At 26.4% G+C, this 72,089-nt stretch overlaps 1 protein-coding gene across 1 annotated transcript; it reads left to right on the forward strand.

Annotated features, from left to right (window-relative positions):
* The first annotated feature begins 21,121 nt into the window (after positions 1-21,121).
* Positions 21,122-22,042, forward strand: LOC145838719 (thiopurine S-methyltransferase-like). The gene is made up of 3 exons (XM_082946344.1): positions 21,122-21,479; positions 21,548-21,686; positions 21,844-22,042. Exons 1-3 carry the CDS (start codon positions 21,122-21,124, stop codon positions 22,040-22,042), a joined length of 696 nt encoding a protein of 231 aa, XP_082802470.1.
* The last annotated feature ends 50,047 nt before the right edge of the window (positions 22,043-72,089 follow it).

Here is a 72,089-nt window from a genome sequence, read left to right on the forward strand (position 1 = left end):
TAATCGACAACGTTTTTTTTAACACTCACTATACTGCTTGAAGTATTTTCAAAACTATTGTCAGCAAGCACGTTTGAATATAAACTGAAGAAACACAACATGTAGAAGAGTTGTAAAAACGTTAATAGAAAAAAAAACATATTTTTACGTAACTATTAATTTAAAAATTAAACCTTAGATTTGAATGATTGAGGTAGCTTCAGCTTCTTTTTTTTTTGTTGACGTAACAAATATGACTTGCAAGTTTATTCTAATAATTTGCAAGTCTCTAAAGCTATACAAAAAAAGTAGTGAAAATCTGAAGTTACCCGAATATTTGGTTTACATTGTTTGACTTAGAAACATTGAAATCTATTATAAAATTTGAAATAATAAAGCATATTGTTGTCCCTAGTTTGAATCCGAAAACTAAAACAAAAGTGAAACCAAAGACAAAGGACTGAACGAAACTTAAATTGTGTGACTTTAATATGTTAAGATATTGTATCAAATGTATGACCAAAACCCTTAAAAATCAACGGAGATAAGTTTAATTCTCCCTTTCACTAGTAGCAGGTTATACTTTTCAAGCATCCTTTATGTGATAAAAAGGTGTTCGCGCGCCGCAGTTTTCTAACCCTTGCACCAAGAGAGTGTTTTGACTGGGTTCCAGTTTACCCCTGAAAAAAATTGAATAAAAGAAATAGAAAAGCGGTTGAGTGTGATTTAATATTGGAACAATGAATGAAAAATTCTAATTTATCATTAAACTTTTGATACAAAGTAGAATTTATTTTATATTTGTTAAAGAACTTCTTCAAAATTGACTTAGTTTAATTTTGTGTTTCAAAAACTAAAAGTACATACTACCTAAAGATTTTATAATAACAAAAGTTGAAAATTTTTTAAATGAAAATTTTTATTCAAAATTTGCCAATTAAAATTGTTTTAAAAAACTATTTTGTAGTCATTTTACAATTCCAAGGGTTTCATTTTTAATAAGGAAACTTTTAACCAAATAATACTGTTTTTTTATTTTCAAAATTATAAAAGTCGTAGTTTAACTTTTTTTTAAACAATTATTTATTCAGGTCTGCTATTAGTCTGTGTTCAAATATATAGTTTATTTTTGATATAAGTTTGATTTTTAGCTAAATTATTTTTACTGAACTGTTTGACTAAGTAATTTATTTTCATACCATTAAATATTGTTTTCTATTAATAACGCAAACTAATTACTGTTGTTGATTAGTACTTCGTTTTTAGTTTCTTACTCAAAAAGATTTGGTTAGACTTGTTAGCTTTTCAATGTACCGCAAAATTTTAAGTTTTTTTTATAACAACAGGACTCAGACTTATACTTTTTTTCTAAAAATAAAAGAACTTCATTACTTTTCAATATTTTACATTAAGTCTTATTGGTACTTAAATTATTTTAAGTTTAAAATTTTTACCCGGCGGATAAATATTAGACAGTTATGTAGCAGACAGTTATGTAATTTTTTTAAGTGTGTTATTAAACGCTACTACAGAAAATATTCTGTAATAGAACAAAGCAATTTCGCAACCCCCACTGAAAAACGTCTAGGCACGCCCCTGCCTTTAAATATATCATAAAAACTTTCTTACTTTTCTGATAACATAACGATAGAAAATAATCGTATACCTTAAACATACCTACCTTTAAAGTACTTTTTTAATATTTAAAAAACTGTGTTTAAAAAATTAGTAATAAAAATAAAGTTTGTGCATAACATTTTATTTGTAAAAATTTATAAAATTTAAATTTATTTTACACTAAAAAACTTTAGATTAGGTTATTCTAATTACTGTCTATTAAAAATTTAACTAACAATTAATATAATCAACGTTCAATTTATTAGAAAACTTTATTTTTGTTCTCACTCTAATTAAAGGTTAATAATAGACCTAAGTTTATTAGAGTTTTGAAAAATCTCAAATCATGCTACTGAATTATTTTTAACTAAGGTTCTAAAGTTTAAAAAGATCAAAAGCTGATTTAAAAATTCAAATTACTGCACCCATAATTAATAAGAAAGAAAATATAAGCTGTTAGTATTTTTAATACCAGTTTGCATTTTGATAACAAAAATATTATAGATTTTTTTTTTTTTTGAAAAAAATAAGTGGTTTCATACTTTGTTACAGTTTTCTACTAAGTTTTAACGTTTTTATTAGGAACATTCTTTTTTGTGTTGAAAAATATGAAAAATTTATTTTAGTAAGTTGTTATACTTAGTTCTATATTTGTAATTCAGATTTATATAAAAGCAATGGTGTTCAATTTTTTCCTCTAACTTTAAAATAATTGCATAATAAATCAAAACTTGTTGCAAAATAAAATTAAACTTTTTTAATGCTATGTTTTGTGTACAACTTTTTTAGAATATATGGAAACTGAAAATTTCTTTTTAAAAGGTTTAACTAGTATTGGTTTAATATACTTTTAGTAAGTATAAGTAGGTTTAGTCTAATCACATTTAATGCGTTTTTTACTTCAATTATTCTGTGTAACGATTATAAACAACTTTATTAAGAAAATTCGTATGTCAACTAAGTTAGTTGCTTTTATACAAGCAAAGTTTACAGTACTGATTGTTTTTCAATTAAAAACAAAGCTTTTATTACTGTAAGTAAGATAATTCTATAATAAAAAATTAAGAAAAGTTTAAAATATGAAATTGTTTTAATCATATATTTCTTATTAAATATTATTCTAAATTATTTTGAAAAAACTAGTAATTTAACTATAGTTCTTTAATATTTATACAATACAGATTATTTATTTAATATTTGTTTTAATTATTGAAAAAACAAAGCATTACGAACTGAAAAATAATCAAGTCTTGAAGGGGTCTTTAGTAAATATAAACTTCTTCTCTAGAACAAAACTTTTTATATTGTATGTTAAAGACAAAATACGTTTGTGTAAATATGGTGCACTTTAATATTTATTTAAAATAATTAAAGTTAAAACTAGGTTACACAAGTACGTTTTAGTTCACCATATGCTTTTAAATCAATAAGCTTTTTATTAAAAGAAAATCAAAACTACGATATTTATTTATTTATAACTTATTGTAACGTAAAAATGATAACAAAACATTTAGAACTAAACTATAAGTTTTTTCGAGTTATTACCTAATACAGAAAAAGTACAAAACAGAAAAATTTGTATCGGAGTGTTTTATACTATACTAGAAATAGTTATATTGTTATTATTTTGCTCTTTATACGGTTTATTTTCTGATTATCAAACTAGATATTTTTTAACTTTAAGAATAACACAATCTTTTTAGTATTATTTCTAAAAGATAAGTTGTAAACCGAGTAAAATTAGAAAAATACTTAACATAAGTGTATAGTTAAGGAAATACTTTCAATAGTTTCAAAACTGTAAAACTTGAAAGTAAAAACATTAGTTTTATTTCTCGCTTGCAGAATACTTAAACCGTCTTGTAGTATACGTTTTGGTAATTTATTCACCTATATAAAATAAATGTATAAGTTTTACTGAAAACGATAGTGATACTGTAGGATACACAAGTATGTTTTAACTAACCATATACTTTTAAATCAATAAGCTTTTTATTAAAAGAAAATCAAAACTAACGATATTTATTTATTTATAACTTATTGTAACGTATAAATGATAACAAAACATTTTGAACTAAACTAAAAGTCTATTTCAGTTGTTACCTAATACAGAAAAAGTACAAAACAGAAAAATTTGTACTGGAGTGTTTTATACTTTACTAGAAATATTTTTATTATTATTATTTTGCTCTTTATACGGTTTATTTTCTGATTATCAAACTAGATATTTTTTAACTTTAAGAATAACACAATCTTTTTAGTATTATTTGTAAAAGATAAGTTGTAAACCGAGTAAAATTAGAAAAATACTTAACATAAGTGTATAGTTAAGGAAATACTTTCAATATTTTCAAAACTGTGAAACTTAAAAGTAAAAACATTAGTTTTATTTCTTGATTTCAGAATACTTAAACCGTCTTGTAGTATACGTTTTGGTAATGTATTCACCTATATTAAATAAATGTATAAGTTTTACTGAAAACGATAAAAAAAATTAAAGTTTAAAGATAAATTTGATCTATGGAGAGCTAGCTTCTTACTTAAAATTTACTTACAAATAACAATAAACTTTTAACTTATAATTTTTTTTTCGTTAAGTTTAAAAAACAAGTTGTTTTCAGATAAACAAGTTTTTTAATCACGATTAAAATAACATATTTGGTTAAAATACAGTCAATTTTAAAACATTTACAGCTTACTTAAAATAAAGATACATTTAGCAATAAAAAGAAAATTACTAGAAAACCTTTAAATGTAATATTTGAAGACGTTACTCCCGATCCTGAAAAGACTAATGTTATATATCAATTTAATAGTCACTGCGACAGTAACTACATTGGGAGTGCTTCTCAGAGATTCCATCTGAGAAGGGATCAGCACGTTTCAAAATCCCTCAGAAACTGGATGGCCAATAGAAGTAGCAAACCGACTAAAAGTCCTTCGGCAATTGAATATCACTTACTTAACCATCCAGAATGATCCAAAAAATAAAATGACAACAAATTTAAAATCTTAACTAAAGGACGTAACGTACATCATTAAAGAGTTTTAAAATCTCTTTTCTAGAAACCTTTAAGCCTAAGCTTTGTAAACAAAAGTTAATTTACAATATTAACTTGTACAAACTGTTATGATTTTTTATTTTTTTATTTTTTATTCAATTTAGTTTTTTTTTTTATTACTTACTTTAAAAAAACTTTTTTTCAATTTCGCAAGTATGTTTAGTGTAACTGTTCTGAAACTTTAATCCTTTAATACTATAACTTTATTCCTTTTAAATAGTTACATTAACTAAATTCTGATAATTGTATTTTACTTTATACGTTTTTATAGTGTATTTTATTATTATTTACGTTTATATAGTTTTAAAACTAGTATGTATATACTTTATTGTAATATCCTTTTACCATCTTATGTTTTCTATTTACTTACCTATGTTTAAAAGTCTTGTGTTTTTAGTTTAAAAAAATTCTTATTTAAACAGTATTTATCCACGTTTTTTATTTAATCTAATCATGACGTAGCAGTTATATAGTTTTTATACATGTTAATACTATATTTTATTGCTTGTACATGTTAAACAAAAAAGTAGTTGATAAGTGTGTTTCGAAAAATTTTCTACTTAATAAAAAGATTCAACGTATTTGTCGTCATATTTTATTTAAATTTTGTACCCCAAAAAAGTTATAACTATTTTTAGTTTTTTATTGATATTGAATTAATAAGTTGGTTAACAACTGTTGCAACTTTTAAAAAGAGAAAACTGGCAAACTTTACCGTAAATATGTTGGGAGACAAAGTTGGGAACGAACTGAACAGCATTTCAACAGTTTGCGTTGAAACAAATTGAAGATTGGTTTGATCAAAAATTCAAGTCGGCAATGAAGAATTTCCTTCAGAATCTTTAACCGATTTATTGTTTAAAATCCATTAACACTTAAAAAATGATTCAGTATATCCTACAGTACATTTTAGTTCAAGTAGTTGTCAGATTGCAAAAAGTGATTAGTTATATATCAAGCAGCTTATACTTTTTTTCAATAAAATTTTGGTTTAACGCTCTAAAATATAAAAGATATAAAACTATATACTATCTTTTGGTTTATGGTAAATTTCAGGGGCTTGTCTAGGCTTTTTTGAGTGGAGCAGCACTTTTTTTTTCAAAATAGAGTCTGTTTTGCAGTAACTTTTAATAAAACACTTAAGAAAACCATTTGAATATTTACTATTAAATTAAATTATTTGTTTGTAATATAATTATTCATTTATTAGGTTGGTAGTTTATTTTTATCATTTATTTACATTAAGTCTATTTTATAATTTTTTCAAATGTTTATTTTATAAACATTACTACACTTAATTATACTTAACAGAAAATTAGTCTTTCAGATAAGAAAAATAACGTTAAATTATTAAAACCGTAACTTTGATTTTTTTGTTTCCTCTTAATAGAGGGTTGCCACTCGTTTTTTCAAAACTTTTTCCAGGTTTTCCAAATTTCTTCAAGGTTTTTAAAAGTACATGTTTTTAGGTCTATTTTTAGTTTAAAGTTAAGTTTAAGGTAAGAAATTGTGTTAAATAGTATAAAAACATTTAAAAGATACTGTAGAGCTACTTTAAATAATTTTTTTGTTATAAAAATTTTTTGAATCAAATCAAAACTTTACTACTAAAAATGTATAATTTTTAAAATTCCAGGTTTTTCCAGGTTTTTTTTTCTCCTAAGTTGTCAAATTCCAGGTTTTTCCAGGTTTCCAGGTAAAGTGGCAACCCTGTTAATACCTAATTAGTTGATCCAGTAAATCATAAGTATATACATACAAATCAGCATTAAAATGTTTAAAGTTTATTAAGAAATTATAACTTTACTTTAATTACTATTATTTTTTCATTTCTTCTTTTGTGTTTTTTATCATCTTCGAAGTTCTTTACTGAATCAACTTTCCAATAAGTCAAATCTGATATGATTTGTCTGAAATTTTTAGTAAATTCATTTTACACATTTTTTTTACTTTATTTAATAGCTGAAGCTTTTTGATCGAGTTTTACAGACTTGGAAAAGAAAAAGTAGTTTGAATCTAAACATAAATACAAAATAGGTTGTCATAGTATACCTATAATAGTTTAAGACAAAGTAAGCATTACATAACTAAAATGTTTTATTGCTAAGACTAGATTTAGCATTTTAAAACCAACTAAAGAGCCTACTTATAATGACAACTAATTACAGCAAACACTTTTGTGAAAGATACTTTTAGTTTTTGAGCCACAAATAAGCAACATAAAAACATTTTGACTAAGGGTGACATGTGCTCATTTAAAATTTAATTGCAATAAAACTATAACTTTACTAAAATTTCTTATGTGTGTATTATTACTGTTAGTAAACTTTTTAAATTTTTTGAAAAGAGCTAAAGTAACAAGGCTGAAGTTTTCACTTTGATAACACAAGCACAAAATAAACTGTACTTCATGAAAACATTGATTTTATAACAAACTTGAAACACATTTTAAAGCAACTTACTCTACGTCCTCGCGCACAATAAAAAACGAGATCACGGTTAAGGAAATCATCAATAAGAAAGTAAATATCGTTTGCTGCATCGTATGGGCAATCAAGAAGTAATACACACTGAGTAATGTCATCAAAAAATAAATCAAAACTTTCACGACACGATAGTAAAAATAACTCTTCAAAACTCCATCTAAAGACATCGACATTGACTTTTTGAAAGTAACTCTGAACCTGTTGTTATAGAGGAAGTTTAACCTTTCGCAAGTTGTTTATTAGAAACATTAGCTAGCAGTTTTCTTCAAAAAAAATACAAATATTTCACTTTTATATAATGTCATGCAATGAATTGTAAAACAATTAAATATAAACTTAGTTTTGCAGATATCACATTCAGCTTCAGTGTTATTCTTAATATTAGTTTTAGTATTCATTTTACTTTCAATCCACTGAATCAAGCAACTTTCGTGCAAGTATTTAGTTCCACCTAAAGATTTTGTTAAATTATTTTTTTTAATATGTACTGAAATATACTTAATTTATAATAGTTTTAGTCAAAACCATTTGATCATTTTCAATCTTTACACAATTATTTAATTTTTTAATAAATTTAGACAAAATTAAGTTAAACTATTATTTTTTGTAAGACAACTTGACTATTTATACAATTTAATGATTATTTTATTATCTTTATTGTTGTAATAACTGCATTACAAGTGGTGATTTTTTACACATTATCATTTTTGTATGCAAAATCATGTATGGTGTTATTATACAGCTATTGAAGTTTAATAATCAATCTATACTTTACTTGTAATAAAAACTGACCTGTGCACTTACAAGGGGAAATAAATCTATCATTTTTTTGATCCAAACAAATGTAGCAATCTGTTATTTTTACTTAACATTATATTTAATCAAATTGTTCAAGACAAGCAAAACTTGTAAAATATTCTATTTGTATGATTTTATTATTAATTGATGATTGTTTTTTTTAATGAAATGCTGTTTTGAAAATAAAATTTCAAAATATTTTTGCTTACAAACATTACTTAAAAAATTTTGAAATAAACTTTAGCGTTTGCTAATGTGTTTATAAAGCAAAAAAGAACTACAAATTGTATTAAGTTGTTTTAGTAAGTATTTTATACTGCAATAAATTTTAGTTTTATGTTTTGACTTTACTTTGAAAAGTTTTATAGTAGTTAGAAAATATGTAGTATGAAATTATTTAACTATACCTTTATCAGTATCAATCTTTTCGGCCATTTCGTTGTTCATTTAGCTGTTTTTTATATGTCCTTTTAAGTGAAAAACGTTATATAAGTGATCAAAAAAATCTAGCAAGTTTTAAAATCTACTTAGGTTAATTTATACATAACTATATCTATTTATCTATTTTTGTAAAATAAATACTACCTGGTTGATATGCAACACTTTAAATCAAAATTTTGCTTCAAATGGCCCTCTTTTTAGAAATTAAAAAAGCTACGGCTCCCTTCAGCAAAATTAGTCAAAAAACTACCAATAAAAATACCCAAGACCTTTTTTTTTTGGTTTCATCATAAGCTCCAGAATATCTAGTGCAAGTTTCAAATTATGACCTCATGGCCCCCCTGTGGCTCCTTTACTCAGGGTTGCCACTCGTTTTTTCAAAACTTTTTCCAGATTTTCCAAATTTCTTCCAGGTTTTTAAAAGTAAACATTTTTGGGCCTATTTTTAGTTTTAAGTTAATTTCTATAAAAGAAACTGTGTTAAATAGTACAAAAACATTAAAAGATGCTGTAAAGTTACTTTAAATGTGTTTTTTAATAAAAAAATTTTTTGATGATGACAAAAAGATCTTGTTTATATGATAGATTTTTTGTGTCAAATTGTAATTTTAGTACTAAAATTGTTAAAATTACTAAAAGTTCTAGGTTTTTTGATCTAAATTCCAGGTATTTTCAGGTTTTTTTCAAAATTTCTCAAATTCCAGGTTTTTCCAGGTTATTTTTGCCTAAATTGTCGAATTTCAGGTTTTTCAAGGTTTTTCTAGGTTTCCAGGTAAAGTGGCAACCCTGCTTTACTGCTCATAGTCCCCCTTTGGCCCTCTTTGGAAAACCCTGCTTTAAGTTTAAAACTATTACTATAAAAGCAAAAATGAATTTTATTTTTTCACTAGTTTTAAATGACTGTCTACTAAATATCAGATCATTATTTATAAAGGTTTTTTAGAAAACGATCAGTTTTAAAATATTTTAAAGTTAAGAATTTTTTTGTAACCTCTTTTGCTAATGAATTAGCTTATATTTAATTTATACTTTTCTGATTTGGGTTAGGATTAGTATAGATGAAGAGTGTGCTGATATTATCAAATATTGAAAAAAAATAGTATTGATTTTTGACTTTTTTTAAATAATGTGATTACTAAAAGAAAAGTAATACCTATATATTTCTTATTCTTAAAAGCAAAGTTTCATAAAATAGTTTTTGTTTTGAAAAGTATTTCATTGAGAATAAAAATTCAATGAACACCTAAAAAAAATTGACTAAACAAACATAAAATAAATTGAAAGATTATTCAAGTTTGGTACAAAGAAAAATATTTTTGTTTTGAGCTGCATAGTGCAGACTTACTTTTTTAGTTATGTAAGAAAAACATTTTTTTCTAAAACTATAATTAAAAGAAAACTTATACAGTTTAACTTCGTAGAACATATTTTATTGAACAAACAAATAATGTAGAGTAAGAAAGTCTCTAGACTGATTTTATAGAGCCTGTAATACTCCTGTTAAATAAAAGATATAGGAAATAGAAAAAAAGAGAAAAAAATTGTTTGTCAGAAACTTTATATATGTTAATAGAACTGCTTTTGCTTTCTTGCTGAAATTGTAGATGTTTAATTTACAAAATGAACACAAATTTTAATTACAATTGTCATTTTAGTGCTAGGAATATATTTTTTCGTAGCTCTCATCCAAAGCACAGCCAGTAAAAATAAAAGTTTCATTAGTTCTTGCTCTTTTAAAACTTTTGTTTTTTGACTTGTCGTCAAAACTATAGTCTTTACTACTCTACCTTAAAAATATTTTAAAATATTAACAGCTAGATTTATAACATACTCTAATTCTGGAACATTTAAGGTTAAAACACAGTTATCGACTTATTTACATAAAAAAAAATTAGTAAAATATACTTATTTAAATATGTTTTTTTAATATACTAAAATAAAACTATATTAATGTTATGTTTGAGTTGTTGAAATGACATGGTCAGTTTTTAATGAATGATAAGATTTAAAAATTTGAAAAGTTCTTGTTTATGAGGAGTCAATCTTGCAACATTTAACCCAACTTTCAGTTGCAATTTGTTCAAAATAATGTTTGCTTAACACAAACTTATTTTACAAAATAAGTTAAGTGTAAATAAATCTAGTAACTACATTGAACATTTTTGAAGTAAAATTGTACTTACCAGTTCAAAAACAATGCATTTATAATAATTTATTTACATTTAGTAGAATTTTAAATTTAAAGCAACAAAAATAAAAAAAGAAAACATTAAAATACTAGTTCATGGTGACACCACAAATAAATTTTACTTCTAAATATTTTTCAGCTGTTTTCCAATGGTTCATGAGCAGCTAGAAGTGATTCTTTTTAATCTTTTTATTTAATAAGTTCAACATTCATTATTTTAAAATTTAGCAAGTCAGCAAAACAAACATAACAGCGGTTTTAGTAAATATTCTAAGCTTTTTTTTTCTCTTTTTAGGGGTCGCCCAGGAAAGAGGAATCGAGTCAACAAACGCCCCTGATATTTTAGAAAATAATTAATCAATATATTCGTTTAGATTTAGTAAACTTTAAGTTAAAATTGGTGACATAATTTTCATAGCAAGAATGTAAATTTTTGATTTATACTTATTAAAACCTTGAAAGTAAAATAAAAATTGTTGAATACCGAAAACAAAACTAAAATAACTTCTATTTCAAATAATTGTTGTTGCCATATTTTGGGGTTTTTGCAGTTACGGTTGAGTTGAGGAATAACCATCTATCGCTGCGGAAGGTTTGGTATTAGGTACGTTGAGGAGTAGTAAAGGGTTTTTTCACATAAGCACTGTCCTTACTCTTAAAAAAGCGATAGAAGCATTAGATATTGCTGATTTATTGAAAAGAGTATTAACAAGTGTTTGTTATATAAGAAAAATGGATCAAAATAAATAAATTTTCATTATTATAAGGTCACACATTCGAAATTAGTGAAATCAACAAAGTCTTGTACGTTTTTGACAGCTATGCAACTTCGACTTTCAATTAAAAAATTTACAGCATTATACTAAATGTTTAAAACATTCCATTAAGCAAACAATATGAGTGGTCAACGACTCAACATCACATTAGATTGAAAATAATACATTGGTGTTTCGTAAGCACTACCAACATTTGTTTATATAAAAATAAGTTGTTCAACATGTTTAGCAACGCTCGAGTAAATAGAACATAAAGAAAAATAGACTAAATCACGCTGCAGTCAAGTTTCTAAACTAGCTCTGGCTTGTTGGAGGCGCTAACTCAGTGATGACGGACGTTAAACGACGTTTAAAAAATACAAGCTTACAACTTGGTTTATAAAACTTTGTCATTTTCACAAGCAAAAATACTAGAAGCAATTTGCAAAGTAAATTCTTGCAAGCTGTCGTGTCCAGCGAAGTTGTCAATGATAACAGACCTTTGAACTCAACAGAAACTGTTTGTCACGAATCACGATGGCTACGATGAAGATGGTTAGAAGAGTTTTGAAATTCTTCGCCTGCTGCACAGTTGGAAACTAGAAAACCTCGTTTTATTTATTAATTTATAAAGTTTAATGTTGTTTAAATTATTAAAATGGTTAAAATTAATAATCTACCGTATTTCAAATAGAAAAAAAAGATTGCAAGTAATTAAACCCGGATATTATCGAATTGTTTTTTTAGCATCATGATCTGACGGATCTTTAAACTTAAACTTTTACTTTATATGCATCAAATACATTTTTGTATATATATATATTTTTTTAAATTACATTCTTTATATGTGTTTTTCTTATAATGCCCTTGCTAGTATTATGTTTAACTATTGTGAATAAGTTAATTTTTTTTTATACGCTTAGTCAGAGTTGTTAAAACAGTTAAACTAAAACAATTATATATATGTATGATAAATTTGTGTGGCTTTTAGTTTTAACTGATTAAAATCTGGCAACTTTGTGCTTCACTACTGATTATTTTAATTGTGAATATCAGTTTTTTTTTTGTTTTACTTGATCGGTTCAATACAATAACAAATTTGTAACCATGTCAAACTTAATTTAAAACTTAAAGGTATAAATTGATAAATTACAAATGGAATCTATTTAATGTAAATATTTGTAGTTGTGGAACATTGTGGAACTAGGATGATGTTTCATTTTTATCAAGCTGAAGCTTTATTCATTTAACAAGGCTCTAGCTAAACCATAATTTTAAAATGTGCTTTTGACAAAGTAAATACATCATAAGTTATGCACTTTAAAAAGTAAGCATCCACATAGGACAATAATTTTTTGTAACACATTTATCCATTATATTTAAAGATTCTCTAAAGTATGCACCTGTTGTAAGGTGGTCAAGGTAGTACACAATATCTATTTTGTTTACAACTAGGTTCAAAATAATGCATGCACATTTATCTTTTAAATTTAGTGGTGGTTTTAGGGTTTTAAAAAAATACTTGATAACTATAACAATTTACAGATTGAGATGAAGACAAGCTCTTTCAGAGCAAAGATAGAATACTGTAATTTCTGGTGACCTTTTGACTACCTCAGACATTTTATCTACTTGCTAAACTTTATCTGACATAAATAAAAAAATTCTTTCTATGAAAATTTGTATTTATTTTAAAGTAAAATTACAATAGAAAGAACATATCCTGGACTTTCATATGCCTGAGACAAACTAAAGTTTAACAAAAAGGTTGATAATCCCAATTAGATAATCAGACCACTAGCTTTTGGTAGACTGAGACCAGTTTCGTCCTTATTAGGACTCATCAGTCAGTCACAACCAAAAACTTTGCAGACTGCTAGTTTTTGGTTGTGATTGACTGATGAGTCCTAATCAGGACAAAACCGGTATCAGTCTACCAAAAACTTGTGATCTGATGATCAAATTGGTATGATCAAAACTTGTAAACTTAATATTGTTAGATAAAAGATAAATGTGTTATAAAAAATTAGTCTGCACCTTATGCTGGATGCTACATTACATGCATGCTGGGATGCTTACTTCCTGTACTTCTTAAAGTGTGTGAACTTATTGTTGTATTTATTTTGTTAAAAGCACATTCTAAAGTTATGGTTTAGTTAGGGGAACGAGTCAAAATTGCACAAAGGTGAAAATGCACAAGAATCAAGATTGCAAAAAAGATCATTTTGCACAAGAGTCAAAAAAAAAAACAGAAAAAAACTAAACAGTAAATTACCAAAAAAAATACTGACCGAGGGTAAGAGTTAGGGGTAACAGTGATAGTAAAAATAATATAGCTCATTTAAATTATTATTAAAAAAATATTTAAAAATGATTAAACAAAAATAAATAAATTAAAAAAAAAGCTACCCACCTAGGGTAACGATTAGGGGTAACAGTGATAGCAAAACAATATAGAAATTTAAAAAAAAGTGAATAATTAGTGAATAAAAAAATAATAATAAGTTACCAACCAAGGGTTAGTGGTAACAGTGATAGAAAAAAAAAACCTAAAAAAAGAAAATCAGTTGGTGCAAAATTGTCTGCTCATGTAAAAGTTTCTTTGAGCAGTTTTATCCTCTTGTGCAAAAGTGTCTTCGTGCAATTTTGTGCCTTTGTGCAATTTGTTCCCTCATGCAAATTTGATAGCTACCCTTTATTTTGAGTCTAAATTAAATAAATATGAAAATAAATTCAGTTTTATATTGGTGCTCATCATCCTAGTTAATAACCGTTTAAAGAGCTTTACAAAAAAATTTTGACATGACTAATTTACAAAAATACAAAGCAGCTGGTTACTGTTAAAAATACTACCAAAATAAGTGTTGTTAATATGTTTAAGACTTTTTTTACATGGTTGACACACACTCAGGATGACTCATGAATTTTTAAGTTTTTGAAAACCTCAGAATGAGTTAGTAAAACTCAAAAAAAGTCTTGAAATTTTTATTTTTATTAGGTAAGGCTGGCTCAGTATAGTTTAGTTTAAAAAAGAAACTCCAGATAAATTAAGATTTCTTAGAATCTCTGGCCATATTTTTATAGAATTTAGATGAGATTTAGTTTCAATAATAATTTATTTTAAATACAATTTTGTTGAAGAACTTGATTTTTGTTAGTTGTGTTGAAGTTTTCTCAAGTTCTTTAGGATTTCAAAACACACAGGGTGGTACAGGATAGTTTAAGGTCACTTACAGCAGTTTTTTTGACTCTAAGAGTGGCATTAATAAGCTTTTATTTTTATTTTTTTTAAGAATTAAAGAACTTGATCTAATTAAGAATAAAATTATAAAATATTTATATTAAAAGTAAAATAGGATCTAAACATTTAAAAAAAAACTTTTTTTAAAGCATATAAAATACTAAAAACATAAACTGTGCAATTAGTTACTTTTACAACACATCTCAACCCACAGACAGATGTTGACCACCTAAATTGTTATGGATTTGTTGGTTACTGAAAGCATGAAAACTATCATGAGTACATGAAGTAAGTTAGTTGTTCCTAAAACTATTGAATGTAGTGTTACAAACTCAACTACATACTTAACTTTTATTTATTTTTTATTTATTCAAAAATGTAAAATTAAACCCCAATAGTTTTATGTTCAAAGTTTAAAATAACTTTTAAACAAGACAGTTTTAACCACAACTGTAGTTGTTTCTTTTATTACAGCTTAAAGTATGAAGTGTAAGTAAGTTTTCTGAACTGTAAACAACATTTTAGTTAAGTTTAAAAGTAAGGTCAGTACAGTAAACTTTTCAATAAATATGTTTAGACCATGACTTTTTCATTAAAGTCGCTATAAGTCTTTCCAATATTTTTGGTTTTTGAGCTAAAGATACAATTTTTTGAAAAGTTTTTCAACAGTATTAGAACTTTCATTGCCCATTAAACTTAAAGAAATTAAAGCTTTTATAAAAAATTTTATTTGCAAGTATTTTTTTTATGAATTTTAAGTATAACTAAGCTAATCTAATTGGATAAGATTTAAGAATTATTTTTAAAGTGATCTTTAATTATAAAAGCTATGATATGCTTAAGTATTATTGTTAAAATATAATAAATCAAGTTGTCAAATTCAAGCTTGTTTCACGTTATTTAGCATTTAGTTGTTTTGCAATATATTTAAAACTTATTTTGTCATTCTAACAGATACCAAAGATGAGAAGTTTAAATATGTTAATCAACATTTTTATATTCTTTGAAACTTATGCCGCAATATCTTGCACTGATTGTTGATGTCCACTTTATAGGTCTCAAACCTATTGCATTAGTAACTACTCATCTATTTCTCTAGTATATTTTGATTGCTGGTTAGTTTATTAACAATTAATAAAAAAAAAATATTTCAATCTAACTTTACAACATTGACCTGTATATTCACTATAAGAAGAACAATACTAATTGCATGTATATTTTGTTTTGTGTTATAAGTAAAAGTAAATGTAAAAGCATTTCATTCAATCATAAAGTTAATTTTAATTAAAAAGAGATTTGTTGTTTATAAAATTCAAGAAACAGTTTAATTTTCCAAAGTTAGACATATCAAAAGTCTTTGTTTAAGTTTAGTAATTAAAAATGTCATTTGATAAAATCAAATTAAGTTTGTGTTATATTATTTGCTTAAAATAAGAAAATTCGTTTGTTGTGTGTGAACAAATTTAAGTTACCAATATAAGACACTATATTTTTCATTCCTTTTAATGGGTATAGGGGCTGAAATACTTTTTTTATCAAATTTAGTTTTGTTTTTTACATAAGTAGATAAGCTACTTCTTACTTTTTACCACTTGTTAAAATTTAAAGTAACTTTTGAGATATAAGCGATTAAGTTTAGAGTGCTCAAGAGGATTTTTTATTGGAGGCACAAACTAAAAGGGCAAATACTATATCACTAAAAATCTATCTTCCTTTCAGTTTTGAGCAATTGTTATAAAATATTTTCAGAGTAATCTTTAATAAATTTTAAACTACTTGACAGATAAAAAACATTTTTTTTAGTTTTCTTTAAAAAAAAGTTTAATAAAATAACTAAAATTTTTTTATCTAATGGTCATAAATTTTGTTTATAACTTTTTTTTCAAGTTCCGCTTTTTACAAGTTGTATGTAATATTAAAAAGTACATTTACTGAAATTTAGAATTAAATTGCTTTAAAAAAGAAGATGGAGATAGATGTTTAGTAAATTTTTCAAAACTCTGAGAAAATAGATCTTAAAATTTTTTAATTTCATATGGTTGTATTGGATTTTTTTTACAAAACTTGCTGTATCCTCAAAAGATAATTGAATTTTTTTGTTCTATAAAACTTATAAAAATATTGGAACCCCTATGCCTTTAATACTATTTATTATTATACTATTTATTAAAACAAATCTTTTAAACGTTATCAAAATGAATGAGTTATATGCTTTGCAAACTTTTGTTTTACAAAAATTTATGACTATTTTATTTTTAGATTATTCTTTAATGAAAAAAAAAATAAACATAATAAGTTTTTGACAATTAACTAATGAATTCAGTTTCTATGTCAAACAGTAAATGGTTCTACTTATAAATGTCTTAAATATACAGATTGTCATCACTGTAAAATGATTTAGCATTTTTTAGACAGCTGGTAATCAATGTTATTATTGACAGTTTTTGTTTTAAATATAGTTGCCTCCTAGTTTTAATTATGCATTAATTTTTAAGGTCGTCAAATGAAGTTTGGGCTAAACATTATTAGTATTTGGTTTTGGTAATTTGTGTTATTTATTATTTTGTAAATTTAAGGTTATAGTTTTATCTTAATTTCAATTTATCATTTAACAGATTTATGCAGATTGATGTAGAGAGTATAAATGCTAAAGAATGAAATATAAGATTTACAGATGGAGAAAGTTTGTTATATCATAATAGCAAAAACTTTGCTTTGTGTTTCAAAATTTGTTATCTGTTCTAAAATGAGTAAATTTTTAGAGCTTACTTTGTTTTTTTAGCTTGTGCATAACACTCTTTTACGCTATTAATTTGAAGTTCTGAACACTAAAAAACTTTGTCTGTGTATAAATTTTTAATGTAAAAATACTTATTCGAAATTTTTTTCTTTTTTTTTTTGTTTATTCTCTTTAGAAACATACCTTTGATAGATATACAATAATTTGATAACAATAATTTGATGTATTTTTGTTTAGATTTTTATAATCATAATAGGTTTTATAATTGTTAAAGTTACCTCATGTTAATTTTTATTATCCTTAAACGAATAAATCCATTTTAATTCATTTCTATAAATATATGTACAATAATTAGATATGTTAAAGCAGCAGCTTGTAAAATGAAACGTTTAAAATTATATCAAATTTTTTTGTAAATAATTATAAAATAGTAAAAATTAATAAAAGCAGAAATTTAAAAATTAAAAGTCATAAGCGTATATTTTAATACTCAGGGTTGCCACTTTACCTGGAAAACCTTGAAAAACCTGGAATTTGACAATTTAGGCAAAAATAACCTGGAAAAACCTGGAATTTGACAAATTTTGAAAAAAACCTTGAATTTTGATCAAAAAACCTGGAAAAACCTAGAATTTTTAATAATTTTAACATTTTCAGTACTAAAATTCCAATTTGACACAAAAAATCTATATATTTATTCTTTCAAAAAATAATTTTACAAACTAAGTTTCGGTCAAAGACCTCGTCAGTGGTCTTTTGTTTTCTTAAAACCAAAACATATAACAAAAAATCTATCGTATAAATAAGATTTTTTTGTCATTATCAATTTTTTTTTTTAAGACATATAAAGTAACTTAAAAGCATCTTTTAAATGTTTTTGTACTATTTAACACAGTTTCTTTTATAGAAATTAACTTAAAACTAAAAATAGACCCAAAAATGTTTACTTAAAAAAACCTGGAAGAAATTTGGAAAACCTGGAGAAAATTTTGAAAAAAACGAGTGGCAACCCTGAATACTTGAATAGTTCTATTGCTTGGTAACATTATTAAAAAACTGCAATAAGTTTTCTTAAATGAAAAGTATTTGTAGAAGGTTGATAGTTTTTATTTCCTTAATAAATAGCATTATAAGAAAATTCTGGTGTTTTTAATTTTTTGCTTTATTTTTACAGAATTTTTTATAACACTGATACACCGATTTTGTAACAGATTTTTAGGACTTCTTTATTATACGACATAGAATTTTTGTCGACTTTTTAGTTTTATTTTTAAGTCAATAAGCAGCAATATTGTGTTGATATAATATTAAATGTAAAGTGTTTGTTTTAATCACTGCAATTTTGTAAACGTTTTTAAGTATATTACTTAGTTTTACATTCCAACCATATACTAATAGGTGGTGTTTATTTTGTTGTTGAACTTGAATTACTGTAGAAAATAGTATGTTTGATCAAAATAAAGAGTGTGTCATTAATTTGGTTATACTGCATTGGGTTTTTAAATAGAAAAAAAATAATTTGGAAGTTAATTTAGGTTTACTACGAATTTTAATTGTTATAAATTATTCGGTAAATTATACAATTTCATCATTTAACTCTGCAGAAGCTTTTGAAATTTATCTATTGAAATTTTTTCCAACTTAAGTTAATGAAGTTTAATTTTTTTAGGTAATAATAATCATTAAATATTTTTTTTTTCAAATAAAGTGTTATAAACGTGTGTAAAGGTCTAATTTAATACTTGCTGATGAGATCAAAATTGATATATATTTTTTCATTTTAATAAAGACTGGAAAATTTTCCTTATTTTATATTAGCTTATATTAGTCCTGAATAAAACAAAACTTTTAGTAAGTATTACTCAAATAGTATTCAAGATTTGATAAAATTACTCAACTAGTAAAATTGTCAAAGTATTATTATTTAATTTCTAAGATAACAATATATAGAAGATAAGTTTTAGGGGAGACAGGGAAAAAATCTGGGAAATCCTTGAGTTTTACACAGTTTTGAAATGTAAAACTGAAATTTAGATTGTGTACACTAAATCTAAGTTATTCAATTTTTTTTTATTATCAAACTGTTTTTTATTATAAATCTCTATAAAATAGGATTATAGTACTTTTTTTATTTAAGAAAGTTGTTTTCCTTAAATTTAACTTTATACTTAAAATGGACTAAAAAACTTCTACTTTCTAAAATCCTGGAATAAGATTAAAAAAAACTAAAAATATTTTAAAAGAAATTTGGCAACTCTGAGTAAGATTCTTTACAGTTTACCAAGAACGCAGTTCTATTAAATGTGTAGATTAACCTAACTTAAAATTATTTTATAGAATGTTTTGACTACCTGGAGTACTTTTCTCACCAACACTCCTAATTACACTAATCTATAGAAAATTTCAAATTATATTTTAATTGACTCTCTCTGTTTACAGTAACTTTTTCCCTCTTCCAAAAGAGAAATTGAATTAAATTAACGCTTAAACTTTAGCCTCAAAGTTTTTTAAAACACGTTTTCTATGATGTTTTTATATATTGCAAATGTTTATAATAAACAAGTGTTTAAATTTGATAAATTAAGAGTACTAGTCAATGGCTTTTAGACTTCAATATCTAGTTATTAAAGCTTTAGACAATAAAAATATTTAGAAATTAGGCTAAAAAATATAAATTTTTATTAAAAAAGATTCGTTTACAACTTTGAAAATTGTTTAGATGACTTTTGCCCGATCGAATATACCTATATGTGGGTTTCCCAACCTTGTAGTTAAGTCGGAGTTTTAAGTTGCAAATATGAGTAGTCTTAATGTTCGAAATGATTTTAATTTTTGTGCAAATTTATCATGTATTATTTTTTTAATATAAATGTTATATTTAATATTATACTGAAGTACTTAGTCTTCCATATAGAAATATAAGTCAGTTTCACTACTTGAAAAAAAGCTTTCAAAGTCTATTAAGAAGGATTAAAACACTTAAGTTCAAACAAACCAAAAGTAATAAAAGTTTTTGATTATCTAATTTGTTTTGTGCTGTTTTTTTTTTTTTGCCTGTATTATTATATACCTGAAATCATAGAAAGTCAGTACTAGTCGCTGTTTTTATAGTAACATAATCTATTTTTAAAATAACATAACTTAAAAAGTTTATTTTAACATAATTTAAAAACTAGCACAGTTTTGAGTTTGTTTTAACTAAAGTGCTTACAATAATAAAAACTTCAACAAAACATACAAACTCAAGTTTATTTGTATATTTATAGTATCAATAACCGTACATTATCAAATTTTACGGTTATATGTTGCTCATAATATAATTTTTTTTTTTTTAATTTAAATTAAGAAAACTGTAAGTATATATTTGTCAAACTAGGTCCTAGGAAGTAAAACGTTAACATTTTGATATCACAGATTATAAATAAAAACTAAAGTTTAATTTAAAAACACCCATTATCAGACTAGACTACATAATACCCACGTATCTGCTAAAAGTACCTAAAATGGGCTCATTTACCATAATTTTGGGAAAGGTGGATCTACCAAAATTATACAAAGTTTTTTTTTTTAATGATTCTTGTTTGCTAAGTTTATGGTTTGCAATATCTTATATAATTATAATGCTATTTTTTAAGTCTCACACTTTAAATTTAGTAAAAAATCTTATAAAAAGATACAAATTTTTAAAAACTTCTTCAGTTTAATGCAATTTTTTAAAACTTAAAACTTTTGCTAAGAGAATTAAATATTTTTTGTACTAAAAAAACAAATTATTTTAGATTGCTAGCATAATTTATAAATAATTAAGAGAAAAATGAGCAACAAACCAAAAAAAGTTCTGTCGCTGGCTTACTGGAACAAGCGGTGGACGGACGGCAAGACCTCATTCCACGAGAAGCTGCCCCACAAAGACATGCTGAAATACAAGGACGAAATCCTGTGGAAGCCCAAGACCAGGATATTCTTCCCCTTGTGCGGCAAATCGGTGGACATGCTGCTGCTGGCCGAACAAGGACACCAAGTGGTGGGACTCGAGTGCAGCGAAGTGGCGATAACGCAGTTCTTCAACGAAAACAGCTTGAAGTTCACCAAGGAGACGACCGGAGATTCGAACTTCGACGTTTTCGCTTCGAACCGCCTCGACGTTAAGCTGGTGCGTGGCGACTTTTTCGCCGCAAACTCGGAAGTTTTAGGTGAGCTATAAACCTTCAACACGAAAATACTCGTTTTGATTTCATTCATTTTTTCGAAGGCAAGTTCGACTCGATCTGGGACAGAGGGTCGCTGATAGCGATCAACCCGTCACAGCGTCACGAGTACGCCCAGATCATCAGGTCGGTGGCTCACCGGGACACCAGGTATTTCGTTCAGGGCGTCAGGTAACTCGTTTGTTAGTTCGTTTTTTTTTTTGAAACAAAAAAGTTGTCTTTTTGTTCAATATTACTGATAACAGAAAGATTTATGTAACAATATCAGATAACTATATATATATATATATATATAATTATACTGAAATATATAGTTATTGTACGTTAGATACGACGAGGAGAAAGTTAAAAACGCCCCGCCTCCCTTCTCCTTACCCGAGCATATTGTGACGTCACTGTTCGGCGAGGATTTCGACGTCGCGATCAGGGAAGATGAGAGTTGCGCTCAGTCGGCTGCTACGTATGACGTCAGCGAGTTTTACAACGTCAAGTACACGCTAACAGCAAAAAACAAATCAACTTTGTAGTAAAAGTTGAGAAAAAAAAAATTTTTGCATTTGTCCGTTTTCACTTTGTTTTAATCAAGTTTTTAGAATGTTTTTAAAATTTTTGTAAAGTCGCCTAACTATTTGATAATAAAAAAGGATAGCTTGTTATTTAGTTTTGTAATAGTTTATATTTTTTAAACTAAATAGTATTTATATGTTTTTATTTTTGCAAGAAAAAATATCTAAATTAAAAAGTAATGTCTTTTAAATAATCGTTTATTTTCAATATTGAGAAAAATAAGTTGAACTTTTTAGATACTTGAAATAACTTGAAACACAAAAAAAAAGTAGTTGTTGTTTTAATTAAATTTATACGCCCAATATTTAAAACCAATTACAAAATGTCTACTTGTATTATGTTATATTATAAATATAAAAACTATGTATGCAGAAGAAATTGCTCTAAGAATAAAATATAAATAGTAAGTTGATAAGATATAGAAAAGTTACGGAAATTATTCTTCAAAACAAGTTTTTCATTTGGTTCTATGACAATTCAAATTCCTAAATGATGTTTAGAGGACCACAACTAATAAAATAATATATATTTTAAAAAACAAATATTACCATGGTTTTTTGCACAATTGACTAACTTATGTCTTTTCATTGAGTTAGTTAACTTTTTTAAATTAAATACTTATAGTTAATTAAAAACTAAACTACTTATCAACTATTTTAAATATTTATAGATTGAATTCTTTTTTTTTTTGTTTAGTATTTAAAGTTGCTATACACTTTGAAAACATATTCTACATGTGTTTTTATATGCTAGTTGATAAAATTAGATATTATCTTTACTTTAAAATAAATATTTATATATATATATTGACGCTATCTCGTAAAGGTTCTACTTATATATTTATTTTTGGCCTGGTTTAATACGCAACGTGCGCTCTAACTTATAAAGTAGAAGTCCCCAAGATAACGCTTAAATTATAATTGACTTAAATAAACTAAAATGAATTACTTACCATTTACTAAATGTTGAATAAATCAGTTACTTAATTTAAACTGAGTTCGAGTTTGTGATAATGATTTTATTTACAATGAAGCTGCGAAACAAAAAGATGATAAAAAACTGCACAACATTACACTAGAATAACAGAAACTAAACATTACATGTTTAAACCAAACTCAAAAAGTATTGACAACAAGATTAAAACCATTAAAACTTAAGTGCAGCAAAAAGCTGCACTGAGTTCAGACCCTCAATGAAGTAGAGACTAGAAAAACTGAACTGTACTGAACCCGAGACAATTCAATATATACTCGCTTGAAAAAAAAGAAAGTAAAAAAGAGACAATTACCGCTCACGCGGTACAGCTTCAAGAAGTAAACAAGTCAGAAAAAACCCTTAATTAGAAACAACTCTAAGCCGCTACCAAGCGGTTACATTTTCACTCCTAAAACGGTCAAATTGGAGTTTCAGCTACGGTTTAGAAAAAACATTAACTTTACTTTGCTAACAAGTCGTAAAACTTTAAAAAACTTTAGATGAAAACTTTTAGATTCTGACAAGAGAACGATTACACAGACAAAAGACACTCTTAATTAAAACCGGTGTAAAAAACTTCGGTGTGGGGTATTTTCTTAATTTTTTTAACTTTACTTCAAGTGTTACGTTAAGAAGATGCTTAGAAATCAGTTAAAATTATGTTTAAGTGTCAAAATGTTTAAATGTAACTGTTAAAGCTTTTAACCATCGGTTGACAAAAAAAATAAAAATATATATACATCAAAATAGAACTTAAATGCTAGAAGATATTTATATGCTAAAAACATTTACCAATCAAATCAACATCGTTTATAAAACTTAAGAGTTGGTTAGAACACATTAAGACTTAAATAACAGAAAAATGTAGACAGTTCAAAAAAATCTCCTCGCCGCCGGAACTCGCTCCGCTCCTGCACATCTCCACGTTGTCTGACCGGTCCACGCCGATCCGTCTCCTCGCCTCACCCAACGGTCTCTTGGCGCTACGGAATCCTCTGATCCGTCTCTCCGTACATCTCCTCGTTCCTCTCCTCGTACATAAAGCTCGGTCTCCTCGTACCGCTCCTCGCCGATTCGTTTCTCGGGCCGTTCGTGCGAAAGTGCAATTAAAGTTCAAGCAAAAATATAAAGAAAATACTATTTCAAGTATTTTCAAGTACTTTTAAGTATGTTTATAAGAAACTTAAAAAACATTTATAGCTTCAGTTTAAACTAATTATTCATTATAAAAACTTTTAGTATATTAAAAACATTTCACATTCAACATGAGTTAGTTGACAAAACAAACAATTATATTCATTTCAAAAGCTTAAATTTGTTTCGTAAAAATATATAGCTCTTGAACTTTATACTAATTTATAAAACTTTAACATTCTAAGAAAGTTAAAAACAAAGTTGTTGTTAGCGTTTAAATGTTGAATAAGATATTAATAGCTCAAATGACCTTATTAAAATTGTGTTTTTATAAGTAAGCTGAAGTGTATAACAACAAAAAACAAGCCAATAAAGTTTGTTACAAGCAATTAACAAGGTCATTGTAAAAAAAACTTTAAATATTATAGCTTAAAGTTTGAACATAACATTGTTGCTAAATATAAAACTAAATTAAGTTTAATAAACTTAAGAAATTTCACTTCAATAACCGATTATGCACTCGAAAACAAGTTTTAATAACCTCATACAAATATTTTTACAAGGACGCACGAAAAAACAACAATGTTTTTACATGCAGTTTAAAAAGTTTATTATCCATTATAGTTCAAATTAAACGATTGTTTAAAAACAAAACAATTAAACTTTACAGTTGCTAACTTTTATAGACGTTTAAAACTCTTTTTGTTATAAGAAAGTTTTATTATTAGAAGCCTTTGGTTTCATTTTAATTTTTAATAAAATGTTTAAAACGATTGAACGATATTTAATTAATTTGACAAAACGCGGAACAACTTGAAAACAAGACAAACTTTTGTTTAAACTTGCTCGTACAAGTTTAAAACTCATTTTGAAAAACGCTTCAACAATGAATTGCAATAATATCTACACAACAAATACATTTTAGTTTTAACACATGTCCATTAGCTTTTCCCAAACCACTTTAACATAAAATTCAACACAATAAAGCTAATTACTTTTTGCAAAAAACAACACAAATCTCTCACAAACTCGAACTACTTAGTTGTTTTTCCAACTAGAAATTTTAAACTCATTTTTAAAACTTTACAGACCAGATGACTGGGTTAAATAACTGCCCTTAAATTTATCGAATTTATAATATTATTAAATAAGGTTTATTTTGCTCTGTTTTCAAGTCACCATCTACAAAACGTAAAAATTTTAATGAAGGTATCTGTGTTCGATTCCAGCTATAAATAACTGGACGTCCGGGTCATCATGACGCTATCTCGTACAGGTTCTACTTATATACTTATTTTTGGCCTGGTTTAATACGCAACGTGCGCTCTAACTTATAAAGTAGAAGTCCCCAAGATAACGCTTAAATTATAATTGACTTAAATAAACTAAAATGAATTACTTACCATTTACTAAATGTTGAATAAATCAGTTACTTAATTTAAACTGAGTTCGAGTTTGTGATAATGATTTTATTTACAATGAAGCTGCGAAACAAAAAGATGATAAAAAACTGCACAACATTACACTAGAATAACAGAAACTAAACATTACATGTTTAAACCAAACTCAAAAAGTATTGACAACAAGATTAAAACCATTAAAACTTAAGTGCAGCAAAAAGCTGCACTGAGTTCAGACCCTCAATGAAGTAGAGACTAGAAAAACTGAACTGTACTGAACCCGAGACAATTCAATATATACTCGCTTGAAAAAAAAGAAAGTAAAAAAGAGACAATTACCGCTCACGCGGTACAGCTTCAAGAAGTAAATAAGTCAGAAAAAACCCTTAATTAGAAACAACTCTAAACCGCTACCAAGCGGTTACAATATTTCAAAAAAAATATATATTTGCTTTTAATATATTAAATACACAAGACTCCAAAACTCTGATAAAACGTGTTAAACATTGAAACTTAGTAAACAGTACAAAAATTAGTTGTTTTTGTATTATAAACACAAATATATTTACTTGATTATATAAAAACAATAGTTTATACGACCGTTTCGTATATGAGATATATAACCTCATATACTAATCAATAAGCTAAAGTTTATTTACAATGTTAAAGAGAAATTTAGAACTTGAAAATTTTATAACTATTAGGATAGGACGTAACAATAATGAAGTTTATTGTGCAGTAAGTTGAATTTAAAAATTTACGCTGATCTTGTTAGTTTAAGAGTTTATGCATTTTGGAAAGGTTGTATTATAAAAAACTTTTTAAACTGAAATAGAAAAATGTTTTAAACTGTATCAGAAAAATATTTTGAACTACTCTGTTTGCGGCTTTATTTTACTTTATATAGTATTTGGTTAGTTTTAATTTTGCTAAAAAATTATTTTCAGTAATTAATGCATATATTTTGTCTTTCGCTTTTCTTGTTTAGTGTTATGTTCTTGTCTGATTTATCAGTTTCTATTTTTCTAAGTTACAAAGTTTGCAGCCGAATTAAGTATTAAACTTTGATTTTGTCCTGTTTAATATTTCTCGCTTAATTTTGTAGTCTGTATTGTTATCTTCTAAGTTCCAAATGTAGTTTACCAGTTCTGTTGTATACCTTTTGTTAATATTGTTGAATGATGATTTGTGGTTTCTATATCTGTGTTTGAAAGTATTTTCTGTGAATTCTAAGTACTGTGTTGTTGTTTTATTTGATGTTATTGTTGCTATATATATTATGTTTGAGACTAGACATTGATTATTTAAAGGGCAAGGTTCTTTGCCATAATTGCAGAGTTTATATTTTGTGATGGTTTTATCGTTTATATTTTGTTGCCTATTATTTTATTGTTGTGTGGTATTATTTTGCTTCTAAAATTACTTGTACAACTGTATGATATTCTAATTGTGTTGCGGTTGAATATTTTATTATATGGATGTTTTTCATCAAAGGATGTGGTAATAAGATTTTAAAATTGTTTGCCTACTTTAGAACTCACATTTAGACTAAACGGCGGTTTGAAAATACATTATATCTCTTTTATTTCTTTTTGATAAAGTGGTATTATCGTGCTTTAACGTATCTTTGTAATTTGCTGAAATTAATGCTTTTTGGTATTCACTTTTTACATTGTTAAAAGATTCTTCGTTGTTGGATATTTTTATTAGTCTTCTGTTTATTGTTTCGGGTTTTTGTTTTAGTAGTTGTCGGGGTTGATTGAAGTTGTTGTTTACGTATATAATTGGTGAGTTTGGTTTGTTGTAGGGTTGGTAAACTCTTTCAACTTACTGTACAATAAATTTTATTATTGCTACGTCATTATAAATATAAAATTTTCAATTTATAAATTTCCCTTTAACATTGTAAATAAACTTTAGCTTACTGATGAGTATATGAGGTTAGATATATCATATACGAAACGGTCGTATAAATTATTGTTTTTATGTAATCAAATAAATATTTAACTAGAATTCAATTTGTCGAGCACTATCCACCAGAATTTTTATAAAATCCTTTAATATATACATACATATGTTTCAATAAAAAGTACGTTCAATTACTACAATTTAATCATAAAACCTTCTTTTTGCATAAAATTTTTATTGAGGTTACCATTAGAACTGACATTTAAAAATTTTTAAGTTTTACACTATTAAGAAAATGTAAATGTTTGGTTATATGGCTACTAAATTTTAGCATGTATTTTTTGGGCTGCTTTATTTGTTATGTTTATAAAAAAAATTACTTTGTCTGATAGTATTTTTTTTAAAGCAATGTTTAACCTATAACTTGTATTCATTTATTTCAATAAAATCCTTTTTCGAGTAAACAAAATAGATTTTTTTATCTGTTATGCATTTTAAGTTATATACATACTTAAATTGTTTGTCTTTTTATGTCTTATTTTCTCATAAAAGATAACTATTTTAACTGTTACTTAATAAATATAACTAGTATTAGAAGAAATAACAATGTGTTTGGGAAAAGAAGGTTTATTGTACATTAAATTAAAGAACAATGGTTACAAATAAATGTTTGGAAGAAAAGAAAAAAATTGTTAATTTCATAATATAGGTAAGCTCATCAAGCTGCAAAGAAGTTTTGATTAATAATTTCTTTTTAATTAATGAAAAACGAAAATTAAGCTTTTCAGTTACTTGAAATACTTTGAAACACAGATAAAAAATATTGTAGTTTTAATAAAACTGATATGCCCAACTTCTTAAGTTCAAATACAAAATGTTTACTTGTACTATTTTATAAAAAAAAACTATGCAGAATAAGTTGTTTTAACAAAAAATCTAAATAGTAACTTAATATAAGATATAAAAATTTTAAGGCAACTATTGTTAAAAACAAGTATTTCAATTAATTTCATGACAATTCAAATTCTTAAATGATGTTTAGAGGAGCACAACTAAAAAATTAATATATATTTAAAAAAAAGTGTTAGTAGGTTTAATTAATAAGATTATGATACTAAAAAAAGTATAAATTTTCAATAAAAAATAATTTCTAAAACTAATTTTAGCCATATTTCAAAAATAACTGCAATTTTGAAAAAATAAAAGAGCGTTTGTAGATATTAATTAGACCTAAAAACTACTTTTTTTTGTTTCTGCAAAACACGTAGTACTTTTTGAGTTGTTGCCCGTTTTTAATTTTTTTTCAAGAATTTGATGTTTCGGATTTGGATTGTCCGAAATTAAATAACCGTACCACTGTTTAAACTATTAGTAGGTTTCAGTTTAAAAGTAACAATTTATTATCGATGAGCTACTAGATGTGGTTTACTATTTTGAACTTTATATATATATATATATACATATATATATATATATTTCGTTCTGAGGAGATGCATAAAGCATCGAAACTAAGTAAAAGATTTGAAAGTTAGTTGTTTTTTTATACTATAAATATATATATACATATATAGATATGTTAGTTTTATTCAATATTAATGTAAAGTTTGTGCACATACTACCATAGTTTTTCTAACATAAATATTTAACCAACTTATCTGTTTTCTTAGAGTTATTAAATTTTTTACAACTAAGTTTTTATAATTTAGAAAAAGCTAAGCTACTTGTGAACTGTTTTCATTATTGATAGATTGGAAAAATATTTTAAAATATTTTGCTAAACTTGTAAATTTGCTATACACTTTGAAAAAAAAATTCTTTCTATTTTTTTTCAAGCTAATTATTAGATTTTTTTTTTTTTACTTTCAATATTTATACATATATGTGTTGCATAATGTTTATAAACAACAACACAGTACAAGCAATCACTATATATTTATCATGAATATTTTTCTTTACTCAAAGTTTTTGTTGAGGTTACCATTATAGCTGATACTTTGAGGTTTTAAGACTTAATTTTAAAAGTAATTTAACTTTTCCCTTATTAGTGATTAAGAATTAGCATACTTTTTTTTATGCTTTAATTGAACTTATTAATTACGTTAGCTACTTAAATTGATTAAATAAAGTAAAATCTATTTTCCAAGTTAAGTAGATAGTAAAAATATTATCTGTTAAACACTTCAAGTTATTTAGATACTTAAGCTGTTTGTATTTTTATTTTTAATCTTCTCATACAGCAAAACTGTTAAAACTAAAACATTAAAAGTATCACTAGTATTAGTAGAAGAAACTAAGCGTTTAGGAAAAGAAATGTTTATTGTACATTATTAAGAAAGACCAATGTGAACAAACTAATGGCTGGAAGAAAAAAAGTAAATTCTTAATTCCAGCATGCAGGTACATTCATCCAGCTGCAAAGAAACTTCGTAACCTTATTTTTTATGGTGTCGGGCCTAAACTTTGGCTCCACTTTAACCTCGTTCACCTTCTCATCCAGACCCTCGAACTCCTCTGCAACCGCTCTCGGGTCGTTATTGGTGATCTCGCAGCACATGGAGGTACCGTCGTCCAACCTGATCAGAAGGCCCTTCCTGAGCATGACGGTGATGGACTTGTCGGTGTTCACTTTCCAGTCCATGTCGCGAACCCGACCGTCGCTTTCCGGGACTAAGGAGGCGATCTTTTCGTTTTTATATCTGGAACAAAGCAAACTATTAGTTGTTGCTATCAAGTGCATAGTAAACTGCTTAAAGATTAATAGGCAAGTAAAATGTTTGTTAAAACAAACAAGGCATAACGTAGATTGTCATTTCAAAACAAGGTATTATCAATTTTGCTTCAATATATTTAGACAACAACCAGTTGCTTCAAAATAACTTAACCGCTAAATAAAGTTACAATTTTTAGTGAAAGGTAGTTTTAGTTTAAAAATTAGCATGTCAATTGTATCAACCCACCTCATCAGTCTTTCGCAGGTGTCACGCCTCGGGCGCTTCGTCAGCTCAACCTCTACAGTTTTGTCTCCTCCGTGCAAGCGAATATTCGATCTTCCGACTAAAGTGTCACCTGCCTGCTTGAACAAAATGACACCGTGATCCTGGTGAACAGTACCAGGGAAGGTGCATTTGGCGTACTGCTTTGACGGAGTTGCCGTTGCGGCGCAGTAGAAGAAGAGGCAAATGGCCAAAAGTGAAACGATTAACTTTGTCATGATATTTGAGTGCTTGTGATAAGTTTCTGTGAAAATACTGTTTGCTAATTTTTTGTAGATAGTCAATTTAGTAGAAGTTGCTTATTAAACGTAGTTTTAAAAGTTTTCAAGTCAAAATACTTATTTTAGAGCAGATGTAGTTTATTTTTATTCTAGTTAAAATTTTCAAACACAATTTTTAGCTGTCATGAAGTTTTTAAAGCAACATACGAAACTTTCTTCAGTAAATAAAGAGCTAAAAGAAGATAAATAAAAAAGTTTATTTGAATTAATTATAGCTCAGGTTTGCTCAAATTATGTTAATACAACTTTGTTTAATATTTAAAAACTTAAGAACTGACTTGTAACATCTTAATAAATGATGAAATCGTTCAAATTGAAATGTATGAATTTTAGTTTATCCTCGTTTCGATAATTTCTTTAATAAACTTTCTCTAAAGTTTTTACTAGAATTTGTTAATATACTTTTTATGATGTTACAAATCAGTTTCTAAGTCTTGAAATATTAAAAAAAGTTTTATTAACAAAATTTGAGCAAACTTAAGCTATAGTTGTTTTAAATAAACTTTTTAATTTAACTTTTTCATCGCTCTTTATATACTGCAAAAAGTTTCGTAATACACCAATACACTCATTATAAGGATTAAGCTTAAATGATTAAGGATTTAAAAACAAAAGTATGTAGATTAAAAATACGAATTTGAATAACACTGGTTTAAAATGTATTTGTACTAATCATTATTTAAGATTTAAAACTAATTCTTATCAGTGCTTTCATTGTTAAAATGAAATCCATCCAAAATTTAAAAACGTTATACAATTAAATTAACTTCGAAATTATGATATGTAAGCTTAATAAACATTATTTTATTGGTACTAACTATAAATCAAACTTATATAACTAAAAACAAATTAACCATGCCCGGGCAAAATTCTTATCAAAAAACAATAAAAACAATTGGTAGCAAAAAATACTAATCAAAATTAATCTAAAAATTTTCAATAATGGTTAGTATAAATGGATTTAAAACCAGTGTATATAAAATTTAACCAATAAAAACAAATGGTAGAAAAAATACCAATTACAAGTAGTTTGAAATTTTAAATAATAATTTATACAAATGGCATTATAAGCAAGTGGTTTTCAAATTGGTATTTTCAATTGACATACTTTTGTTAAACGATTTAAGCTTGATCTTTATAATTAGTGTATTAGTGTATTACAAAATTTTCCAAGGTATATAAGGAGCTATGTCAAAAATAAAGTACAAAAGTGTATTTGAAACATTTTTAGCTTATGTTTGCTCAAATTGCGTTAAAAAAACTTTGTTTATTGTTTATAAACTTAAAAGCTGATTTGAAACATGTTAAAACTGTACAACATTTTTAGTCTGAAATCAAAACTTTAGTTAAAATTTTTCAAAGAAGTTATCGAAAGGAAAATTAACTATAATTCGTTCGTTAAAAATTGCTAAAAACAAACAAAAGCTTTTAAGAATAAGAATTTTTATAGTTCTTAAATTAACCTATGCATAATTTTTTTTTACTTAAACTATAAGTTGAATGGAAATAGATTATAAAATAAAAAACTAATTTATAAATCTTGGTTTCTATCCAAGACAATTTTTTAAACAACTCTAATATTTTTTGATCAATTAATACTGTGTTAAACAGAGCTTTAGTTTATAGTTGATAAGAACTTTACTTAGAAAGTTTCAATTTAACTTTAAAACTTTATCTGTTTAGCGTTGTACAACATATAGACACAGTCTAATGCTTATCTCGATAGTTGTTATATAAATTTCATAAAAGAAATGTATTTTAGAAAAATATATTTGAATTTCGAACTTGTACCAACTTCATGATTTAAAAAGTTGAAAGTTGTGTTTGAAGAATCGAATCAGAAAATAAAATAAACTATATCTTCTTTAAAAGAAATTTGTCAATTCTAAAATTTTTAAAACTACGTTTAATAAGCAACTTCTACTAAATTGACTATCTACAAGAAGTTAGCAAACTATATTTTCACAGAAACTAATCACAAGCACTCAAGTATCATGACAAAGTTAATCGGTTCACTGTTGGCCATTTGCCTCTTCTTCTGCGCTGCAACGGCAACTCCGTCAAAGCAGTACGCCAAATGCTCCTTCTCTGGTACTGTTCACCAGGATCACGGTGTCATTTTGTTCAAGCAGGCAGACGACACTTTAGTCGGAAGATCGAATATTCGCTTACACGGAGGAGACAAAACTGTAGAGGTTGAGCTGACGAAGCGCCCGAGGCGTGACACCTGCGAAAGACTGATGAGGTGGGTTGATGTAGTTGACATGCTAATTTAAAAAAAAAAACTACCTTTCAATTACAAATTGCATCTTTATTTAGTGGTTAAGTTATTTTGAAACAACTGATTGTTGTCTAAAAATATTAAATCAGTTTAATAATACCTTGTTTTGAATTAAAAATCTACGTCATGCCTTGTTTGTTTTAACAAACATTTTACTTGCCTATTAATCTTTAAGCAGTTTACTATGCACTTGATAGCAACAACTAATAGTTTGCTTTGTTCCAGATATAAAAACGAAAAGATCGCCTCCTTAGTCCCGGAAAGCGACGGTCGGGTTCGCGACATGGACTGGAAAGTGAACACCGACAAGTCCATCACCGTCATGCTCAGGAAGGGCCTTCTGATCAGGTTGGACGACGGTAGCTCCATCTGCTGCGAGATCACCAACAACGACCCGAGAGCGGTTGCCAAGGAGTTCGAGGATCTAGATGAGGAGGTGAACGATCCCGATAAGGTTATTGCAAGGTTTCTTTGCGAATTCATAGGTATTCGATGCGGAAATTAGCTTCTTTTTTTTTCTTTTTTTCCAACCATTAATTTGTTAACATTGGTGTTTCTTGAAAAATGTACAATAAAAATTATTTTCCTAAACACTTTGAAATTTTTACTAATACTAGTGGTACTTTTAAAGTAGTAGTCTAAACAATTTTGCTGTATGAGAAGATTAAACATAAAAAGACAAACAGCTTAAGTATGTAAATAACTTGAAGAGTTTAACAGATTATATTTTTACTGTCTATTTAACTTGAAAATGGATATTACTTTAGTTAATCAATTTAAGTTGCTAACGTAATTAATAAGTTCAACTAAAGCATAAAAAAAGTTCCTAATCCTTAATCACCAATTAACTTAAAAATTAGTTTATTTCAATAGTCTAAGTCTTAAAACCTAAAAATATCAGCTATAATGGTAGTCTCAACAAAAACTTAGAGCAAAAAAAATGTTCATGATTAATATATAGTGATTGCTTGTACTGTGCTGTTGTTTGTAAACATTATGCAACACATATATGTATATATAGTAAATGAAAAAAACTTTTAATTCTAATAATTAGTTTGAAAATAAAATGAAAAAAGAATATTTTTTTAAGTGTAGGGAAAATTTACAAGTTTAGCAAAATATTTTAAAAGATTTTGTCAATCTATCAATAGTGAAAACAGTTCTTACTTCTAAGTATCATAATCTTAGTAATTAAACCTAGTAACACTTTTTTTAAATACGTGTTACGTTTTTAATTGTGTTACTCTAAACATTATTTATGAATTTGAAATGTCATGAAACCAATTGAAATACTTGTTTTTAAGAAAAGTTGCCGTAAAATTTATATATCTTTTTAAGTTACTATTTATATTTTTTGTATAACAATTTCTTCTGCATAGTTATTTTTATAAAATAGTACAAGTAAACATTTGTAATTAAAATTAAGAAGTTGGGCATATCAGTCTTATTAAAACTACAATAAATTATTTGTGTTTCAAAGTATTTCAAATAACTGAAAAGCTTAATTTTCTTTTTCTCTAATTAAGAAAAAAATATTATTTAAAACTTCTTTGTAGCTTGATGAGTTTACCTCTATGCTGAAATTAACATTTTTTTCTTTTCTTTCAACCATTTATTTAAAACCAGTATTCGTTAATTTAATGTACAATAAACCCTCTTTTCCCAAACACTTTGTTATTTCTACTAATACTAGTTATATTTTCTAAATAACAGCTTAGATAATTTTGTTGTATAAGAAAATAAGACATAAAAAGACAGACAATCTGAGTATGTATATAACATAAGTAGTTTAACAGGTAACATTTTTTTAATTTGTTTACTTGAAAACAGGTTTTATTCAGATAAATTAATATAAGTAATAAGTCAAAAACTGCTTTTAAAGTTGAAATAAACTATCAGACAAAATGTCTTTAATTATAAACAAAACAATGAGTTTTTTGTTTTAATTTCTAAAACTTTTATCACATCAAAATCTATAAGTCATTTGATATGAATTTTATTTTTTTTTTCTAGTTTATTGTGCGAAAATGAACTCAGGCATTAAAACCTGAGCCGCTTAAACAGTACACACGAAAAAAGAAATAAAAAAATTACATTCAATGAAAATTAAAAAAAAAAACATTACATAGTAACAAATTACAAACAAATAGTCCTGTATGACCAATTATAACTTAGTATGCATAAAAAAAACAAAACTAAATAAACTCTCATATAAAAACTTATGCATTGACAATAAAAGATTACACATTTACAAAAGTTATATATAACAACTTATAATCTGTAAGGGGAAGGCGTAGGGAAGAAAAATTATTCTTAGTGATACATTTAAAGGGGGAAGGTAAATACACAAAAATCTTAGTTTAGTCTTTTTTAAATAACATCTATACATAAATATTCAAAACCAAAGGATATTAATCAAGTTTAAATCTAATCTTTTATTACACTAAATCTTTAAAGGAATCTTTGTAAAGAACTGCAACACCTCCACCCCTACTTATCCTATCGATTCGAATAATATTATATTAACGAGGACAAATAACGGCATCGTTGACTTTAGGACTCAACCATGTTTCAGTTAAAAAAAAATAAGTCAATATCTTTCATATATAAATGATTTTCTAAAATACCAACTTTATTTTAAAAAGATCGCATATTAGTATAAAAAATCTTTAAATTACTATTAGTATAACTATTAAAGGAAGACTGATTAATCTTATCAAAACTAGCAGACATATTATTTTTTTTATAAAAATTTAAAACGTCTGACTTACAGTCTGTCCTATTAATCCCAGAGTTTCTGGGCGTCATATCGAAAAAGATGATTTGTAGCTTCCACTATTTTATTGTTCTTTGTCACGTATTTTATATTGAGATTATTTCCTTCTGCCATAGCTTGTTTTCTTTTTAATTCTTCTCGTAGCTTCTTAAACATTTTCAGTTGTTCAATGGTTCGATCCGGATTTGTGTATATTTTAATATACATACTTGAGATTTCTCAGCTTAATCAGTCTTTCTTTAGCTTTTATGTCACTGAGTTTTACAATTATAGGTCTCACATTTTCTACTTCAAATTTACCTATACGGTATAAGAATTTTAGTTAATGCTTTTCGATTTTATTTTCACCTAATACTTCTTGTAGGACTAAAAAATTTTTTTTACAGCTATCAAATTGACCCTGTAAAGTAGGGTTGGGCAAAGTTTTTCAATCGACGGGCCGGATCCGGAAAAATTTAGTCTTTTGCGGGCCGGAGAATTTCAAATTAGTGATTTACCGGATCCAGTATCCAGATCCAGTATCCGGATCCAGCCAAATTATTATTTTTTAGATCTGAATCCGACTGTAAATTAATTTTAAGTCGAGATACGGATCCGGTTGGATTCTAATATAAATAAAATTTTGGTTCCAGCCGGAATCTAATTTATGGATACAATTGATCACTTTTTTAAATCCTCAAATTCAAAAAACTTTCTCAAGTTTGACAACTTAAGATGTAGATTAAGACATGTCAAATGTTTAAATAATGTCTATAAACAGAATTGACATTGTGATTTACAAAGGTACGTATGTAAAATATCGTACTTTAAAAACACTTTGATTGGGGTAATTTGGAAAACTAAGTTAGAACAACAAAAAAATATTAGGACAAAATAGTGTATTTATTAGTACAAATTAATTTATGAAGTAATTTTTTAGCATGATTTTGAAGTCAAATTTTTACAGTTTTGTTTTGTAAAAATATGATACAAAGTTTTATAAATAAATTGTGATATTGACCCTTTGTGGCCTGTAAATTCACTCGCAAGCCGATCATTTTCATTTGCGGGCCGGATTCCATTAAAATAAAAAAAACTGTCGGGGGCCGATCATTTTCACCCTGCGGGCCGGATCCGGCCCGCGGGCCGTACGTTGCCCGGCCCTACTGTAAAGAAACACTTTTATTTTCAGAAATATTGAATACGATTATATTTAATATTTTCTTTTTAATCTGTTTCTATTCGTTATCAGCATCTATTTTATCTTTAACAACATCAAATTTACTGTTTATGTCGGTAAGAACTTCAACTGGCTTGTTTTTGACAATATCGGCATAAGTTGCTTCAAAACTGTTAATTTTTTGTTTAATTTTAGTATTTATTTTAGAAAAAAAGTCTTTTGGTTCGATTGTTTCCATTGCATCAACATATGTAGAAAACTTTGATTCGAAATTTTCAAATTTAGAAGAAAACTTTGTTTTAAATTCCAAAAAACTTCTTAGTAACTCTGTGATTTTTTTTTCTAAGAAAATAACTCTGTTACTAAACATCACATATTTGTCATTGTTCTGAATTTCAACAACACTCTTTTCAATGCTCTTACTTTTCTCATTATCTCATTATAATCTACAAATATCAGCGTGGAGTGAATTGAATTCATTGTCTTTTTTACGGGTAGCTGTCTAAATTGCGCGAGCGTACGAAATTGCACGAGTTCACAAAATTGCACGAAAACGCTTTTGCACGAGGGGATAAAATTGCACAAAGTCAAAATTGCACAAAGATACTTTTGCACGAGCAGACAATATTGCACGGAGATAATTTTGCACGGGTTAAATGTTTTTTTTTTTTTATTAGTTTATTAATTTTTTTTTTCAATTTTTTTTAATATCATTGTTACCCCTAACCCTTACCCTCGGTCGGTAGCTTTTTTTTAAGATTTTTATTAGCTATTTTTTATTTTTAGTTTTACTATCACTGCTAACCCTAACCCTTACCCTCAGTCGGTAGCTTTTTTTGTTATTAATAATTTTTTTTTTAATTATAATTTTTATTAGCTATTTTTTTATTTTCATTTTTACTATTACTGTTTCCGCTAACCCTACCCTCGGTCAGTAACTTTTTTTTTTTTTTTTTTCGTTTAATTTTAATTCTTTTTAACTTTTTTTACTCACGTGCAAACATGTAACTCGTGCAAAATCGTCTACGTGCAATTTTGTTCACTCGTGTAATTTTGTGTCCTCGTGCAATTTTGGCTTTGTGAATTTTTGTACACTCGGGCAATTTTGTTCCTGTGCAATTTAATCGCCTCGTGAAATTTAGTAACCTCATGCATTTTTGTCTTCGTGCAATTTAGACCCGTTCCCCTTTTTTACATCCAAATGCAATCAATTTTTCTTTCAACAGTTTTCCTAGTTTGGAACTTTCAATTAAGGCTTTGATCTCAGATTCCTAGACATTTACTTTATTTTTTATAACAACCTTTCTTTTATTAAGAAGTATTTAAGCTAAACTAAAGCAGATAAAAACTACAAGGAATACTTTGAAAGACAGATAAAAATTATTGTAGTTTTGATAAGACTGATATGCCCAACTTCTTAATTTCAATTACAAAATGCTTACTTGAACTATGTTATAAAAAATAACTATGCAGAATAAGTTGTTTTAACAAAAAATATAAATAGTAACTTAATAAGATATAAAACTGTTACGGCAACTGTTCTTTAAAACTAAATTTGAAACTTGTTCTACTAAATTGTAGATTATATTTTTACTGTCTATTTTAGTGGAAAATAAAAATTACTTTATTTAATCATTTTAAGTTGTTAACGTAATTAATAAGCTTAATTGAGCATAATTTTTTTTTCCAATCCTTAATCACAAATTAATTAAAAGTTAAACTATTTTAAAAGTTTATGTCTTCAAACCTCAAAATAACAGCTATAATTGTAGCCTAAACAAAAACTTTGAGTAAAAAAAATGTTCATGATTAATATATAGTGATTGCTTGTACTGTGTTGTTATTTATAAACATTATGCAACACATATATGTATAAATATTGAAAGTAAAAAAAAAAATTCTAATAATTAGCTTGAAAAAAAAATAGAAAGAATATTTTTTCAAAGTGTAAAGCAATTTTACAAGTTTAGCAAAATATTTTAAAAGCTTTTGCAAATCTACCAATCGTGAAAACAATAGTTCACAAATAGTTTAGCTTTTTCTAAACTATATATACTTAGTTGTAAAAAATTAATCAACTCTTTGAAAACAGATAAGTTGATTAAATATTTATGTTAAAAAAACTATGGTATTATGTGTACAAACTTTACATTATACTGATAAAACTAACATATCTATACACATATTTCAAGTTTAAATTAGTAAACCACAACTAGTAGCTCATCTATAAAAAATTGTTACTGTAAAACTAAAATCTAAGAATAGTTTAAACAGGGGTACTGTTATTTAATTTCGGACAATACAAATCCGAAATATCAAATTCTTAAAAAAAATTAAAAACGGGCAACAACTCAAAAAGTACTCCGTGTTTTGTAGAAAACAAAAAAAAAGTAGGTTTTAGGTCTAATTAATATCTACAAACGCTCTTTTATTTTTTTAAAATGCATTAATTTTGACATATGGCTAAAATTAGTTTTAAAAATTATTATTTATTGAATTTTTATGTTTTTTTAAGTATCATAATCTTATTAATTAAATCTACTAAAACTTCTTTTAAATATGTGTTACTTTTTTAACTATGGTCCTCTATATACCATTTATGAACTTGAATTGTCATAAAACCAATTGAAATACTTGTTTTTAATAACAGTTGCAGTAAAGTTTTTGTTTCTTATTGAGTTACTTATTTAACTATTTGTTATAACAATTTCTTTTGCACAGTTATTTTTTATAACATAGTAAAGGTAAACATTTTGTATTTGAAATTAAGAAGTTGGGCATATCAGTCTTATTAAAACTACAATAATTTTTTTGTGTTTCAAAGTATTTCAAATAACTGAAAAGCTTAACTTTCTTTTTCACTAATTAAAAAAGAATTTTATTTAAAACTTCTTTGCAGCTTGATGAGCTTACCTCTAAGCTGAAATTAACAATTTTTTTCTTTTCTTTCAACCATTTATTTAAAACCATTATTCTTTAATTTAATGTACAATAAACCCTCTTTTCCTAAACACTTTGTTATTTCTACTAATACTAGTTATATTTTCTAAATAACAGCTTAGATAATTTTGTTGTATAAGAAAATAAGACATAAAATGACAAACAGTCTGAGTATGTATATAACATAAGTAGTTTAACAGATAACATTTTTTTAATTTGTTTACTTGTAAACAGGTTTTATTCAGATAAATTAATATAAGTAATAAGTCAAAAATTGCTTTTAAAGTTAAAATAAACTATCAGACAAAATGTCTTTAATTATAAACAAAACAGTGAGTTTTTTGTTTTAATTTCTAAAAATTTTATCACATCAAAATCTATAAGTCATTTGATATGAGTTTTATTATTTTTATTTTTTCTAGTTTATTGTGCGAAAATGAACTCAGGCATTAAAACCTGAGCCGCTTAAACAGTACACACGAAAAAAGAAATAAACAAATTATATTCAATGAAAATTAAAAAACTAAACATTACATAGTAACAAATTACAAACAAATAGTCCTGTATGACCAATTATAACTTAGTATGCAATAAAAAAAACAAAACTAAATAAACTCTCATATAAAAACTTATGCATTGACAATAAAAGATTACACATTTACAAAAGCTATATATAACAACTTATAATCTGTAAGGGGAAGGCGTAGGGAAGAAAAATTATTCTTAGTGATACATTTAAAGGAGGAAGGTAAATACACAAAAATTTTAGTTTAGTCTTTTTTTAAAAAACATATATATATAAATATTCAAAACCAAGGATATAAATCAAGTTTAAATCTAATCTTTTATTACACTAAATCTTTAAAGGAATCTTTGTAAAGAACTGCAACACCTCCACCCCTACTTATCCTATCGATTCGAATAATATTATAGTAACGAGGACTAATAACGGCATCGTTGACTTTAGGAGTCAACCATGTTTCAGTTAAAAAAAATAAGTCAATATCTTTTATATATAAATGATTTTCTAAAATATCAACTTTATTTTAAAAAAGATCGCATATTAGTATAAAAAATCTTTAAATTACTATTAGTATAACTATTAAAGGAAGACTGATTAATCTTATCAAAACTAGCAGACATATTAATTTTTTTATAAAAATTTAAAACGTCTGACTTACAGTCTGTCCTATTAATCACAGAGTTTCTGGGCGTCATATCGAAAAAGATGATTTGTAGCTTCCACTATTTTATTGTTCTTTGTCACGTATTTTATATTGAGATTATTTCCTTCTGCCATAGCTTGTTTTCTTTTTAATTCTTCTCGTAGCTTCTTAAACATTTTCAGTTGTTCAATGGTTCGATCCGGATTTGTGTATATTTTAATATACATACTTGAGATTTCTCAGCTTAATCAGTCTTTCTTTAGCTTTTATGTCACTGAGTTTTACAATTATAGGTCTGACTTTTCCTACTTCAAATTTACCTATACGGTATAAGAATTTTAGTTAATGTTTTTCGATTTTATTTTCACCTAATACTTCTTGTAGGACTAAAAAATTTTTTTTACAGCTATCAAATTGACCCTGTAAAGTAGGGTTGGGCAAAGTTTTTCAATCGACGGGCCGGATCCGGAAAAATTTAGTCTTTTGCGGGCCGGAGAGTTTCAAATTAGTGATTTACCGGATCCAGTATCCGGATCCAGCCAAATAATTATTTTTTAGATCTGAATCCGACTGTAAATTAATTTTAAGTCGAGATACGGATCCGGTTGGATTCTAATATAAATAAAATTTTGTTTCCAGCCGGAATCTAATTTATGGATACGATTGATCACTTTTTTAAATCCTTCAAATTCCAAAAACTTTCTCAAGTTTGACAACTTATGATGTAGATTAAGACATGTCAAATGTTTAAATAATGTTTATAAACAGAATTGACATTGTGATTTACAAAGGTACGTATGTAAAATATCGTACTTTAAAAACACTTTGATTGGGGTAATTTTACAAAAAGATATTCCAACTAAGTTAGAACAACAACAAAATATTAGGACAAGATAGTGTATTTACTAGTACAAATTAATTTATGAAGTAATTTTTTAGCATGGTTTTGAAGTCAAATTTTTACAGTTTTGTTTTGTAAAAATATGATACAAAGTTTTATAAATAAATTGTGATATTGACCCTTTGTGGGCCTGTAAATTCACTCGCAAGCCGATCATTTTCATTTGCGGGCCGGATTCCATTAAAATAAAAAAAACTGTCAAGGGCCGGTCATTTTCACCCTGCAGGCCGGATCCGGCCCGCGGGCCGTACGTTGCCCAGCCCTACTGTAAAGAAACACTTTTATTTTCAGGAATATTGAATACGATTATATTTAATATTTTCTTTTCAATCTGTTTCTATTCGTTATCAGCATCTATTTTATCTTTAACAACATCAAATTTACTGTTTATGTCGGTAAGAACTTCAACTGGCTTGTTTTTGACAATATCGGCATAAGTTGCTTCAAAACTGTTAATTTTAGTATTGATTTTAGAAAAAAGTCTGTTGGTTCGATTGTTTCCATTGCATCAACATATGTAGAAAACTTTGATTCGAAATTTTCAAATTTAGAAGAAAACTCTGTTTTAAATTCCAAAAAACTTCTTTGTAACTCTGTGATTTTTTTTTCTAAGAAAATAACTCTGTTACTAAACATCACATATTTGTCATTGTTCTGAATTTCAACAATACTCTTTTCAATGCTCTTACTTTTCTCATTATACTCAGTTTTTAATCTACAAATATCAGCGTGGAATGATGAATTCATTGTCTTTTTTACGGGTAGCTGTCTAAATTGCGCGAGCGTACAAAATTGCACGAGTTCAAAAAATTGCACGAGCTCACAAAATTGCACAAAGACACTTTTGCACTTTTGCACGAAGAGTCACTTTTGCACGAGCAGACAATATTGCACGGAGATAATTTTGCACGGGTTAAATGTTTTTTTTTATTAGTTTATTAATTTTTTTTTCAATTTTTTTTAATATCATTGCTACCTCTAACCCTTACCCTCGGTCGGTAGCTTTTTTTTATAATTTTTTTTTTTGAAATTTTTATTAGCTACTTTTTTATTTTTAGTTTTACTATCACTGCTAACCCTAACCCTTACCCTCGGTCGGTAGCTTTTTTTGTTATTAATATTTTTTTTTTAATTATAATTTTTATTAGCTATTTTTTTATTTTCATTTTTACTATTACTATTTCCCCTAACCCTACCCTCGGTCAGTAACTTTTTTTTTTTTTAGTTTTTTTTTGTTTAATTTTAATTCTTTTTAACTTTTTTTACTCACGTGCAAACATGTAACTCGTGCAAAATTGACCCTTAGTGCAAAATCGTCTACGTGCAATTTTGTTCACTCGTGTAATTTTGTGTCCTCGTGCAATTTTGCCTTTGTGAATTTTTGTACACTCGGGCAATTTTGTTCCTGTGCAATTTAATCGCCTCGTGAAATTTAGTAACCTCATGCATTTTTGTCTTCGTGCAATTTAGACCCGTTCCCCTTTTTTACATCCAAATGCAATAAATTTTTCTTTCAACAGTTTTCCTAGTTTTGAACTATCAATTAAGGCTTTGATCTCAGCTTCCTAGACATTTACTTTATTTTTTATAACAACCTTTCTTTTATTAAGAAGTTTTTAAGCTAAACTAAAGCAGAATAAAAACTACAAGGAATACTTTGAAACACAAATAAAAAATATTTTAGTTTTAATAAGACTGATATGCCCAACTTCTTAATTCTAATTACAAAACGTTTACTTGTACTATTTTATAAAAAAACTATGCAGAATAAGTTGTTATAACAAAAAGAATAAATAGTAACTTAAAAAAATATAAAAATTTTAAGGCAACTATTGTTAAAAACAAGTATTTCAATTGGTTTCATGACAATTCAAATTCTAAAATGATGTTTAGAGGAGCACAAATAAAAAATTAATATATATTTTAAAAAAAAGTGTTAGTAGGTTTAATTAATAAGATTATGATACTTAAAAAAAAATAAATTTTCAATAAAAAATAATTCTTAAAACTAATTTTAGCCATATTTCAAAAATAAATGGAATTTTGAAAAAATAAAAGAGCGTTTGTAGATATTAATTAGACCTAAAAACTACTTTTTTTTGTTTCTGCAAAACACGGAGTACTTGGTGAGTTGTTGCCTGTTTTTAATTTCTTTTTAAGAATTTGATGTTTCGGATTTGGATTGTCCGAAATTAAATAACCGTACCACTATTTAAACTATTCGTAGGTTTCAGTTTAAAAGTAACAATTTATTATCGATGAGCTACTAGATGTGGTTTACTATTTTGAACTTAATATATATATATCGTTCTGAGGAGATGCATAAAGCATCGAAACTAAGTAAAAGATTTGAAAGTTAGTTGTTTTTTCATACTATAAATATATATATATATATATAGATATGTTAGTTTTATTCAATATTAATGTAAAGTTTGTGCACATACTACCATAGTTTTTCTAACATAAATATTTAACCAACTTATCTGTTTTCTTAGAATTATTAAATTTTTAAAAAATAAGTATTTATAATTTAGAAAAAGCTAAACTACTTGTGAACTGTTTTCATTATTGATAGATTGGCAAAATATTTAAAAATATTTTGCTAAACTTGTAAATTTGCTATACACTTTGAAAAAAAAATTCTTTCTATTTTTTTTCAAGCTAATTATTAGAATTTTTTTTTTACTTTCAATATTTATACATATATGTGTTGCATAATGTTTATAAACAACAACACAGTACAAGCAATCACTATATATTAATCATGAATATTTTTCTTCACTCAAAGTTTTTGTTGAGGTTACCATTACAGCTGATACTTTGAGGTTTTAAGACTTAATTTTAAAAATAATTTAACTTTTCCCTTATTAGTGATTAAGAATTAGCATACTTTTTTTATGCTTTAATTGAACTTATTAATTACGTTAGCAACTTAAATTGATTAAATAAAGTAAAATCTATTTTCCAAGTAAAGTAGATAGTAAAAATATTATCTGTTAAACACTTTAAGTTATTTAGTTACTTAAGCTGTTTGTATTTTTATTTTTAATCTTCTCATACAGCAAAACTGTTAAAACTAAAACTTTAAAAGTATCACTAGTATTAGTAGAAGAAACAAAGCGTTTAGGAAAAGAAATGTTTATTGTACATTTTTAAAAAAGACCAATGTGAACAAACTAATGGCTGGAAGAAAAAAAGTAAATTCTTAGTTCCAGCATGCAGGTACATTCATCCAGCTGCAAAGAAACTTCGTAACCTTATTTTTAATGGTATCGGGACTAAACTTTGGCTCCGCTTTAACCTCGTTCACCTTCTCATCCAGACCCTCGAACTCCTTGGCAACCGCTCTCGGGTCTTTATTGGTAATCTCGCAGCAGATGGAGCTACCGTCGTCCAACCTGATCAAAAGGCCCTTCCTGAGCATGACGGTGATGGACTTGTCGGTGTTCACTTTCCAGTCCATGTCGCGAACCCGACCGTCGCTTTCCGGGACTAAGGAGGCGATCTTTTCGTTTTTATATCTGGAACAAAGCAAACTATTAGTTGTTGCTATCAAGTGCATAGTAAACTGCTTAAAGATTAATAGGCAAGTAAAATGTTTGTTAAAACAAACAAGGCATAACGTAGATTGTCATTTCAAAACAAGGTATTATTAATTTTGCTTTATTATTTTTAAGACAACAATCAGTTGTTTCAAAATAACTTAACCACTAAATAAAGTTACAATTTTTAAGTGGAGGTAGTTTTAGTTTAAAAATTAGCATGTCAATTGTATCAACCTACCTCATCAGTCTTTCGCAGGTGTCACGCTTCGGGCGCTTCGTCAGCTCAACCTCTACAGTTTTGTCTGCTCCGTGCAAGCGAATATTCAATCTTCCGACTAAAGTGTCGCCTGCCTGCTTGAACAAAATGACACCGTGATCCTGGTGAACAGTACCAGGGAAGGCGCATTTGGCGTACTGCTTTGACGGAGTCGCCGTTGCAGCGCAGAAGAAGAGGCAAACGGCCAACAGTGAAACGATTAACTTTGTCATGATACTTGAGTGCTTGTGATAAGTTTCTGTGAAAATATTGTTTGCTAACATCTTGTAGATACTCAAATTAGTAGAAGTTGCTTATTATATGTAGTTTTAAAAGTTTTCAAGTCAAAATACTTATTTTAGAGCAGATGTAGTTTATTTTTATTCTAGTTCAAATTTTCAAACACAATTTTTAGCTGTCATGAAGTTTTTAAAGCAACATACGAAACTTTATGTAGTAAATAAAGAGCTAAAAGAAGATAAATAAAAAAGTTTATTTTAAACAATTATAGCTTAGGTTTGCTCAAATTATGTTAATACAACTTTGTTTAATATTTCAAAACTTAAGAACTGACTTATAACATCTTAATAAATGATGAAATCGTATCAAATTGAAATGTATGAACTTTAGTTTATCCTCGTTTCGATAACTTCTTTAATAAACTTTCTCTAAAGTTCTTACTAGAATTTGTTAATATGCTTTTTATGATGTTACAAATCAGTTTCTAAGTCTTGAAATATTAAAAAAAAGTTTTATTAACAAAATTTGAGCAAACTTAAGCTATAGTTGTTTTAAATAAACTTTTTAATTTAACTTTTTCATCGCTCTTTATATACTGCAAAAAGTTTCGTAATACACCAATACACTCATTATAAGGATTAAGCTTGAATGATTAAGGATTTAAAAACAAAAGTACTTAGATTAAAAATACGAATTTGAATAGCACTGGTTTAAAATACTATTTGTACTAATCATTATTTAAGATTTAAAACTAGTTGTTATCAGTGCTTTTATTGTTAAAATGAAAACATCCAAAATTTAAAAACGTTATACAATGAAATTAACTTCAAAATTATGAAAAGTAAGCTTAATAAACAATATTTTATTGGTACTAACTATAAATCAAACTTATATAACTAAAAACAAATTAACCATGCCCGGGCAAAAATTCTTATCAAAAAAACAATAAAAACAATTGGTAGCAAAAAATACTAATTAAAATTAATCTAAAAATTTTCAATAATGATAAGTACAGATGGATTTAAAACCAGTGTATATCAAATTTAACCAATAAAAACAAATGGTAGAAAAAAAACCAATTACAAGTAGTTTGAAATTTCAAATAATAATTTATACAAATGGCATTATAAGCAAGTGGTTTTCAAATTGGTATTTTCAATTGACATACTTTTGTTAAACGATTTAAGCTTGATCTTTATAATTAGTGTATTAGTGTATTACGAAATTTTCCAAGGTATATAAGGAGCTATGTCAAAGATAAAGTACAAAAGTGTATTTGAAATATTTTCAGCTTATGTTTGCTCAAATTGTGTTTAAATAACTTTGATTACTGTTTTTAAACTTAAAAGCTGATTTGAAACATGTTAAAACTGTATAAAGTTTTTAGTCTGAAATCAAAACTTTAGCTAAAATTTTTCAAAGAAGTTATCAAAAGGAAAATTAACTATAATTCGTTCGTTAAAAATTTCTAAAAACAAACAAAAACTTTTAAGAATATTTTTTTTTACTTAAACTAAAAGTTGAATAGAAATAGATTATAAAAGAAAAAACTAATTTATAAATCTTGGTTTCTATCCAAGTCAATTTTTTTAACAACTCTAATATTTTTTGATCAATTAATAATGTATTAATCAGAGCTTTAGTTTATAGTTGGTAATAACTTTACTTAGAAAGTTTCAATTAAACTTTAAAACTTTATCTGTTTATCTGTTTAGTGTTGTACAACATATAGACACAGTCTAATGTTTATCTCGATAGTTGTTATATAAATTTTATAAAAGAAATCTATTTTACAAAAATATATTTGAATTTCGAACTCGTACCAACTTCATGATTTAAAAAGTTAAAAGTTGTGTTTGAAGAATCGAATCAGAAAATAAAGTAAACTATATCTGCTTTAAAAGAAATTTGTCAATTCTAAAATTGTTAAAACTACGTTTAATAAGCAACTTCTACTAAATTGAGTATCTACAAAAAATTAGCAAACAGTATTTTCACAGAAACTTTTCATAAGCACTCAAGTATCATGAAAAAGTTAATCGGTTCACTGTTGGCCATTTGCCTCTTCTGCGCTGCAACGGCAACTCCGTCAAAGCAGTACGCCAAATGCACCTTCCCTGGTACTGTTCACCAGGATCACGGTGTCATTTTGTTCAAGCAGGCAGGTGACACTTTAGTCGGAAGATCGAATATTCGCTTGCACGGAGGAGACAAAACTGTAGAGGTTGAGCTGACGAAGCGCCCGAAGCGTGACACCTGCGAAAGACTGATGAGGTGGGTTGATGTAATTGACATGCTAATTTTTAAACTAAAACTATCTTTCACTTAAAAATTGCAACTTCATTTAGTAGTTAAGTTATTTTGAAACAACTGATTGTTGTCTAAAAATATTAAAGCAAAATTAATAATACCTTGTTTTGAAATGACAATCTACGTTATGCCTTGTTTGTTTTAACAAACATTTTACTTGCCTATTAATCTTTAAGCAGTTTACTATGCACTTGATAGCAACAACTAATAGTTTTCTTTGTTCCAGATATAAAAACGAAAATATCGCCTCCTTAGTCCCGGAAAGCGACGGTCGGGTTCGCGACATGGACTGGAAAGTGAACACCGACAAGTCCATCACCGTCATGCTCAGGAAGGGCCTTCTGATCAGGTTGGACGACGGTAGCTCCATCTGCTGCGAGATCACCAATAACGACCCGAGAGCGGTTGCAGAGGAGTTCGAGGGTCTAGATGAGGAGGTGAACGATCCCGATAAGGTTATTGCAAGGTTTCTTTGCGAATTCATAGGTATTCGATGCGGAAATTAGCTTCTTTTTTTTCTTTTTTTCCAACCATTAATTTGTTAACATTGGTGTTTCTTTAAAAATGTACAATAAAAATTATTTTCCTAAACACTTTGAAATTTTTACTAATACTAGTGGTACTTCTAAAGTAGTAGTCTAAATAATTTTGCTGTATGACTAGATTAGATATAAAAATACAAACAGCTTAAGTATATAAATAACTTGAAGAGTTTAATATATTATATTTTTACTGTCTATTTTAGTGGAAAATAAAAATTACTTTATTTAATCATTTTAAGTTGTTAACGTAACTAATAAGCTAAATTGAGCATAATTTTTTTTTTTCAAATCCTTAATCACAAATTAATTGAAAAGTTAAACTATTTTAAAAGTTTATGTCTTCAAACCTCAAAATACCAGCTATAATTGTAGCCTAAACAAAAACTTTGAGTAAATAAAATGTTCTTGATTAATATAAAGTGATTGCTTGTACTGTGTTGTTATTTATAAACATTATGCAACACATATATGTATAAATATTGAAAGTAAAAAAAAAATTCTAATAATTAGCTTGAAAAAAAATAGAAAGAATATTTTTTCAAAGTGTAAAGCAATTTTACAAGTTTAGCAAAATATTTAAAAAGCTTTTGCAAATCTACCAATCGTGAAAACAATAGTTCACAAATAGTTTAGCTTTTTCTAAACTATATATACTTAGTTGTAAAAAATTAATCAATTCTTTGAAAACAGATAAGTTGATTAAATATTTATGTTAAAAAAACTATGGTATTATGTGTACAAACTTTACATTAAGACTGAATAAAACTAACATATCTATACACATATTTCAAGTTTAAATTAGTAAACCACAACTAGTAGCTCATCTATAAAAAATTGTTACTGTAAAACTAAAATCTAAGAATAGTTTAAACAGGGGTACTGTTATTTAATTTCGGACAATGCAAATCCGAAATATCAAATTCTTGAAAAAAATTAAGGGCATCAAATAAAAAAGTACTCCGTGTTTTGCAGAAAATAAAAGTAGGTTTTAGGTCTAATTAATATCTACAAACGCTCTTTTATTTTTTTTAATGCATTAATTCTGACATATGGCTAAAATTAGTTTTAAAAATTATTATTTATTGAATTTTTATGTTTTTTTAAGTATCATAATCTTATTAATTAAACCTTCTAAAACTTCTTTTAAATATGTGTTACTTTTTTAACTATGGTTCTCTATATACCATTTATGAACTTGAATTGTCATAAAACCAATTGAAATACTTGTTTTTAATAACAGTTGCAGTAAAGTTTTTGTTTCTTATTGAGTTACTTATTTAACTATTTGTTATAACAATTTCTTCTGCATAGTTATTTTTAATAACATAGTAAAAGTAAACGTTTTGTAATTGAAATTAAGAAATTGGGCATATCAGTCTTATTAAAACTACAGTAAATTTTTTGTGTTTCAAAGTATTTCAAATAACTGAAAAACTTAATATTCGTTTATCATTAATTAAAAAGAAATTATTATTTAAAACTTCTTTGCAGCTTGATGAGCTTACCTCAATGCTGAAATTAACAATTTTTTTCTTTTTTTTCAAACATTTATTTAAAACCATTATTCTTTAATTTAATGTACAATAAACCCTCTTTTCCTAAACACTTTGTTAATTCTACTATTACTAGTGATATTTTCTAAATAACAGCTTAGATAATTTTGTTGTATAAGAAAATAAGACATAAAAAGACAAACAATCTGAGTATGTATATAACATAAGTAGTTTAACAGATAACATTTTTTTAATTTGTTTACTTGAAAACAGGTTTTATTCAGATAAATTAATATAAGTAATAAGTCAAAAATTGCTTTAAAGTTGAAATAAACTATCAGACAAAATGTCTTTAATTATAAACAAAACAGTGAGTTTTTTGTTTTAATTTCTAAAAATTTTATCACATCAAAATCTATAAGTCATTTGATATGAGTTTTATTATTTTTTTTTTCTAGTTTATTGTGCGAAAATAAACTCAGGCATTAAAACCTGAGCCGCTTAAACAGTAAACACGAAAAAAGAAATAAACAAATTACATTCAATGAAAATTGAAAAACTAAACATTACATAGTAACAAATTGCAAACAAATAGTCCTGTATGACCAATTATAACTTAGTATGCATAAAAAAAAACAAAACTAAATAAACTCTCATATAAAAACTTATGCATTGACAATAAAAGATTACACATTTACAAAAGTTATATATAACAACTTATAATCTGTAAGGGGAAGGCGTAGGGAAGAAAAATTATTCTTAGTGATACATTTAAAGGAGGAAGGTAAATACTTAAAAATCTTAGTTTAGTCTTTTTTTAAATAACATCTATACATAAATATTCAAAACTAAAGGATATTAATCAAGTTTAAATCTAATCTTTTATTACACTAAATCTTTAAAGGAATCTTTGTAAAGAACTGCAACACCTCCACCCCTACTTATCCTATCGATTCGAATAATATTATAGTAACGAGGACTAATAACGGCATCGTTGACTTTAGGACTCAACCATGTTTCAGTTAAAAAAAATAAGTCAATATCTTTCATATATAAATGATTTTCTAAAATATCAACTTTATTTTAAAAAGATCGCATATTAGTATAAAAAATCTTTAAATTACTATTAGTATAACTATTAAAGGAAGACTGATTAATCTTATCAAAACTAGCAGACATATTATTTTTTTTTATAAAAATTTAAAACGTCTGACTTACAGTCTGTCCTATTAATCACAGAGTTTCTGGGCGTCATATCGAAAAAGATGATTTGTAGCTTCCACTATTTTATTGTTCTTTGTCACGTATTTTATATTGAGATTATTTCCTTCTGCCATAGCTTGTTTTCTTTTTAATTCTTCTCGTAGCTTCTTAAACATTTTCAGTTGTTCAATGGTTCGATCCGGATTTGTGTATATTTTAATATACATACTTGAGATTTCTCAGCTTAATCAGTCTTTCTTTAGCTTTTATGTCACTGAGTTTTACAATTATAGGTCTGACATTTTCTACTTCAAAATTAAAATTACCTATACGGTATAAGAATTTTAGTTAATGCTTTTCGATTTTATTTTCACCTAATACTTCTTATAGGACTTAGAAATTTTTCTTACAGCTATCAAATTGACCCTGTAAAGTAGGGTTGGGCAAAGTTTTTCAATCGACGGGCCGGATCCGGAAAAGTTTAGTCTTTTGCGGGCCGGAGAATTTCAAATTAGTGATTTACCGGATCCAGTATCCGGATCCAGCCAAATAATTATTTTTTAGATCTGAATCCGACTATAAATTAATTTTAAGTCGAGATACGGATCCGGTTGGATTCTAATATAAATAAAATTTTGGTTCCAGCCGGAATCTAATTTATGGATACGATTGATCACTTTTTTAAATCCTTCAAATTCAAAAAACTTTCTCAAGTTTGACAACTTAAGATGTAGATTAAGACATGTCAAATGTTTAAATAATGTCTATAAACAGAATTGACATTGTGATTTACAAAGGTACGTATGTAAAATATCGTACTTTAAAAACACTTTGATTGGGGTAATTTTACAAAAAGATATTCCAACTAAGTTAGAACAACAACAAAATATTAGGACAAAGTAGTGTATTTATTAGTACAAATTAATTTATGAAGTAATTTTTTAGCATGGTTTTGAAGTCAAATTTTTACAGTTTTGTTTTGTAAAAATATGATACAAAGTTTTATAAATAAATTGTGATATTGACCCTTTGTGGGCCTGTAAATTCACTCGCAAGCCGATCATTTTCATTTGCGGGCCGGATTCCATTAAAAGAAAAAAAACTGTCGGGGGCCGGTCATTTTCACCCTGCGGGCCGGATCCGGCCCGCGGGCCGTACGTTGCCCAGCCCTACTGTAAAGAAACACTTTTATTTTCAGGAATATTGAATACGATTATATTTAATATTTTCTTTTCAATCTGTTTCTATTCGTTATCAGCATCTATTTTATCTTTAACAACATCAAATTTACTGTTTATGTCGGTAAGAACTTCAACTGGCTTGTTTTTGACAATATCGGCATAAGTTGCTTTAAAACTGTTAATTTTAGAATTGATTTTAGAAAAAAAGTCTTTTAGTTAGATTGGTTCCATTGCATCAACATATGTAGATAACTTTGATTCGAAATTTTCAAATTTAGAAGAAAACTCTGTTTTAAATTCCAAAAAACTTCTTTGTAACTCTGTGATTTTTTTTTCTAAGAAATAACTCTGTTACTAAACATCACATATTTGTCATCGTTCTGAATTTCAACAATACTCTTTTCAATGCTCTTACTTTTCTCATTATACTCAGTTTTTAATCTAAAAATATCAGCGTGGAGTGAATTGAATTCATTGTCTTTTTTACGGGTAGCTGTCTAAATTGCGCGAGCGTACAAAATTGCACGAGTTCACAAAAATGCACGAAAACGCTTTTGCACGAGGGGATAAAATTGCACAAAGACAAAATTGCACAAAGATACTTTTGCACTTTTGCACGAAGAGTCACTTTTGCACGAGTAGACAATATTGCACGGAGATAATTTTGCACGGGTTAAATGTTTTTTTTTTTATTAGTTTATTATTTTTTTTTTCAATTTTTTTTTAATATCATTGTTACCCCTAACCCTTACCCTCGGTCGGTAGCTTTTTATTATAATTTTTTTTTTATAATTTTATTAGCTATTTTTTTATTTTTAGTTTTACTATCACTGCTAACCCTAACCCTTACCCTCGGTCGGTAGCTTTTTTTGTTATTAATAATTTTTTTTTTAATTATAATTTTTATTAGCTATTTTTTTATTTTCATTTTTACTATTACTATTTCCCCTAACCCTACCCTCGGTCAGTAACTTTCTTTTTTTTTTTTTAGTTTTTTTTTTGTTTAATTTTAATTCTTTTTAACTTTTTTTACTCACGTGCAAACATGTAACTCGTGCAAAATTGACCCTTAGTGCAAAATCGTCTACGTGCAATTTTGTTCACTCGTGTAATTTTGTGTCCTCGTGCAATTTTAGCTTTGTGAATTTTTGTACACTCGGGCAATTTTGTTCCTGTGCAATTTAATCGCCTTGTGAAATTTAGTAACCTCATGCATTTTTGTCTTCGTGCAATTTAGACCCGTTCCCCTTTTTTACATCCAAATGCAATCAATTTTTCTTTCAACAGTTTTCCTAGTTTGGAACTTTCAATTAAGGCTTTGATCTCAGATTCCTAGACATTTACTTTATTTTTTATAACAACCTTTCTTTTATTAAGAAGTTTTTAAGCTAAACTAAAGAAGATAAAAACTACAAGGAATACTTTGAAACATAAAAAAAATTATTATAGTTTTAATAAGACTGATATGCCCAACTTCTTAACTTTAATTACAAAACGTTTACTTGTACTATTTTATAAAAAAAAAACTATGCAGAATAAGTTGTTTTAACAAAAAATATAAATAGTAACTTAATAAGATATAAAACTGTTACGGCAACTGTTCTTTAAAACAATTATTTAATACAAGAGATAACTGTTTTTATAAAAATTCAAATCCTTAAATTATGTGTAAAGGACCACAACTTAAAAAGTGATGTATATTTAAAAAAGAAAGTATTACTAGGTTTAATTAATAAGATTAAAATACTTATAAAAATATAACCTTTCAATAAATAATATTTTTAAAACTAATTTTATCCATATGTCAAAAATAAATGCAGCTTTGTAAAAATAAAAGAGCTTTTGTAGATATTAATTAGACCTAAAACCTACTTTTATTTTCTGCAAAACACGGAGTACTTTTTTATTTGTTGCCCTTAATTTTTTTTAAGAATTTTATATTTCGGATTTGAATTGTCCGAAATTAAATAACCGTACCCCTATCTAAACTATTCTTAGGTTTCAGTTTTAAAGTAACAATTTATTATAGATGAGCTACTAGATGTGGTTTACTTATTTAAACGTAAAATATGTATATAGATAGATATGTTAGTTTTATTCAGTCTTAATGTAAAGTTTGTACACATACTACCATAGTTTTTCTAACATAAATGTTTATACAACTTATCTGATTTCTTATAGTTAATAATTTTTTTACATTTAAGTATATATAGTTTAGAAAAAGCTAAATTACTTGTGAACTATTGTTTTCACTATATATAGATTTGCAAAAGTTTGAACATTTTGCTAAACTTGTAAAATTGTTATACACTTTGAAAAAATATTCTTTCTATATTTTTTTTCAATCTAATTATTAAAATCAAAAGTTTTTTACGTACAATATTTAATATATATGTGTTGCATAATATTTATAAACAACAACACAGTACAAACAATCACTATAAACTAATCATGAATATTTTTCTTTACTCAAAGTTTTTGTTGAGGTTACCATTACAGCTAATACTTTGAGGTTTTAAGACTTAATTTTAAAAATAATTTAACTTTTCCCTTATTAGTGATTAAGAATTAGCATACTTTTTTTATGCTTTAATTGAACTTATTAATTACGTTAGCAACTTAAATTGATTAAATAAAGTAAAATCTATTTTCCAAGTAAAGTAGATAGTAAAAATATTATCTGTTAAACACTTCAAGTTATTTAGATACTTAAGCTGTTTGTATATTTATTTTTAATCTTCTCATACAGCAAAACTGTTAAAACTAAAACTTTTAAAGTATCACTAGTATTAGTAGAAGTAACAAAGATTTTAGGAAAAGAAATGTTTATTGTACATTTTTAAGAATGACCAATGTGAACAAATTAATGGCTGAAAGAAAAAAAGTAAATTCTTAATTCCAGCATGCAGGTACATTCATCCAGCTGCAAAGAAACTTCGTAACCTTATTTTTTATTTTTCGGGCCTAAACTTTGGCTCCTTTTTAACCTCGTTCACCTTCTCATCCAGACCCTCGAACTCCTTGGCAACCGCTTTCGGGTCGTTATTGGTGATCTCGCAGCACATGGAGCTACCGTCGTCCAACCTGATCAGAAGGCCCTTCCTGAGCATGACGGTGATGGACTTGTCGGTGTTCACTTTCCAGTCCATGTCGCGAACCCGACCGTCGCTTTCCGGGACTAAGGAGGCGATCTTTTCGTTTTTATATCTGGAACAAAGCAAACTATTAGTTGTTGCTATCAAGTGCATAGTAAACTGTTTAAATATTATTAGGCTAGTAAAATGTTTACTAAAACAAACAAGGCATGACGTAAATTGTTATTTCAAAACAAGGTATTATTAATTTTGCTTTAATATTTTCAGACAACAATCAGTTGTTTCAAAACAACTTGAATACTAAATAAAGATGCAATTTTTAAGTGAAAGGTAGTTTTAGTTTAAAAATTAGCATGTCAATTATATCAACCCACTTCATCAGTCTTTCGCAGGTGTCACGCCTCGGGCGCTTCGTCAGCTCAACCTCTACAGTTTTGTCTCCTCCGTGCAAGCGAATATTCGATCTTCCGACTAAAGTGTCGCCTGCCTGCTTGAACAAAATGACACCGTGATCCTGGTGAACAGTACCAGGGAAGGCGCATTTGGCGTACTGCTTTGACGGAGTCGCCGTTGCAGCGCAGAAGAAGAGGCAAACGGCCAACAGTGAAACGATTAACTTTGTCATGATACTTGAGTGCTTGTGATAAGTTTCTGTGAAAATATTGTTTGCTAACTTTTTGTAGATACTCAATTTAGTAGAATTTGCTTATTATATGTAGTTTTAAAAGTTTTCAAATCAAAATACTTATTTAAGAGCAGATGTAGTTTATTTTTATTCTAGTTCAAATTTTCAAACACAATTTTTAGCTGTCATGAAGTTTTTAAAGCAATTACGAAACGTTCTGCAGTATACAATGAGCTAGAAGAAAATAAATTAAAAAGTTTATTTGAATCAATTATAGCTTAGGTTTGTTCAAATTATGTTAATACAACTTTGTTTAATATTTCAAAACTTAAGAATTAATTTGTAACATCTTAATAAATGATGAAATCGTATCAAATTGAAATGTATGAATTTTAGTTTATCCTCGTTTCGATAATTTCTTTAACAAACTTTCTCTAAAGCTCTGACTAGAATTTCTTTATATACTTTTTATGATGTTACAAATCAGTTTCTAAGTTTTGAAATATTAAACAAAGTTTTATTAACAAAATTTGGGCTAACTTAAGCTATAGTCGTTTCAAATAAACTTTTTAATTTATCTTTTTCTTTGCTCTTTATATACCGCAGAAAGTTTCGTAATACACCAATACACTCATTATAAGGATTAAGCTTGAATGATTGAGGATTTAAAAACAAAAGTATGTAGATTAAAAACACGAATTTGAATAACAGTAATTTAAAATGCTATTTGTACTGACTACTGACCATTATTTAAGATTTAAAACTAATTCTTATTAGTGTTTTTACTGTTAAAATGAAATCCATCCAAAATTTTAAAACGTTATACAATTAAATTAATTTCGAAATTATGAATAGTAAGCTTATTGGTACTTACTATAAATCAAACTTATATAACTAAAAACAAATTAACCATGCCCGGGCAAAAGTTCTTATTGAAAAAAATCAAAACAATTGGTTGCAAATAATACTAATTAAAATTAATCTAAAAATTTTCAATAATGATTAGTACAGATGGTATTTAAAACCAGTGTACAAATAATTTAAACAATAAAAACATTTGGTAGTAAAAATACCAATTACATGTATAGTTTAAAATCTTAAATAATAATTTATATAAATGGCATTATAAGCAAGTGGTTTTCAAATTGGTATTTTCAATTGATATACTTTTCTTAAATGATTTACGCCAAATCTTTATAATTAAAGTATTAGTGTATTACGAAATTTTCCAAGGTATATAAAGAGCTATGTCAAAGATAAAGTACAAAAGTTTATTTGAAACAAATTTAGCTTAGGTTTGCTCAAACTGTGTTAAAAAAAAACTTTGTTTATTATTTAAAAACTTAAAATCCTGTTTGAAACATATTAAAACTATATAAAATTTTTAGTCAGAAGTCTGAACTTTAGTGAAAGTTTTTCAAAGAAGCTATCGAAAGGAAAATTAATTAAAACTCGTTCGTTAAAATTGGCTAAAAACAACCAAAAACTTTTAAGATTAAGAATCTTTATATTTCTTAAATTGACCTATGCACATTTTTTTTAACTTAAACTAAAAGTTGAGTAGAAATAGATTATAAAATAAAAAACTAATTTATAAATCTTGGTGTCTACCCAAGTCAATTTTTTTAACAACTCTATATTTTTGGATCAATTAATAGTGTATTAAACATAGCTTTAGTTTATAGTTGGTAATAACTTTACTTAAAAAGTTTCAATTAAACTTTAAAACTTTATCTATTTAGCGTTGTACAACATATAGACACAGTCTAATGCATATCTCAATAGTTGTTATAACAAGAAATGTATTTAAAAAAAAGATATTCGAATTTCAAACTCGTACAAACTTCATAACTTAAAAAGTAAAAATTTTGTTTGAAGATTCGAACCAGAAAAAAAAGAAATTACATCTGCTTTAAAATAAATGTTTTAATTCTATAATTTTTAAAACTACGTATAATAAGCAAATTCTTCTACATTGATTATCTACAAGAAGTTAGCAAACAGTATTTTCACAGAAACTTATCACAAGCACTCAAGTATCATGACAAAGTTAATCGTTTCACTGTTGGCCATTTGCCTCTTCTTCTACGCTGCAACGGCAACTCCGTCAAAGCAGTACGCCAAATGCGCCTTCCCTGGTACTGTTCACCAGGATCACGGTGTCATTTTGTTCAAGCAGGCAGGCGACACTTTAGTCGGAAGATCGAATATTCGCTTGCACGGAGGAGACAAAACTGTAGAGGTTGAGCTGACGAAGCGCCCGAAGCGTGACACCTGCGAAAGACTGATGAGGTGGGTTGATATAATTGACATGCTAATTTTTAAACTAAAACTACCTTTCACTTAAAAAATTTATCTTTAAATAGTGGTTAAGTTACTTTGAAGTAATTGATTGTTGCTTTAAAATATTAAAGCAAAATTAATAATACCTTGTTTTGAATTAACAATCTACGTTATGCCTTGTTTGTTTTATTAAACATTTTACTAGCCTAATAATATTTAAACAGTTTACTATGCACTTGATAGCAACAACTAATAGTTTACTTTGTTCCAGATATAAAAACGAAAAGATCGCCTCCTTAGTCCCGGAAAGCGACGGTCGGGTTCGCGACATGGACTGGAAAGTGAACACGGACAAGTCCATCGCCGTCATGCTCAGGAAGGGCCTTCTGATCAGGTTGGACGACGGTGGCTCCATCTGCTGCGAGATCACCAATAACGACCCGAGAGCGGTTGCAGAGGAGTTCGAGGGTCTAGATGAGGAGGTGAACGATCCCGATAAGGTTATTGCAAGGTTTCTTTGCGAATTCATAGGTATTCGATGCGGAAATTAGCTTCTTTTTTTTCTTTTTTTCCAACAATTAATTTGTTAACATTGGTGTTTCTTTAAAAATGTACAATAAAAATTATTTTCCTAAACACTTTGAAATTTTTACTAATACTAGTGGTACTTCTAAAGTAGTAGTCTAAATAATTTTGCTGTATGACTAGATTAGATATAAAAATACAAACAGCTTCAGTATATAAATAACTTGAAGAGTTTAATAGATTATATTTTTACTGTCTATTTTAGTGGAAAATAAAAATTACTTTATTTAATCATTTTAAGTTGTTAACGTAATTAATAAGCTTAATTGAGCATAATTTTTTTTTCCAATCCTTAATCACAAATTAATTAAAAGTTAAACTATTTTAAAAGTTTATGTCTTCAAACCTCAAAATAACAGCTATAATTGTAGCCTAAACAAAAACTTTGAGTAAAAAAAATGTTCATGATTAATATATAGTGATTGCTTGTACTGTGTTGTTATTTATAAACATTATGCAACACATATATGTATAAATATTGAAAGTAAAAAAAAAATTCTATTAATTAGCTTGAAAAAAAATAGAAAGAATATTTTTTCAAAGTGTAAAGCAATTTTACAAGTTTAGCAAAATATTTCAAAAGCTTTTGCAAATCTACCAATCGTGAAAACAATAGTTCACAAATAGTTTAGCTTTTTCTAAACTATATATACTTAGTTGTAAAAATTAATCAACTCTTTGAAAACAGATAAGTTGATTAAATATTTATGTTAAAAAATCTATGGTATTATGTGTACAAACTTTACATTAATACTGTATAAAACTAACATATCTATACACATATTTCAAGTTTAAATTAGTAAACCACAACTAGTAGCTCATCTATAAAAAATTGTTACTGTAAAACTAAAATCTAAGAATAGTTTAAACAGGGGTACTGTTATTTAATTTCGGACAATGCAAATCCGAAATATCAAATTCTTAAAAAAAATTAAGGGCAACAACTCAAAAAGTACTTTGTGTTTTGTAGAAAACAAAAAAAAAAGTAGGTTTTAGGTCTAATTAATATCTACAAACGCTCTTTTATTTTTTTTAAATGCATTAATTCTGACATATGGCTAAAATTAGTTTTAAAAATTATTATTTATTGAATTTTTATGTTTTTTAAGTATCATAATCTTATTAATTAAACCTACTAAAACTTCTTTTAAATATGTGTTACTTTTTTAACTATGGTCCTCTATATACCATTTATGAACTTAAATTGTCATAAAACCAATTGAAATACTTGTTTTTAATAACAGTTGCTGTAAAGTTTTTGTTTCTTATTGAGTTGCTTATTTAACTATTTGTTATAACAATTTCTTCTGCACAGTTATTTTTTATAACATAGTAAAGGTAAACATTTTATAATTGAAATTAAGAAGTTGGGCATATCAGTCTTATTAAAACTACAATAATTTTTTTGTGTTTCAAAGTATTTCAAGTAACTGAAAAGCTTAACTTTCTTTTTCACTAATTAAGAAAAAATTATTAATTAAAACTTCTTTGTAGCTTGATGAGTTTACCTCTATGCTGAAATTAACAATATCTTTCTTTTCTTCCAACCATTTATTTGTAAGCATTGTTCTTTAATTTAATGTACAATAAACCTTCTTTTCCCAAATACTTTGTTATTTTTACTATTACTAGTGAAATTTTCTAAATAATAGCTTAGATAATTTTGATGTATGAGAAAATAAGACATAACAAGACAAACAATTTGAGTATGTACATAACTTAAGTAGTTTAACAGATAACATTCATTTAATTTGTTTACTCGAAAACAAGTTATTTTTAAATAAATTAATAAAAGTAATAAGCCTAATGTTGCTTTTAAAGTAAAAAAAAAGTATCAGACAAAGTGATTTCTCTTATTAACATAACAAAGAGATATTTGCTTTGATTTCTAAAAAAATCATTACAGCAAAGTCTTTAAGTTATTTGAAATGAGTTTTAAGCTAAACTAGAGCAGCACAAAAAAACTTGCTACAAGTTAGTCACCAACTAATCAAACATTTAGATTTTCTTAATAGTGTAAAACTTAAAAACTTTTAAATGTCAGCTCTAATGGTATCCTCAATAAAAAACTTTAAGCAATAAAGAGTTTTTTAAGATTAATTTGTAGTGATTACTCGTAATCTTTGTTGAAACATATGTATATATAAAAAATTTTATAAAAAGTTCTGGTCGATAAGGCTCGACAAATTGATTTGGAGCTAAACGTTTATTTGATTATATAAAAGACAATAGCTTATACGACCGTTTCGTATATGAGATATATAACCTCATATACTCATCAGTAAGCTAAAGTTTATTTACAATGCTAAAGAAAAATTTAGAATCTAGACTACAATTATAATTATTATGACGTATAAATAATAAAATTTATTTTACAGTAAGTTGAATGAATTTAAAAGCCCTACAACAAACCAAACTCACCAATTTTATACGTAAACCATAAATACAATCACCCTCGACAAATACTAAAACAATTACCCAAAACAATAAACAGAAGACTAATAAAACTATCTAACAATGAAGAATTCTTTAACAATGTTAAAAGTAAATACCAAAAAGCATTAATTTTAGCAAACTACAAAGATACCTTAAAGTACGATAAGACCACTTTATCAAAAAGAAATAAAAGACAAAGAAAAAGAAATATAATATTTTCCAACCCGCCGTTTAATCTAAATGTAAGTTCTAAAATAGGCAAACAATTTTCAAATCTGATTACCACATCCTTTGATGAAAAACATCCATATAATAAAATATTCAACCGCAACACAATTAAAATATCATATAGTTGTACAAATAATTTTAGAAGCAAAATAATACCACACAACAATAAAATATTAAACAAAAACAATATAAACTCTAAAAGCATCACCAAACATAATCTCTGCAATTATGGCAAAGAACCTTGCCCAAAAAATCAATGTCTAGTCTCAAACATAATATATAGATCAACAATAACATCAAATAAAAAAAACAAAACAGTATTTAGAATCCACAGGAAATACTTTCAAACAAAGATATAGAAACCACAAATCATCATTCAACAATATTAACAAAAGACATACAACAGAACTGGCAAACTACATTTGGAAGTTAGAACATAACAATACAGACTACAAAATTGAATGAGAAATATTAAACGGGACAAAATCAAAGTTCAATACTAAATTTGGCTGCAAATTTTGTAACTTATAAAAATAGAAATTGATAAATCAGACAAGAACATAACACTAAACAAGAAAAGCAAAAGACAAATATATGCATTATTACCAAAAATACTTTTTTATCAAAATTAAAACAAACTAAATATTATTTAAAAGTAAAATAAAGCCGCAAAAACAGTGGTTTATAATATTTGTCTGTTATAGTTTAAAATCTTTTTTTAATACAGTTTAAAAAGTTTTTCTAATAAAACTATTTTAAACTTTTCAAAATATATAAATTCTTCAACTAACAAGATCGGCGTATTTTTTCAAATTCAACTTACTTTCTAATAAACTTCATTATTGCAACGTCCTATCCTAACAAGTATAAAATTTTCAAGCTCTAAATTTCTGTTTATTATAGTTACAGTTTATTGAACGACAAAAAAAAGACGCTCAAAATGTTTGGTTCTAGGACCTGGTGCACAAAGAACCTTTCGGTTATCGAGTCGCACACCACGGATACCTTTTAACGTCTTGTCCAGAACTTTTAACATTGTAAATAAACTTTAGCTTATTGATGAGTATATGAGGTTATATATCTCATATACGAAACGATCGTATAAACTATTGTTTTTGTATAATCAAATAAATAATTATAAATATATTAATAGTACAAAAAACCAACTAATTTTTGTATTGTTTACTAAGTTTCAACGTTTAACACGTTTTATCAGAGTTTTGGAGTCACGTGTATTTAATACATATGAAATTGATATATATATATATATGAGAAAGTGAAGATAATTTCTAATTTTATCAACTAGCTTAAAAAAAAACATGAAGAATATATTTTCAAAGTGTATAGCCACTATACAAACTTAACAAAAAATAATAAAGAGTTTTCAATTTATAAGTAGTTAAAGTAGTTAATTTTTTTATTAGCTATAAGTAGTTAATTTCAAAAAGTTAATTAACTCTATAAAAAGACATAAATTGGTAAATTGTGCAAAAAACCATGGTAATACGTGTAAACACGTTATGTTAATACTAAATTACACTAATGTTTCTACATTTTTATTTTAAAACAAAAAACTAGTAAAGTACTTCTGGCAATAAAATGTTTCTTATATAGTTTTATGCGTATAAACAAGTTTAAATAAAACACACTTGACACCTTGCAAAAGTGACACTTTGGGCAAGACTAAACCGTCCCCAAAAAATAACTTGCTTGTCAAGTTTATGAAAAAAAAAATTGCTTGTAAGAGTACATTAGGTCAACATCATAGTAACCTAAAGCCGTTTACATGTCAAGTTTGTACATCAACTAGTAGACTATTCAAAACTGATACTAGTTACGAGTTCACATGTTATTTCATTATCAACAAAGATTTACTTGTACTTTTTGTGACTATAAAAATCACGTTTTAAGCAACTAATAAGCAACTTTGGATAGTATAATAAACAAAAATTATAGCAATAAATAAAAAACAAATTAAAAATAACTAGATCTAAAATGGGGGCATGTCGAAGTTAGTTGATTTCTTTCATTAAGTGCTTTTTCTCTGTCCGCTTCGGCAATGGCCATTCTTTCTAGATTGCAGATAGAGCAATCATCTGTTTTTCTCAGTATTGATAAGTTGGTTTTAAATATTATTCAAATTTTAACAATCTAATAAGATATTTGAACTATCCATTCGATTTCGGAGAATTCAATGTTATTTGATGTGGTAAATTTAGCCAGGGCTGCTGTTTGTTTTTTGTTTTGAGGATGCTGTGCTTGTGTTGTTGCCTTGTTGTTTTGAAAAAAGTTTCCGTAGAACAAACATATTCTTTAATTCTAACTTTTGCTTTTTATACACCTTTAAGAGGCATTCATCATTAAATGGGCTGTTAATCTTGTTTCTGCATTTGAAAGTTCTGATCGTTTTGTTTTCTGCCTCTAAAATCTTTTTGTTGTGTGAGTTGATGATGTTTCTTATATTTGGCTGTACGAAATTTTGATTGTGTTCCTGTTTTAAATTCTATGAAACTTTTTTTTTTGGGAAAATATAGACGAAAAAGTTCCAAAAATTTCTTACCTATGAAAGTTTGCAAACAGATTACAAAACGGAGGATTGGAGTATATGTTTTTTTACTGTTAGAATTCAGATAATTTCTGTCATAGTTTTTTAGCTTATCATATCCGCTTAAAATTAGTGCTTCATTATTACCTTTTTTGATGCTATTAAATATCTTCTTACTCCTAGAGAGTTTGATTAGCCTGTTATTAATAATTTAGAATATGCCTTTTTTATTTCTTTGGGATGATTAGACCCATTATTTATGTATTTTACGTTTGAATTATCCTTTTTATATGGCGCAAAGGTGTTACTACTTAAGTTCATGCTAATGTTTAAAAAATCTGTTTGGACTAAATTACATTTGATAGAAGTTTTAAATCTGTGGGGCTGGAATTTGCTTCTAATAGTTTTTCTTGCTCTTTCATTTTTGCACTTAGATCTATTTAAAACGACTAGATCATCGTCACGATATAAGCCAAAAGATAATAAACTACTCACGGAAGATAAATTAAATAAAATGAAAAGTTATATTAGGTCGCAGATCTCAGAGTTACCCATAGCAACATAAAAGTTACTAGTGTCATTTTTCTTTACCCATTCCGTACTGTTTAAGTCAGATATAACCGTAAGGTTTTTCGTGCACCAGATCCTAGACCAAACTTTTTGAGTGTTTTTTGTAGTTTGATAAACAATATATTTATATATAAACAGTATTTTGCTCAATTTACTATATAAAAATAGCTTTATAGTACAGAACATTATTATTAAAAATAAAAAACTGTAATAAAAAGTTTTAAATTTTTTTAACTATTTATTAAATATTCAAATATACTACTAAAGACAGTGTTCTATTAATTGTTATATTATGATTTAAATTATTTTATCTTCTGTGAACAAAATTAAGTTATTTTAAGCGATTTAGTTTTAAATAGTAAATAAAACGTCGTCTTTACCATTAAACTTAAATTATACAACTAAAATTCTTTTAAATGATGACTAAACGTGTGGCTGCTGTGGCCTGATGATGTGGCTCCTAATAGCGGGTTTGAATATTTTTAAGTAAAATTTTATAAGATCCAAACCTTATGGTTGTCAATCATACAAAAAAATAATTTCAATAATAAAACACAAATTAAAGTATTCAAGAAAACTTATTTGATACAATCAACTAAGTGTTACTAAACATTAGTAATAACATTAAACAAATTTTAAGTAAAACTGTAATTCTTTGTATACAAACAATACATTATCTTTGTCTTTGTAGATCACATATTAAAAAAAATAGAAAAGTTTTAATCATCAAACGTCCAGCAAAATGACCAAAATGTTTTTCTCAACACCAATTCATTAACCATAGTTGCAAACGTTCGCATTTTTCTTTCTTTTTTCAGCAAAATAGGTTTCAAGTTGCTTTTGATGTTTTGATGATAAATGTTTTTGGTTTGGGGATTTTGTTAACATACATTTGTAAACTTTAGTAACTTTTAACATGTTGTACTTGGTTCTACCACTATTCAAATTAACACAATTCAAGTTCTTAAAAAGAAATTGAAATGGCCACAACTAAAAAGTAATGTATATTTGTCAAATATAAAAAAAGCAGATGTTAGCAGGGTTGCCACTCGGTCAGGAAATCAGGAAAAGTCAGGAAAAATTTGAAAAAATTACAAAAGTCAGGAAAAAATGGGGGGTTTTGAAAAAAGTCAGGAAATTTGATAAAAAAAAAATAAAAAGTCAGATTTTGTCAGTTTAAATTTACGAAATTCCTTGTTTTCCAAAGCCTTTAAGTGGTAAAAGTTAATTAAAAGTCCTTTAAAGTCAGAAAAAAATTCCAAAATTTTCCTAAAAATTTACAAAAATATTTAGTTTTATTTCCAATGCCTTCAGCTGGTATAAATTAGTAAAATATCCTTTATAATACTGCAAAAGTTTTCTATTAACATATTGCACAAGTACCCTACTTGAACAAGCAGATTTTGTAAGCTTTTTAGTATTTATGATCTGTAGCAAGGACACTTCCATAGTGAAACTTAATATATATACACAAAAGTTTATCTATTTCTTTTCTTTCTTTCTAACATTCAAATAAATATAATATTTGTGGAGTTTCACCTATAACTAAAAAACTTTAACAGTTATTTTTTTTTACTTAGATTGGAAAGTTGAATAAAGCCTGAAATTAAATTATTTTAAGTATAAAAGTAGTTTCTTCCCATAGTTTATATTAAACTATGGGAAGAATTGCCTAGAAACTTGGTAGATCAGAGCTATCTTGGAGCATTTCAATATGGAATGAGAGAAAACTTACTTAAAAGACAATCAGAAAAATATCAAGCTTAATCTTTACCAACAGTTAAACTTTTATCTTAGTATTGGTGTTTGTCTTAATCTTTTTTTTTTTTTTTTGGGCTGATTGCTGTTGGTCTTATAAACTGGGTGAAGGTAGAGCTGGATTGGTATAGGTTGGTTTTATTATTTTTATTATTTTATTTATTATATATACTTTTTTAATTTGTTTCTTGTACATAAAATTTGATAGTATTGTTTTGTCCTCATTGACAGAGTGATTTAACTAGTAGATGTATTATTTTACTTTTATAACTCTATTTTGTAGTTTTTTGTTTACTATATATTAATTGTCAATTTGTTTCAGAAGATTGAGATTTTAAATTTAGAAGTAAAAACTTCATATTTTTTAGACATTCTGGTTATTTAATTTTATTTGTTAAAAATTAGTTTTAGGTTTACAAACAGTTTATTTAACTCAATTAAATACTTTTATTATTACTTTATTATTTTGTTTTTAAATTTAGCTGTTTATTGTTAGAAGTGATTTTATTTTAAGTAGTTTAAACAAATTCTATCAATTATTAGTGCTAGATTTTATTGTTTAAAACTGAATTGTTTACAAATCTATAAAACAGTTAGACCAAGTTTTTTTTTTTTTTTGCTCTATTTTTATTTACCTACAAACACATATACTAGAAATTTAAAGACACTTTTTTAAAATACATGGCGCTCTTTCAGTTTTATGACATTACTGAATATTTTATATATACTGACATTACTAACTCTCCCCATTTATTCAATTTTGAGATATCTGTTGCATTTTATGTGGTTGCTCTTGTAGAAAGGGCAACAAGAAAAATGTGAATGTACATGATCATAAAAATAGAAATCTAGGGGAGGAGACGGTGTGGAGCCCATGGTAGACTATGGTTTCCATGGTCAATATTGGCAGTAATGGGTTAAAAAAGGGTGCTTACCATTTTTAAACTTAAAAAAAAAAAAAAAATTTTTGTATATACAGTTACTTATTAAGTTTTTGTTTTAATTCTTTCATTATTGTTTTAAAGTTAGCTCAAAGAATAGTTACAAGTAAATGGTGTGCAGCTCGATGACCGAAAGGTCTTTCTCCACACCAATCCATCGACCTTAGTTGTGAGCGTTAACATTTCTTTCTTTCTTTCTATCTAGCATAATTTTAGAATCAAAGTGTTTTTTGTTCAAGTAAATAATTGAGTTCTTTAAAACTAAGCAGTTAGTTTAATATTTGATGTAACAAGTTAATGTGATGTTCAACTTTTGGAAGTGCAAAACAAAAAGTTCAAAACAAAAAGTGCAAAAAGTGCAATATTTCATCATTTTACTCAAAGTGCAGAACAAAAAGTGCAGAATTACATTAGTCCACTCAAAGTGCAGAAGAAAAAGTGCAATATTTCATATGTTGCTAAAATCAAAGGTTAAATATAAAAAAATAAAAGAATTTTAAAGACTAATTTTTAAAAATGCTGACTCAGCGAATATCAGAGGAACTACATTTCTTTTAAAATCGGACCCGTTTAATAACAAAGAAAAACAAATTATGCGAAAAATAAAAAGTCCTTGACAAGACGTTAAAAGGTATCCGTGATGAGCAACTCGATAACCGAAAGGCTCTTCGTGCACAAGGTCGATAACCTAAAAGATTTTCGTGCACCAGGTCCTAGAATCAAAAATTTTTGTCGTTCAATAAACTATAACTTCAACATTAGAGTTTTCAATACTATATATAAAATTATTAAAGTACTTAATTATCAAGTTAAAATTTTAAACATATATGAGTATGACGTGAGGATTCTAGTAAATTTAAAACGAATATAATATATTCATTTAAGACGTCTAAATAAAAAAAAACTGTGCTTTCCGTAATGTTAACGCCAAAGTTACTCATTCAATTCAACTCAAATTTTGTATACGTAATAAGTATGACGTAACGATTCTAGCAAATTTAAATTTTATTTTAAATATTCATTTATGACTACACAATAAAAAAAAACTGTGCTTTCCGTAATGTTTACGTCAAAGTTACTCGTTCAATCAAACTCAAATTTTGTATACGTCATCAGTATGACGTAACGATTCTAGCAAATTTAAAATTTTTGAAAAATATTCATTTATGACGTCACAATAAAAAAAACTTTGCTTTCCGTAATGTTTACGTCAAAGTTACTTGTTCAATCGAAATAAAATTTCGTATACGTAATCAGTATGACTTAACAATTCTAGCAAATTTAAAATTTAAAAAAAATATTCATTTATGACGTCACAATAAAAAAAACTGAGCTTTCCGTAATGTTTACGTCAAAGTTACTTGTTCAATCGAACTCAAATTTTGTATACGTAATAAGTATGACGTAACGATTCTAGCAAATTTAAAATTTAAAAAAAATATTCAATTATGACGTCATAATAAAAAAAACTGAGCTTTCCGTAATGTTTACGTCAAAGTTACTTGTTCAATCGAACTCAAATTTTGTATACGTAATAAGTATGACGTAACGATTCTAGCAAATTTAAAATTTTAAAAAAATATTCATTTATGACGTCACAATAAAAAAAACTGTGATTTCCGTAATGTTTACGTCAAAGTTACTAGTTCAATCGAACCCAAATTTCGTATACGTAATCAGTATGACGTAACAATTCTAGCAAATTTAAAATTTAAAAAAAATATTCATTTATGACGTCACAATAAAAAAAACTGTGCTTTCCGTAATGTTTACGTCAAAGTTACTAGTTCAATCGAAAGATTGACGTAAACATTACGGAAAGCTCAGTTTTTTTTATTGTGACGTCATAAATGAATATTTTTCAAAAATTTTAAATTTGCTAGAATCGTTACGTCATACTGATTACGTATACAAAATTTGAGTTCGATTGAACAAGTAACTTTGACGTAAACATTACGGAAAGCTCAGTTTTTTTTATTGTGACGTCATAAATGAATATTTTTTTTAAATTTTAAATTTGCTAGAATTGTTACGTCATACTGATTACGTATACAAAATTTGAGTTCGATTGAATGAGTAACTTTGACGTAAACATTACGGAAAGCAAAGTTTTTTTTATTGTGACGTCATAAATGAATATTTTTCAAAAATTTTAAATTTGCTAGAATCGTTACGTCATACTGATTACGTATACAAAATTTGAGTTCGATTGAACAAGTAACTTTGACGTAAACATTACGGAAAGCTCAGTTTTTTTTATTGTGACGTCATAAATGAATATTTTTCAAAAATTTTAAATTTGCTAGAATCGTTACGTCATACTGATTACGTATACAAAATTTGAGTTCGATTGAACAAGTAACTTTGACGTAAACATTACGGAAAGTAAATTTTGAACTTTTTCGTTTTGCACTGCGAGAAGTTTTACATGTTAATGTGTATACTTTACCTCTTTATAATTTTTCATATTTGTTAAAATTTTTTAAATAAGTTATAAGAAAGGTATATGCCAATATTTAATTTATTTATTATTGTATTTTTTGTAGAGTTAACTCAAGTTTTTAAATTAAGTAAGAGTATATTTATTTGTTACAAATTTTACACTAAATGATAAGAGGAAATATTTTATACAACAGATATATAGTTTACTTTTTTATGTCTTTTTTTGCAGTCACTCAAGTATATTCTTTTTTGTTTTTTATTTAAGGATTTTATATTAAATAGTTTGGGTAGTATTTTATTAAACTAAGTGAACAATTTATATAAGTAAAACATGTTTTAAGTAAATACTTTTTATTACTAGATATTTTTAACATATACGCTATATTTTTATTACTAGATTTATTTTACAACTTATTTGCTAAATCTACTTTATGCTATAGATACATTTATACTAGGAAATTCTAAAAAATTGTGTTCTTTATTGTTTTAAGGTTTCAACTGTAAAAACTTGTTATTGTTTTAAGATTTTAGTTGTGAAAGTTCGTTATTAATTCAAGGTTTTAATTGTAAAAGTTCCTTATATGTCGTTTGTTTATCTAGATACATTTATGCTAGGATTTGCTAAAAAATTGTTTTGTTTTTCAGACAAGCTGTGTTTATAAGGTAAAAATACAAGAATTTTGCTGATAGAGCTGTTTATTACAAACATCAATCATACACAGATGGTTTAAGTGATGTACTGGAAGTTTAATTATAGAATTCAACAAAAAACTGTTGTTTTTTACCTGTATTAAAGTTAGATTGGAAGTTTTATATAGTTTTAAGTGTTAGATTATGTATTTTAGAATAAGTCTAATTCAAGAGTTTGATTTAGAAAAGTCAGGAAAATTTTGGTAAAAAGTCAGGAAAAAGTCAGGAAATTCTTCTCAGTTTTTTGAGTGGCAACCATGTGTTAGTCCTATAAATATCTAAAAGCCATTTTGTTTTTGCAAAACATTTAATGTTTTTACGAGCATAAAGTTATTGTTATAGGAAAATTTATTAATTTTTCAAAAAACATAAAACTTTAATGTCAATTATTTTCCTTGTCTTAAAAGCTATCTAAAAAATTTTTTTTTTATTATAGAGAACGCACCTTTGCCTTTAATTTAAAAAAAAAATTATTTAATTTGGGGTTGGAATTATTTCATGGGGTCCCTCCAAAAATAAAGGTTTTTTTTCGTTTTTTTTCATCAAATGGTATTAGAACCAAAAATAAATATTTTTTTTTAATTTTTTTTTTTGATTTCCCTTAGTTTGCATGTTATTAAAATTAGTAAATAGTTATTTTATAAATAATGTTAATATCTTTTACGATTTGGCCGAAAATCAAAATGTAGTATATTACACTATCATTTGCCTTGGCCATTTCCTAGATAAAAAATTGATAAAAGGAAAAAAAACGTTAATAAGAATGCGATTTACATCAAACTAAATTAAAATAAAATAATTTAATTAAATTTGTTGTATATTCACATTCTTATTAACTTTTTTTTTCCTTTTATCAATTTTTTATCTAGGAAATGGCCAAGGCAAATGATAGTGTAATATACTACATTTTGATTTTCGGCCAAATCGTAAAAGATATTAACATTATTTATAAAATAACTATTTACTAATTTTAATAACATGCAAACTAAGGGAAATCAAAAAAAAAAATTAAAAAAAAATATTTATTTTTGGTTCTAATATCATTTGATGAAAAAAAACGAAAAAAAACCTTTATTTTTCGAGGGACCCCATGAAATAATTCCAACCCCAAATTAAATATTTTTT

This window comes from Thalia democratica, chromosome 6 (genome assembly GCF_965202585.1).
Source record: "Thalia democratica chromosome 6, ktThaDemo2.hap1.1, whole genome shotgun sequence".
Taxonomy (NCBI): Eukaryota; Metazoa; Chordata; class Thaliacea; order Salpida; family Salpidae; genus Thalia; species Thalia democratica.

What these genes read in the sequence shown, in the direction of transcription:
- LOC145838719 (XM_082946344.1), top strand. Translation starts at nt 21,122, where the DNA reads ATGAGCAACAAACCAAAAAAAGTTCTGTCGCTGGCTTACTGGAACAAG. An exon ending in GGTGCGTGGCGACTTTTTCG is followed by an intron (nt 21,480 to 21,547) that starts CCGCAAACTCGG and finishes TTGATTTCATTC; the next exon opens with ATTTTTTCGAAGGCAAGTTC. An exon ending in TATTTCGTTCAGGGCGTCAG is followed by an intron (nt 21,687 to 21,843) that starts GTAACTCGTTTG and finishes ATTGTACGTTAG; the next exon opens with ATACGACGAGGAGAAAGTTA.